This window comes from Cibotium barometz, chromosome 2 (genome assembly GCF_041138505.1).
Source record: "Cibotium barometz isolate CiBa-2024 chromosome 2, ASM4113850v1, whole genome shotgun sequence".
Lineage (NCBI taxonomy): Eukaryota > Viridiplantae > Streptophyta > Polypodiopsida > Cyatheales > Cibotiaceae > Cibotium > Cibotium barometz.
The window spans coordinates 27192763-27264851 of NC_141047.1; positions in this window are offsets into that span (position 1 = coordinate 27192763).

Sequence of the window (72089 nt, forward strand, 5' to 3'; positions counted from 1 at the left end):
GTGTGTAAGGGTACTCTAAGACTAATTGAAAGGTTATTCAATACATGACTTGGGTGAGAGCTAAGGCAAGGGTTGTATGCAAGGGTTATGTTTTAATATGTGTGAGGGTATAGATGGCAATGTAATGGTGCTTTGAGACCCTTACACTCCCTTTACAACCGTGGGATCCCTGGGAATTCACACTTGCTACGTTGAGTTTGCTCGTTGGTGCCTTGGAGTTGCCAAGATTGTTTGCGCAGATGCTGAAGCTTTAAGGTTGGATAAGCTTTGCTTGTTTAAAAGTTCCTAGTCCCTTTAACCTTCTAACTTGCTCTCACCGTGCAGCTTGATGAAATGAGCCTAAATGCTAAAATGTAGTTTGTGTTGTACAATGAAGACTCTTGCACCACCTAATGCTCTGCATTCCGAATAGTTGGCTGCTCCTCAGCCATTTTCTTGAAGCAGTCTTTAGTATGGCCCGGCTTTCTACAATAGGTAGACTTCATTGCCTTGCCTTTGAATTTGCTTTTTTGATTCGAGAAGAAGCCTTTCTCCATGTCGAGGACCACTGTATTTTCCTGTCCTCATCAAAAAGAACTACTACCATGCTATCATAAGTCATCTCTCTAGACACTCTAAGTGCATACAAGTGGCTGAAAAGAGACCTAGCAATAGGCAACCCACATTGGGAGTAGAGAAGGCTTTGGTGACCTGCAAAAGCAGAGGCGAGGAGGGCACAAGCTGTGCGGATGTGACATGCAGGGACTGATCGATGTTAAGCAACCTTGGATTAGTGCTACACTTTACTGAAGAGATGATTAACTGAGATGGACACAAGAGAGATGGGTGTCAATGCAATGCAATGCAGCTATATTAGATGATGAATGCGGTTACAATGAGATCCAAATGGATCTATGCTGTCCTAGATGATGTCCACCCCTAAAAGAGGGGGAAACATGATGAAGGATGATGAAGGATGGCTGTCTTGACTCCAATGCTGAGTTCCACCACTTGTATGCTAGTATCCCTCTATGTAGGAGTCGGGAAGACGGCTGAATATGCTGATTACTGATGTAGATGCTGAACTGCATACCCCAAGGCTTCTGGGAAGAGAAACGATGAAGAGCAATATGCTGACAATGGGCCTTAATGCTGGAATGATGAGGTGCCTGCTTATATAGGTAGGAATGCTGCTGGTCAGCCAGCATAACTACTGTCGGCCAGTTCAAATGTCCACGACTGCTGAATAAGCCTTTTCCTGCTAGTCGACTGCCCCATAAATGAGCCTAAAAATTGCATAAAATAAACTAGATGCTGTGGATGATGTGTACAGTACTGCAGGTGCCTTGCCAACCCCATACATTGATGTACAAGCTGAACTAAATGCTTTTAATGCCTGATAAATCATACATAAATATCCGATAAATATTTGATGATGATTCTGATGCTGGGAATGATGCCATGTCAGTGTACACCTGACGGGTGTGCACGTGACATTCCCCTCTGCTAAACTTGTTGCTAGGTGGTAGCCTGGCAAAACTTTTGACTCCCAGCTGACCTTCCTCCTTTGCGACTCCTGTCCCCTTTGACTTCTTCTACCGAGACTGATGTCAATGCTGGAGTGACATCCTTTTGAGCCAAAGACTACTGAACTGCGGGAACTTCATGGCACAATGCTGCTAAACCTTCAACCTGCAAATCTACCTGGAGTACCTGAGTCACCCTTGACTTGCCTGTGGAGTCCTTTCACACACCATCTCCGTCGTTCCTGAACCTCTGAACCTCCTGAGGCGAATGTTGGAGCAAACTTCCCTCTTTTTCTGTGGAAGAACTCCCTACTGCCAATTGAAGTCCAAAACTCCATTCACTCCTTTGATGATGGATGTCATTCTTCCCCAGAGAACTCATGGGTGAAACTTGTAAGCCTTGCAGGATGCATGATGCAAGGGATGACTGCTAGGATGACTAAAATACTGATGCAAGCCTATATGCTGTGCAAAATGCAGATGGATGGCTTACTGATGCATGCCTAAGGGAAGAACCCTAGGGATGGCTTCAGAATCTTGAGAACTGGATTTAGCTGTGCGGAAACATGAAACATGATGACTGAATGACTTTAGAGAATGAACATGCACTGATTCCTAAGGCTGCCTACCCTATGCTCTGATACCAATGTGACATTCAGGGACTGATCGATGTTAAGCAACCTTGGATTAGTGCTACACTTTACTTAAGAGATGATTAACTGAGATGGACACGAGAGATGAGTGTCAATGCAATGCAATGCAGCTATATTAGATGATGAATGCGGTTACAATGAGATCCAAATAGATCTATGCTGTCCTAGATGATGTCCACCCCTAAAAGAGGAGGAAACATGCTGAAGGATGATGAAGGATGGCTGTCCTGACTCCAATGATGAGTTCCACCACTTGTGTGCTAGTATCCCTCTATGTAGGAGTTGGGAAGATGGCTGAATATGCTGATTACTGATGTAGATGCTGAACTGCAGACCCCAAGGCTTCTGGGAAGAGAAACGATGAACAGCAATATGCTGAGAATGGGCCTTAATGCTGGAATGATGAGGCGCCTGCTTATATAGGTAGGAATGCTGCTGGTCGGCCAGCATAACTGCTATCGGCCAGTCCAAATGTCCATGACTACTGAATAAGCCTTTTCCTGCTGGTCGACTGCCCCATAAATGAGCCTAAAAATTGCATAAAATAAACTAGATGCTGTGGATGATGTGTACAGTGCTGCAGGTGCTTTGCCAACCCCATACATTGATGTACAAGCTGAACTAAATGCTTTTAATGCTTGATAAATCATACATAAATATCCGATAAATATTTGATGATGATTCTGATGCTGGGAATGATGCCATGTCAGTGTACACCTGACGGGTGTGCACGTGACATTCCCCTCTGCTAAACTTGTTGCTAGGTGGTAGCCTGGCAAAACTTTTGACTCCCAGCTGACCTTCCTCCTTTGCGACTCCTGTCCCCTTTGACTTCTTCTGCCGAGACTGATGTCAATGCTAGAGTGAGAACCTTTTGAGCCAAAGACTACTGAACTGCGGGAACTTCATGGCACAATGCTGCTAAACCTGCAACCTGCAAATCTTGTGAGATCCCTGTTCCCACCGCGCAACAGATTCGGGGTACTAGCAGTGGAAGTAGCACTTCTCGCGCGGGACAGGGGTCCCACACTCGGGGCCTCGCCCACGGATATCCGGACAAGAGACTAATCCGTCGGTTTTTCCAAAACCGAACCCGGAAAAACTTCCTTCACCCGGAAAGCACGGGCGATTCCACCAAGATTACTCTTTACTCTAACGTAGTCAAGACCATTACTGATCAAGTTGATCCACCGACTGCACCTATAAAGATACTCGGTCAGATCAAGGAAGAAACTTGCACTTGGATCATTGGGATCAACACTTTTTTCCCCATTAAGAGGCACAACCGTTGATTCCTATCCATAGAACAATTACTATCCGGGATTTACTTTATCTATCGTAAACAAAAATTGAGTCTCGATTTACGGATCCATCAGTCCAGCCTAACCCCATCCGATCCCATGGGTTAGCCAACCGCCCAACCACTGTAGTGATGGGATCCAATTTGGAATTTGGTTAGGTTTTGTCTCGGGTACCAAGGAAAAGAGTTCCAAGGCCCCCTAGCCGGAAGTTCATGCAAACATAAAACTAGCCACACCACTTACACACCCAATATGAAATTGCCTTTTTCTTAGCATCAGCTAACTTTAAAACAATCCTTTAATGAAACCATAGTACCACTGATCACAATGTTCCAAATTATCCAGTTGATTCTTAATTTCCCATCATTCCTTCATCAGAGTATCTATGGCATCATTGGCAACTAGAACGCTCACCTGAATAGTTCCTAGCCCATAATACTCGGTAATTATCCAGTTGATTCTTAATTTCCCATCATTCCTTCATCAGAGTATCTATGGCATCATTGGCAACTAGAACGCTCACCACCTGAATAGTTCCAAATTATCCAGTTGATTCTTAATTTCCCATCATTCCTTCATCAGAGTATCTATGGCATCATTGGCAACTAGAACGCTCACCACCTGAATAGTTCCTAGCCCATAATACTCGGTAATATAATCACTTATAAAAATCAAGATGGACTCTCGTTGAAGATCAGCAAGATCAACCAACAGATCCATAAAAAGAGTCATGGACTCATCCATTGAAGACCAGCAAGGTCAATCAACCAGATCCATGCCCGGTTTCAGAAAACAACTCTTACTCCTTATTCCAATATCTTCCTCGACGCACGCGTGGGTATCCTGGGCCGAGCACCGTATGGTCAGCACCCTCTAGGATCCTTCGCAGGTGACCTAGCGCTTCACTCATAGGCCGCTTCCTTGGTCCCTCATCCACCGTACCGGAAGCTCACCATTTTAATCGAACCGAGGCTGGTCAAGACCTCGGCCGACTTTGCTACGCAAGACGTCCTCCATTGACTCTCCGTCCTCAGCAGTTGCAACTTTATCAGTTAGGTCTCCACGACCTTAATCACAAGACGGTCAAAATGCTTCCCCAGCATTCTTGACATAAAACAGCCATTTACAAACAGCATTTATAAACAGTTTACAAATACAGTTTCTATATTAACTCTCATTTTTCCACATAATCCCTCCTTAATCCACATTACTTATTCCACATTCCATTTATATATGTACTCATCCAATCACATCATTTTCCATCTCTTCACTTCATATTCCTTCACATCACATATCATATATTCACATCCATATCCACATCCATACATCCACATCCACATCCACATTCACATCCATACATCCACATCTACATGCTTACCTCCATTTTCACATCCTCATTTATACATCCACATCCCATATCCACATTCATACATACACATCCATATCCACATCCATATATTCACATCCACATGCATACATCCACTATCACGTCCTCAATCATACATCCACATCCACATACATACATACATCCACATCCACATTCCCATTCACATCTATACATCCACATCTACATCCACATACATACATACATCCACATACATACATACATCCACATCCACATCCACATTCCACATTCCACATTCACATCTATACATCCACATCTACATCCACATTCACATACATCCACATCCACATTCCCATTCACATCTATACATCCACATCTACATCCACATACATACATACATCCACTTCCACATTCCACATTCACATCTATACATCTACATCCACATACATACATACATCCACATTCACATTCTATACATCCACATCTACATCCACATTCACATCTATGCATATACATCTTCATGCATACATCCATTTTCACATTCATACATCCACACTCCCATCTCCACATCCACACATCCACATACATACATCCATTTCCACATTCCCATTCATATAACCCTATATGCATTCACATCTAATCTTTTACATCACATCCATTCTCGCCCTATCACAATCCATATACATCTTATCCTATCACATACACTTCTTACCTCATCCCATACACATCTTATCACATCTTAATTCATCTTATCATCTCCTAACTTATTTCATAAGCATCTTATAACCTCTTATCACATCTTATACACCTCTTATCACATCCTATCACATGTCATATCTATTTATAGAATACAAGAGAATTCTTATATTTGATATAAGTACACTTTTAGAATAAAAGAATTTCTCTTATGCATCTAAGTTATGCATAAAATCCATTTGTGATGAAAATCACACTTTTAGTATAAAAAGAATATCTTTTATGCATACCTCTATGCATGAAATCCAATATGGTAAAAGTAACACTTTTATAATAAAATAATCAACTTTTTGGCATACTTCTTTGCATGAAATTCAATTGTGATAAACGTAATACTTTTATAATAAAATAATCATCTCTTATGCATACCTCTATGCATGAAATTCAATTATACTAAAAGTAACTCTTTTATAATAAAATATTCATCTCTTATGCATACCTCTATGCATGTAAGGTTCCCCCCCTTCCACAAATAGGGGAAACACTTAAGATAGTCTGCTAAGTCTTATCTTGGGAAAAATCTCCTACTCTTCGACACCTTGACCATGCAGAGATTCAAGGATACGATTCATAGGTTTGACCTAGCTCTATCCCGCAGGGGGAGCGTGATTTGCTAAACATCAAATCACCCTTAGGGCAATTGATCATAAATTGGGCAACTACTAGACTTGATTTCTAGAGACAACGCTTTTTTCCTCATCCATGCAAGGCACAGCCGTTGGCCTAGTCTTCTAGAATAGAATTGCTCGAGAACCTATTTATCTAACGTAGGGCTTTCACTTAATATGTTGGAAAGCTACCCGACTAATCGGGTCCACCCGTCCGTAGGATGGTGCCGTCGGGGCATTCCATCCTCCCACTTTCCACCCTACTCACGCATCAATTTGTTTTCTAATTAATCCTACCACACTGTTTGACATAAACAAACATGTTCCTTAATTAAGGCCCTTTCATAAGATTTATTAAAACAGCCTTTGTCTTTTTCCACAATACAATAATGCCAAAGATAAGATTTATAAAAACAAAGTTTAAACATGAATCAATTTCATACAAGCCAAACTGGCTCTCTTATTCTTTTCCTTTATACCGCCGATGATCTAGAATTCGGCCTTCCAGCCTCCACATGCTGGGCAAAACCCTACGGGACCATACACCTCATCGTCGGCCACTGGCGAGGACTCAAGCCGGCCTGTCGCCCTCTCAGGCTCCATCGCTCGATCCTCCCGCCCCTCAGAGGGATGTCTGCGCACTAGGGTGGGCTAATTCACCGCACTAGCCTGGGCCCTCAGAACTAGGCAGCATCACAATCACTCGCCTCAATCGGCGAACCTCATTCTCCCAATGGTATGAGGGATACCATGGGCCAACTCCAAGCCTTACTAACGTCTCCGCCGTCCGGCTACATAAGCACAAGAACGGGGCAGCGTCAAGGCAGGGAGAAGTGTACCTGTACCTTAATTTAACCAAGATAACAATCCATTTATTCACTAAACCATAAGACTAGAATCCATGTTACCTTCTTAAGAAAACAATCCTTTTCTCACACAGATTTTAGCATTTCAACTTGAGATTGCGATAAGACATATGCTGTTGTTTAAAAGAATACAAACTTTAAATAGTAAATCAATCAAAAAGATCACTATTAATAATTAATAGAGAAGCCGGGGCCATACCTCAGCCCCTAAGAATGATATATAATTGAAAAACAGAATGTGTATATACCTCATAGAAATTTGTCGTTGCCTTTGCTCGTTATTAACAAGAGCTTTAGAAAATAGAGTCTTCTAATACCTTCTCTTATGATTGAAATCATCCAATCATCTCCAAGCTTTATCTCCTCTTACTCATACTGTGACTCTCCTCTCTTTCTAAGATCTATGGCAAAATAGCCTTCTCTTACAGGGCTACGGCATACTATTCTTTCTCTAAAAGAAAAGCTATGGAGTTTTTGGTCTCTTCCTCCGAAAGACCATAGAAATCTAAGCTTATTTTCTGAGATATTAGATAAGAATGAAGGGATATATGCATCTCAAACTCTAGGATTACCTTGAGGCTACTTGCTGCCTTCTCACAGTTTTCTCTATGTAGAGACCCTGACAGAAACAGCAAACTGTTTCGACCATAACTCTCTGATAAAAACTCAGAATATGGTCATATAACCAGTCAAAAGAACGGGAAGACATCCGGTCTACAAGCCAATGCGGGCAGAATAGGCAAAAACGTCTGTATATAGCCGCAAACGCACCATCTTTAGAAACGCGTTGTTTTTCCACATTTTTAGTATGCATGGACTCTAAATGTGTAAAAGTACTCTAAATATGACCTCTTATCACCTAAAATCGAAATTCTATTTTTGGAGATACTTATCTCTTAATAGAACTATTCTTATGTTCTTATTTCTCTTAGGATTTTTGAAGCTAATATTTTTATTCTAACACTTTTCTAATGTTTCTAGCCTTATTGTCTCACTCTTTCTAATTACACTCTCTTTTCTTATTGAAATCTATATTAAAAGAGACACATACGTACATGGCTTGGGAGGGACGTTACAATCTCCCCCACTTAAAAGATTCGAGATGTCCTCATCTCGCGAGCTGGGGTAGTATCTAAGTAAATCCTCCTGTCTCTTTCAAATTGGTGTCCCCACACTAGGTAAAAATCCTCTTTTATCTAAACATTGTTCTTAAAGAGTCTTTTATTTCATGTGCTTGGCTCGTTTTGTTGTGCCTCCAAAAGGTCTTTATTATTCTAAAGTTAATTGGCCTTATTATCCTAATTTCATGCATCCATATACCTCTCATATGATATGGTACTTAACAAATTGTCACAGAAAAACATAAGGAAATCAATTCTTTACGCAATCTAACCTATGATAGCAATTTCATAACCTCTATTCATTATGCACATTACTTCACATGAATCTTGCACCAATCCTCTTCTATTTACTCATAGAAATACTTGTTGAATTCGGTTATCTTTAACCCTGCTATCCCTATTTCTTGACCTAATTTTTGCTCTAGCTCATGATTCCTTGTAGCCAGGGGTGGACTTGACATTCCTCTTGAATTAGGGGACCTCTTCTTGATTAACATGGAAGGACCCATGTCCTTCTCGACACTTTCTATACAAAAAAACTTTATCACAGTCTCTGGCTATACTTATGGCTTCTGAAATAGAGGATGGTTTCACATTCTTGATGAGGTTATTCAAAGGTAGATTAAGCTTCCAAATGAATCGATGGAGAAGAGTTACCTCATCCATCTCTAGAGCAAATCGGAGAAGTTTAACAAAAGTTTGGTGGTATTCTTTTAGGGTCTTCCCTTCTTGGGTTAGCTCCAAAAATTCATTCATTTTATCCTCTCGAAATCCTAGAAGACAAAACCTTTCACAAAGGTGTAATTTCATGGCGTCTAATTCTAGCTCCAGTGGTTAGATTGACAACAGTGCTTCCAACTAATTTGGCATTTCTTATGATTTTCAGACACGAGCAAGGGTGAGCTTGCTTCTTTCATTGTATCCATTAAAAGTTCAAGACTATCAAATACTTATCATAGCACCACATTTGAAGGCAGTCAGGATTAATACATCTGAGATCTTCATTTTCTTGAGAATTACACATCTGGTGCCTTGGGATTGACACATCCAAAGATTATCAGGATTGACATATCTGAGATGATTAGTTTTCTGAAAATTACACACCTAGTATCTAGGGATTAACACATCTAAGAGCATGATCCTCTGGGAATTACACATCCGAAGTTAGACCCATTGTCTTAGATGGATTCAAGATCTTGGAGTGTAAAGCATCCAATGGATGGCATTCACACGTCAACTATTCAAATCTTAATGGAGTTATAATCTTAATAATTTATAATATACAAATTAATGCGATATCCTAAAAATTTCTCTAAACAAGGTTTCGGTCTATCCTTCTAGTCATTCAGTCTCTCACTAGTTTCGGTCTATCCTTCTAGTCATTCAGTCTCTCACTAGTTTCTTTATTTGATCACCCTATGTTTTCCTCACAAAAGGTTTTCTCCCCAATCTTATTTCTCAAATTTATTGTACAAATATCTTGCGTGTGCACCCCCAAGATACGAGCACAATTTCATAGGATGATTGTCTCAACATGTGAGGATATTCAAATCACTTCTATGGCCAGTAGAGATGATTGATTCGTCCTCATATGATAAACAATCACTTGTTTTAATCCCTTGATAGTTAACCTTTGAAAAACAAATCCTAGGAACTAAGATCGGCTCTGATACCACTTGTAAGGTTCCCCCCCTTCCACAAATAGGGAAAACACTTAAGATAGTCTGCTAAGTCTTATCTTGGGAAAAATTTCCTACTCTTCGATACCTTGACCATGCAGAGATTCAAGGATACGATTCATAGGTTTGACCTAGCTCTATCCCGCAGGGGGAGCGTGATTTACTAAACATCAAATCACCCTTAGGGCAATTGATCATAAATTGGGCAACTACTAGACTTGATTTCTAGAGACAACGCTTTTTTCCTCATCCATGCAAGGCACAGCCGTTGGCCTAGTCTTCTAGAATAGAATTGCTCGAGAACCTATTTATCTAACGTAGGGCTTTCACTTAATATGTTGGAAAGCTACCCGACTAATCGGGTCCACCCGTCCGTAGGATGGTGCCGTCGGGGCATTCCATCCTCCCACTTTCCACCCTACTCACGCATCAATTTGTTTTCTAATTAATCCTACCACACTGTTTGACATAAACAAACATGTTCCTTAATTAAGGCCCTTTCACAAGATTTATTAAAACAGCCTTTGTCTTTTTCCACAATACAATAATGCCAAAGATAAGATTTATAAAAACAAAGTTTAAACATGAATCAATTTCATACAAGCCAAACTGGCTCTCTTATTCTTTTCCTTTATACCGCCGATGATCTAGAATTCGGCCTTCCAGCCTCCACATGCTGGGCAAAACCCTACGGGACCATACACCTCATCGTCGGCCGCTGGCGAGGACTCAAGCCGGCCTGTCGCCCTCTCAGGCTCTATCGCTCGATCCTCCCGCCCCTCAGAGGGATGTCTGCGCACTAGGGTGGGCTAATTCACCGCACTAGCCTGGGCCCTCAGAACTAGGCAGCATCACAATCACTCGCCTCAATCGGCGAACCTCATTCTCCCAATGGTATGAGGGATACCATGGGCCAACTCCAAGCCTTACTAACGTCTCCGCCGTCCGGCTACATAAGCACAAGAACGGGGCAGCGTCAAGGCAGGGAGAAGTGTACCTGTACCTTAATTTAACCAAGATAACAATCCATTTATTCACTAAACCATAAGACTAGAATCCATGTTACCTTCTTAAGAAAACAATCCTTTTCTCACACAGATTTTAGCATTTCAACTTGAGATTGCGATAAGACATATGCTGTTGTTTAAAAGAATACAAACTTTAAATAGCAAATCAATCAAAAAGATCACTATTAATAATTAATAGAGAAGCCGGGGCCATACCTCAGCCCCTAAGAATGATATATAATTGAAAAACAGAATGTGTATATACCTCATATAAATTTGTCGTTGCCTTTGCTCGTTATTAACAAGAGCTTTAGAAAATAGAGTCTTCTAATACCTTCTCTTATGATTGAAATCATCCAATCATCTCCAAGCTTTATCTCCTCTTACTCATACTGTGACTCTCCTCTCTTTCTAAGATCTATGGCAAAATAGCCTTCTCTTACAGGGCTACGGCATACTATTCTTTCTCTAAAAGAAAAGCTATGGAGTTTTTGGTCTCTTCCTCCGAAAGACCATAGAAATCTAAGCTTATTTTCTGAGATATTAGATAAGAATGAAGGGATATATGCATCTCAAACTCTAGGATTACCTTGAGGCTACTTGCTGCCTTCTCACAGTTTTCTCTATGTAGAGACCCTGACAGAAACAGCAAACTGTTTCGACCATAACTCTCTGATAAAAACTCAGAATATGGTCATATAACCAGTCAAAAGAACGGGAAGACATCCGGTCTACAAGCCAGTGCGGGCAGAATAGGCAAAAACGTCTGTATATAGCCGCAAACGCACCATCTTTAGAAACGCGTTGTTTTTCCACATTTTTAGTATGCATGGACTCTAAATGTGTAAAAGTACTCTAAATATGACCTCTTATCACCTAAAATAGAAATTCTATTTTTGGAGATACTTATCTCTTAATAGAACTATTCTTATGTTCTTATTTCTCTTAGGATTTTTGAAGCTAATATTTTTATTCTAACACTTTTCTAATGTTTCTAGCCTTATTGTCTCACTCTTTCTAATTACACTCTCTTTTCTTATTGAAATCTATATTAAAAGAGACACATACGTACATGGCTTGGGAGGGACGTTACAATCTCCCCCACTTAAAAGATTCGAGATGTCCTCATCTCGCGAGCTGGGGTAGTATCTAAGTAAATCCTCCTGTCTCTTTCAAATTGGTGTCCCCACACTAGGTAAAAATCCTCTTTTATCTAAACATTGTTCTTAAAGAGTCTTTTATTTCATGTGCTTGGCTCGTTTTGTTGTGCCTCCAAAAGGTCTTTATTATTCTAAAGTTAATTGGCCTTATTATCCTAATTTCATGCATCCATATACCTCTCATATGATATGGTACTTAACAAATTGTCACAGAAAAACATAAGGAAATCAATTCTTTACGCAATCTAACCTATGATAGCAATTTCATAACCTCTATTCATTATGCACATTACTTCACATGAATCTTGCACCAATCCTCTTCTATTTACTCATAGAAATACTTGTTGAATTCGGTTATCTTTAACCCTGCTATCCCTATTTCTTGACCTAATTTTTGCTCTAGCTCATGATTCCTTGTAGCCAGGGGTGGACTTGACATTCCTCTTGAATTAGGGGACCTCTTCTTGATTAACATGGAAGGACCCATGTCCTTCTCGACACTTTCTATACAAAAAAACTTTATCACAGTCTCTAGCTATACTTATGGCTTCTGAAATAGAGGATGGTTTCACATTCTTGATGAGGTTATTCAAAGGTAGATTAAGCTTCCAAATGAATCGATGGAGAAGAGTTACCTCATCCATCTCTAGAGCAAATCGGAGAAGTTTAACAAAAGTTTGGTGGTATTCTTTTAGGGTCTTCCCTTCTTGGGTTAGCTCCAAAAATTCATTCATTTTATCCTCTCGAAATCCTAGAAGACAAAACCTTTCACAAAGGTGTAATTTCATGGCGTCTAATTCTAGCTCCAGTGGTTAGATTGACAATAGTGCTTCCAACTAATTTGGCATTTCTTATGATTTTCAGACACGAGCAAGGGTGAGCTTGCTTCTTTCATTGTATCCATTAAAAGTTCAAGACTATCAAATACTTATCATAGCACCACATTTGAAGGCAGTCAGGATTAATACATCTGAGATCTTCATTTTCTTGAGAATTACACATCTGGTGCCTTGGGATTGACACATCCAAAGATTATCAGGATTGACATATCTGAGATGATTAGTTTTCTGAAAATTACACACCTAGTATCTAGGGATTAACACATCTAAGAGCATGATCCTCTGGGAATTACACATCCGAAGTTAGACCCATTGTCTTAGATGGATTCAAGATCTTGGAGTGTAAAGCATCCAATGGATGGCATTCACACGTCAACTATTCAAATCTTAATGGAGTTATAATCTTAATAATTTATAATATACAAATTAATGCGATATCCTAAAAATTTCTCTAAACAAGGTTTCGGTCTATCCTTCTAGTCATTCAGTCTCTCACTAGTTTCGGTCTATCCTTCTAGTCATTCAGTCTCTCACTAGTTTCTTTATTTGATCACCCTATGTTTTCCTCACAAAAGGTTTTCTCCCCAATCTTATTTCTCAAATTTATTGTACAAATATCTTGCGTGTGCACCCCCAAGATACGAGCACAATTTCATAGGATGATTGTCTCAACATGTGAGGATATTCAAATCACTTCTATGGCCAGTAGAGATGATTGATTCGTCCTCATATGATAAACAATCACTTGTTTTAATCCCTTGATAGTTAACCTTTGAAAAACAAATCCTAGGAACTAAGATCGGCTCTGATACCACTTGTAAGGTTCCCCCCCTTCCACAAATAGGGGAAACACTTAAGATAGTCTGCTAAGTCTTATCTTGGGAAAAATTTCCTACTCTTCGACACCTTGACCATGCAGAGATTCAAGGATACGATTCATAGGTTTGACCTAGCTCTATCCCGCAGGGGGAGCGTGATTTACTAAACATCAAATCACCCTTAGGGCAATTGATCATAAATTGGGCAACTACTAGACTTGATTTCTAGAGACAACGCTTTTTTCTGTTGGAATTAGGGTTGCAGGAATGCACACACAACTTCAAGAAGATGAGGAAGCTTGAGCACAACACAGTAGTGTATTATGAGTGCCAAAAATGAAAGATAACAAGCCCTAGAAGATAATGGGCGTATATACAATGCACGGGGGAAAAAAACCTCCTAGTGAGGGAAAAAGTGCCCCGGTGGTCCTAAGTGTGTTCACACACATCACTACTATAATATGGTAACAAATCCCCCCTGGAGTGATGCGGTGAACAAGAGCTAGCACTCATGTATAGGGAAGTGTCTAGCTATGTGGACGAATCCACAAAAGGGAGTAAGCCCAAAGCTTTGCGAAAAGCTTCGAACTTCTCACGAGGCAGAGCCTTTGTGAAAAGGTCTGCAAGGTTATCCTGTGTTGGCACATAAGCCAAACTGATCTCTCCTGCAGAGAGTCTCTCCCTGACATAATGGTAGTGCACCTCAATGTGCTTCGTACGAGCATGGAACACTGGGTTCCGCGCAACTGCCAATGCGCTCAAACTGTCAGTGAAGATGGTGGTGGCAGATGGCTGCCCAACACCCAAATCAGCCATAAGGCGTTTGAGCCACACACACTCAACCGTAGCTGTGAAAGCTGCCCTGTACTCAGCTTCACAACTAGAAGTGGCCACAGTAGGCTGCTTCTTGCTCAACCATGATATGCATGAGCTTCCAAGCATGAAGCAAAAACCACTCGTGGACACGCGTGTGTCATAACAACCAGCCCAGTCAAAATCTGAAAAAACATGTAAATCTGGCGGCAATGATCCCCCCTTGGGATAAAACAACCCAAGATGCCGAGTACCACTCAAATAGCGAAAGATACGCTTCACTGCCTGCCAATGCTTAATGCCTGGGCTATGCATAAATCTGCTCACCTGTGAGACTGCAAACTGAATGTCTGGCCTCGTAATGCATACATAAATGAGGCAACCAACAGCTGTCTGATAGAGTGTGACATCAAAGTGATCTCCAGCATCATGAAGACTCAACTTCAAACCTGTCTCCATTGGAGTAGCAATAGGCTTGCAGTCTTCAAGGCCAAATCTCCGCAACAATGTTTCAATATACTTTGTCTGACACAAAGCAATACCTCCATCACACTGCTTAAATTGTATCCCCAAATAATGATGCAAATGCCCCAAATCTGACATCTCAAAAGAGGCATTCAAATCAGCCTTAAAATCAGCAATATGACTCTCATTTGGTCCTGTGAGCAGCATGTCATCGACATAGAGAGCAATGATTAGATGTACACCATCCACACGTTTAACATACAAAGTGCTTTCTGTTGGACTATTCTGAAACCCATGTGCAGTCAAATATGCATGTATTTTTTCATACCAAGCTCGTGGAGCTTGCTTTAAACCATATAAAGCCTTTTTTAACCTGCACACTTTGTTTTCATGCCCTCTTTGAACAAAACCATGAGGCTGCGATACATACACCTCCTCATGCAAATCTCCATTTAAGAACGCAGTCTTTATGTCCAGCTGATGTACATTCCAACCATTATGAGCTGCTAATGCACAGATGCTACGAACAGTGGTCATACGACATGTGGGAGCAAAAGTCTCATCAAAATCAATGCCCTTCTCTTGAGCATAACCTTTTGCAACAAGCCTAGCCTTATGGCGATCCACTGTGCCATCAGGCTTACGCTTCAATTTGTATACCCACTTAGTGCCAATGGCCTTCTTGCCAGGGGGCAAGTCACATAAAGACCATGTACTATTCTTCATAATAGCATCGTATTCTGCTTGCATAGCAGCCATCCAATTTTCTGAACTTTGTGCCTCATCAAATGAAACAGGCTCACTTTCATCGCACATACTAGAAACAGCCAATGCATAACAATCTGACGCATAAGAGGCACCATGAGAGCCAGAACGAGTGCGACTAGACAAAGGGGCATCCAACTTGCTGTCACGCAAAGTCTGCACCAGCCATCTAGGCATGTTCCTAGAGCCCTCAATCTCTTGTCTCTCATCCTCAAGTGCATCATGCACATCTGCATCAGATATAGGCTGATCTGTGCCATCATTTAAAACCTGCATAGGCTGAAAAACTGCCTCATGAGGTATTGCACTTGACTGTGCACCACTGAAAAGAGGCAACAATGTATCATAGACATCACGTGAGCTGATATCTGTCTCCTTAGTACATGAAACCAAGGGCTGAACTGCATCTTCCACAAATACAACATCACGGCTAACCAAAATGCGCTTTGTCTGTGGATGATACAAATGATAGCCTTTGCTCTCAGCACTATATCCAACAAAAATACATTTGACAGCTTTGTCATCCAATTTTCTGCGATGTTGCACAGGCACTAATGCATATGCCAGGCAACCAAAAACACGTAAATGGCCAACAGATGGCTTGCGGCTATGCCAAGCCTCATATGGAGTGACAACCTGTAATGCTTTGGTGGGACACCTGTTTAGTACATAAGTGGCACACATGACAGCCTCAAGCCAAAAACCATGTGGTAGACTTTGACTCTTAACCATACATCTTGCCATTTCCATGAGAGAACTGTTTTTTCTCTCAGCCACACCATTTTGCTGTGGTGTATACGGCACTGTACATTGGTGTTTTATCCCACGCTCAACCAGAAATGCATTAAATTCTGAAGACATATACTCCCCCCCTCGATCTGAACGGAGGGTGCCCATCTTACTTTCTGACACATTTTCAGCCATAACCAAAAACTGTTTGAAGCACAAAAACACTTCGGACTTTGCCTTCAAAGGATATACCCATGCATGCCTGGTAAAATCATCAATGAAAGTCACGAAGTAAAGGTAGTTTCCAAATGATGGAGTTTGCATGGGACCACAAACATCACTGTGAACAAGCTGCAATCTGCGTTCAGCTCTCACTGATCCATCTTTGGGAAAGGAAGCACGCTGCATTTTACCCAATATGCAGCCCTCACAAACATGCTTGACAGGTGCCTCAAGCTTAGGCAAAGAAGACACCATTTCAGATTTCTGCAGGCGCAGCAAACTTGCAAAATTCAGATGACCAAAACGTGCATGCCACAGTTTTGCATTTGAAATAGCCTGCGTATCCATAATAGCACATGCTGAATCCTCTACACATTTGCCATCCATATTGAGCTTATACAGCCCTCGACATAGTGAACCAGATGCTACAATGATGTCACCACAAGAGAGATCATGAACAGTACATCTGTCATCCACAAATTTTACAACCAAACCTGTTTTGGCAAATGCGGAGACTGACAGCAGATTCTTTTTGATCCCTGGCACATACAATGCATCAAAAAGTGTAAAGGTGTTGCAATTTGCAACATTCAGCACAATCTGTCCAACTCCTTTAACGGGATAAGAGGAGTTATTGGCACAAGTGACAGTATTCCCTGTGGGAGCAGACTCAAGGAAAGTGAATAAACTGCGCTGCGAGGTGATATGCTTAGTGGCACCACTGTCAAAGTACCATACATCTGAATCTACTGCAGACATACATGTGTCATGCAAAGATGGGTCATAACTGCACTGCGCATTGAATGCCCATTCTGTATCTTGAACAACATTAGCAGATTCATTGTTAGAAGAAGAGGCATCTACAACAGCCATACCAGCCTCTTTCTTCTTAGCCTCTTTCGCAGCCAGCTTAGGACACGCTTTGATGACATGATCATTTCCCTTACAGTACTTGCAAAATGTCTTCTGTTTGTCACCCTTCTTCTCATCTTTGTCTTCCTTCTTTGGTTGCGCAGCATTTGCAGATTTTTGCTTACTAGAAGAAAAGCCAGCTTTACCTTTCCCGCTTCTCTGACTAGCAACGAAAGCTTGATCTGCGACACGCATAATATTCCTGTTTTGCCTTGACTGGTCTTCTTGCAGCAAAACAGAAACTAACTCCTCAAATGATAAGGCATTGGGATTGCCTTTCATCATCAAGCGAAGAGTGGAAGCAAAACCCTGATAAGAATCTGGTAGACCATTCAAAACAGTCTGCACAAGTGAACTGTCTGACAGGATTTCATCTGCAGAAATGAGCTGCTCTTTGAAATCCTTGATCTTTGTCAAAAAGCTATCCATAGAATCACCTTCGTTCATATGCTCACTCTCCAACTGTTTTCGGAGGTAAGCAACACGAGCCTCATTTCTTGCCTGATACAATGTGGCAAGTACATCCCAAGCATCCTTAGAAGTCCTGCAGGAGCGAATATGTGGGATAATGGTACGTTTGACAGACAACGCAATCAAGGCATGAGCCTGCGCATCTCTACCATCCCAACGAATCTGCTCTGCTGAAAGTGGTGGTTCTCGAACAGCTGCTACAGCACTTGTGCCTGCACCATCATCAACAGTACCTGTTTCTGATGTGTTTGCAGCATTCCCAGCCACAATAGGACGTGCATCAATACCCTGCACAATGTTCCATAACCCCTTTGCTACCAATACATGTCGCATCATATATGCCCACAATGGATAGTTGGTGCCATCCAACTTATCCTCAGCAGCCAACATGCGGAATACATCATTGTTGTCAGCCATGGCCAATGACTGTACTACTAGATGTAAATGCTGTCTGTAAGAGGTAAACCTGTATAAAATCGACCTGTGCTATGTAGCACAGCCCAAAACAGACGAATGGGCACCTGTCCTGCAGATTTTAATCTTGACAGAAAATCTGCACAGTAGGACGATTTTGCCTGCGCAGTACTTGGAATGCAAAAACGGAGGGCGAAATGACTTCAGATCAAAATTCTGAAACGAACGAGCCCTACGGGCGTTCCCACGGCATATACTAACCTGCAGACGCTCGTGAAACCTCGTCGCAATCGGAGGAGATGAAGCGGCAGGTGCCGGTGATGCTGCCCGGGAGGAGGAAGCCTGCTCTGATACCAATTGTTGGAATTAGGGTTGCAGGAATGCACACACAACTTCAAGAAGATGAGGAAGCTTGAGCACAACACAGTAGTGTATTATGAGTGCCAAAAATGAAAGATAACAAGCCCTAGAAGATAATGGGCGTATATACAATGCACGGGGGAAAAAAACCTCCTAGTGAGGGAAAAAGTACCCCGGCGGTCCTAAGTGTGTTCACACACATCACTACTATAATATGGTAACATTTTCCTCATCCATGCAAGGCACAGCTGTTGGCCTAGTCTTCTAGAATAGAATTGCTCGAGAACCTATTTATCTAACGTAGGGCTTTCACTTAATATGTTGGAAAGCTACCCGACTAATCGGGTCCACCCGTCCGTAGGATGGTGCCGTCGGGGCATTCCATCCTCCCACTTTCCACCCTACTCACGCATCAATTTGTTTTCTAATTAATCCTACCACACTGTTTGACATAAACAAACATGTTCCTTAATTAAGGCCCTTTCACAAGATTTATTAAAACAGCCTTTGTCTTTTTCCACAATACAATAATGCCAAAGATAAGATTTATAAAAACAAAGTTTAAACATGAATCAATTTCATACAAGCCAAACTGGCTCTCTTATTCTTTTCCTTTATACCGTCGATGATCTAGAATTCGGCCTTCCAGCCTCCACATGCTGGGCAAAACCCTACGGGACCATACACCTCATCGTCGGCCGCTGGCGAGGACTCAAGCCGGCCTGTCGCCCTCTCAGGCTCCATCGCTCGATCCTCCCGCCCCTCAGAGGGATGTCTGCGCACTAGGGTGGGCTAATTCACCGCACTAGCCTGGGCCCTCAGAACTAGGCAGCATCACAATCACTCGCCTCAATCGGCGAACCTCATTCTCCCAATGGTATGAGGGATACCATGGGCCAACTCCAAGCCTTACTAACGTCTCCGCCGTCCGGCTACATAAGCACAAGAACGGGGCAGCGTCAAGGCAGGGAGAAGTGTACCTGTACCTTAATTTAACCAAGATAACAATCCATTTATTCACTAAACCATAAGACTAGAATCCATGTTACCTTCTTAAAGAATACAAACTTTAAATAGCAAATAAATCAAAAAGATCACTATTAATAATTAATAGAGAAGCCGGGGCCATACCTCAGCCCCTAAGAATGATATATAATTGAAAAACAGAATGTGTATATACCTCATAGAAATTTGTCGTTGCCTTTGCTCGTTATTAACAAGAGCTTTAGAAAATAGAGTCTTCTAATACCTTCTCTTATGATTGAAATCATCCAATCATCTCCAAGCTTTATCTCCTCTTACTCATACTGTGACTCTCCTCTCTTTCTAAGATCTATGGCAAAATAGCCTTCTCTTACAGGGCTACGGCATACTATTCTTTCTCTAAAAGAAAAGCTATGGAGTTTTTGGTCTCTTCCTCCGAAAGACCATAGAAATCTAAGCTTATTTTCTGAGATATTAGATAAGAATGAAGGGATATATGCATCTCAAACTCTAGGATTACCTTGAGGCTACTTGCTGCCTTCTCACAGTTTTCTCTATGTAGAGACCCTGACAGAAACAGCAAACTGTTTCGACCATAACTCTCTGATAAAAACTCAGAATATGGTCATATAACCAGTCAAAAGAACGGGAAGGCATCCGGTCTACAAGCTAACGCGGGCAGAATAGGCAAAAACGTCTGTATATAGCCGCAAACGCACCATCTTTAGAAACGCGTTGTTTTTCCACATTTTTAGTATGCATGGACTCTAAATGTGTAAAAGTACTCTAAATATGACCTCTTATCACCTAAAATCGAAATTCTATTTTTGGGGATACTTATCTCTTAATAGAACTATTCTTATGTTCTTATTTCTCTTAGGATTTTTGAAGCTAATATTTTTATTCTAACACTTTTCTAATGTTTCTAGCCTTATTGTCTCACTCTTTCTAATTACACTCTCTTTTCTTATTGAAATCTATATTAAAAGAGACACATACGTACATGGCTTGGGAGGGACGTTACAATGCATGAAATTCAATTATGCTAAAAGTAACTCTTTTATAATAAAATATTCATCTCTTATGCATACCTCTATGCATGAAATTCAATTATGATAAAAGTCACACTTTTATAATAAAATAATCATCTTTTATGCATACCTCTATGCATGAAATTCAAATATGATAAAAGTAACACTTTTATATTAAATTAATAATCTTTTATGCATACCTCTATGCATGAATTCTAATTATGATAAAAGTAACACTTTTATGTTAAAATAATAATCTTTTATGCATACCTCTATGCATGAAATCTAATTATGATAAAAGTAACACTTTTATGTTAAAATAATAATCTTTTATGCATACCTCTATGCATGAAAATCAATTATGCATAATATAAAAATCAATTTCTCTAGGCTTACAATGAATATCTTTTAATTAATCTAGGATGATAATTCTTAGAAAATGGTAGGAAGTCCTCTTTTCATGCTTTGAATGAAATTATTTTATGTGTAATTTTTATAAAAATTTTGCCATAGCTCTGCTGTCTGCTATGAACTGATAAATCTCAATTTTTCTAAGGGATAAAGCTTATCATTAAGGAAATAATTAGAATGATCCCTAATTGGATCAATAATCCATAATGGATTGAATCATCAATATACATAAACTAAAAGCATAGAAAAAAGCCATTAATTTAGTCTCAAGCATAGATTAATCTTGGATTAAGGAAAAGCTTTATGAAAAGCTTCATTTGGATTGAGTATGGGTCATGAGTATGACCATTTCTTGAGTGAGAGAGAGAATTTACATAAAAACCATTTGAATTAAGCATAAATGAAAATTTATGTAATTTTTAACTATCATTAATCAATTTACTTCAATAGCATTATGTAACTCTTCACTACCATTCATCAATTAACTTCAATAGCATTCAAAAACCATTCCAATTAAGCTTCTCAAGCTTGAGAGGGGTTGAGAAGAGAGAAGCATTGAGAAATTATAGAAAAGATCAAAATTCACCATTTACCTTACAATTTGCTTGATTCTTTGTTCACGGTAGAGGCCCCCAACCAATCAATTGGTTAAGTATGTTGATGGAGCCACCAATGGGGATTGAAGAAAGAGGGAAGCTCCAATTTTTTCAATTTGGAGAGAATTTTAGAGAATAGTAGAAATTAGCATTATTTCAACATAGTAAAATTCTTCCTTTTTTTTCAAAGGACTCATGTTCTATTTATAGGAGAGGGAAGCTCTAACCAAAGCTAACCGAATTCTAGAATTTTCCAGATTTAGTTTGGTTGAATTTGGACTAGATTTGGATCTAGTTTGGTAACTTTTTGATTCGGTTTGGTTCCATTTTGATTTGGTTTGGTTCAAGAGAGAGGAGAGATAAAAATATCACATTATTTTTGAGTTTAAAACTCATTCAAGCATGTGAAATATGCATATCTTTTAAAGAACTCCCCTTCCTTACATATGTGTCAAAATGAAATCATTATACCCAAAATATCTCATATTTTTAATATTGCTCATAGTTTTTTACTAATAAACCTTGTACATTTTCAACTTTTCATCTTGTGTGAGCATTTACTTATTTTTGGATACCTAAAATATCTCATATTTTTAATATTTCTCATAGTTTTTTACTAATAAACCTTGTACATTTTCAACTCTTCATCTTATGTGAGCATTTCCTCATTTTTAGATACCCAAAATATCTCATATTTTTGATATTACTCATAGTTTCTTACTAATAAACCTTGTACATAGTCAACTCTTCATCTTATGTGAGCATTTACTCATTTTTGGGTATCTTCTTTTACAAAATTGGATTTATCTCCTCCCTACACATGGATTGATGCTATTGGCCCAAAGGAACCTTAATTGGACCATAATCTAAAATTTCTGAAAATCTAGAACCTTAGGCTAAGGTCCTTTATACCCATTTCCAATTAATTCCAATTGCACATTGAAAAATTCTTTCTGAATTTCTGTTTCAGGGGAATTCATTTTAATAAGATGAGATATTTTTCTATCCAAAAATATTCAAAATCTGAATATTCCCTCTCTAGAATATTTTCTCTCTCTATGCCAAAACAGGCAGAGACAAGATCTCTTATATTTCTGAAGAGGGGATTGATTACAGGGGAAGATGCTGGACATTTTGAGAGGCTGGGGAGGAATCTTACATTCTCTCTCCCACTTGAAAAACGCGAGATGTCCTCATCTCGCAAACTTGGGATAATTTCGCAAGATGCACGAACATGAGACTTAGAGAAAAATTTAATTAAGATTAACCACCAAATAAAAAAGTCTCAAGAGAGCAAGACTCAAGACAAGAACAAAGATTTCAACTTTATTCATTCTTGGAACATAAACAGTAAAGATAGAAGAACTCTTTATACTTCCATAAGCCCGTCCATCATATGGTCACAAAAGCAGCACTCACAAGCTGCGCACGTATAAGGTAACTCATCTATGAGAATAATTTGGCTGGTTATTGCCGCATCTATCTCACTGGCATGAGGTGACCTATTAAAAGGACCTCTGAGAGGCAAGCCAAAAACGGGATAAAGGCATATCTTCTGATGAGGAAGAAAACATGCCAGTAAGAAGACCCACTCAGAAAACCCAACATGCCTTGATCTCATCACGCAGTAGTATCGGGGACCCAAACCCAAAGCTTCAATAACCATGGCCAAGCGGACATTGTTGTGTGAGAGAAAATTAGGGTTTGGTCATGTGGGAGACATACACAGAGAAAACAACAAGGGAGAGAGAGAGAGAGAGAGTTGTGGGGATAAGTCAACTCATGAGGCATGAGTGTGTGACTCCCCTATCACACATGTATATTGCACTAGTACACATAGTGCACTTAGTACATTAAAAGTACTAAGTGTACTATGTACTATAACTTATGGGCTTGTACACACTATAAGGGTGGGCATAGTGCACTTAGTACATTAAAAGTACTAAGTGTACTAGTACACATAGTGCGCTTAGTACATTAAAAGTACTAAGTGTACTATGTACTATAACTTATGGGCTTGTACACACTATAAGGGTGGGCATAGTGCCTTTACCCCAACAACCTCCCACTTAAAGGCAAAGTGCCCTTAAGTAAAGGAAAAGAAAAATCAGCATGTACATGATAATATACAAGGCCATATCAAGGCTGAAACTGGCCTCATCCAATGCCCATCAAGTGTCTGCAAATGAGCAAACCGCTCCGGAGGCAAACTCTTTGTCAACAGATCAGCCGGGTTGTCTTCCGTGTGAATCTTAACAAGCTGAATTTGCTTGTTCTCTATCACCTCTCTGATGAAGTGATACTTCACATCCACATGCTTCGTCTTTGCATGAAAGACAGGGTTCTTTGCCAACTGGATGGCACTCTGACTATCACAATGCAACAATGGAATATCCCCTGTATAACCCAAATCAACCACTAACCGAGATAGCCATAATGCCTCCTTGCAAGCCTCTGTGGCTGCAATATACTCGGCCTCTGTAGTAGACAAGGCAGTGCACTTCTGCATCCTGGATATCCATGACACAGCACCTCCTGTGAATGTAAATACATAACCGGTAGTAGACTTCCGGTTATCTGGATGACCAGCATAATCCGAATCCGTGTAACCATGCACTAATGCATCCTGTTTGCCAAAGCAAATGCACATATCCTATGTGCCCTCCAGGTATCTCATGACACCTTTCACTGCTTCCCAATGCTTCTTGCGAGGGTTGGCCATGTATCTAGAAACCACTCCCACTGCAAATGCAATGTCCGACCTAGTAGCAACCATGGCATACATGAGACTGCCACAAGCTGAAGCATACGGAATCTTGGCCATATCAGCCCTGTCTCTATCTGACTGTGGGCTATCCGTAGCACTGAGTCTCACATATGGAGGCAAAGGAGTACTAGCCTTCTTCCCCCCGTCCATATTGAACCTCTGCAAAACTTTGCCAATATATTCCTTCTGAGACAAATACAACACATGCTGATTTCTGTCCCGAAGTATCCGCATACCCAAGATGTGATTTGCATCACCCAAATCCTTCATATCAAAGGTTTGATGCAGCCTCTGCTTCAAGGCATCCATCTCTTTACGAGATTTCCCGGCAATCAACATATCATCAACATACAAGATGAGGATCAATAAGACTGCCATCCAAAGCTTTCTTGGTGTACAAGCAGTGATCTATGTCACTTCTCCTGAATTTCTGTGATTTCATGAATGTATCAAATTTATGATACCATTCTCTTGGTGCCTGTTTGAGCCCATAAAGACTCTTTTTCAGCTTGCATACAAGCTTCTCCTTTCCACTTACTGCATAACCCTCTGGCTGCTGCATATATATTTCCTCATGGAGATCACCGTGAAGAAAAGCAGTCTTCACATCCATCTGAATCAAGTCTAGATCATCATGTGCAACCAAAGCTAACACAGCTCTAAGTGTGGTCATTTTGACCACTGGAGAGAAGATCTCCTCAAAGTTCGGTATCTCCTCCAACTGTGGTATATCCATAGGGATATCTTCTGCCATCTCTGGCTGTCCATTTGGACCATTTTCAGCACCATTTAAGGGCTGGTTTTCCTGCTGTAATGGCTGATTTACAGCCCTTTGTTGTTGTCCATGATGTCCATCATCATCAAAGATGACTCTGCCAGGCTCCTGTTGCCTTGCAGGCTCCTTATACATGCATGTTTCATCAAAAATGACATCATTGTTGTGTATGATCTTTCTATTCATGGGATCCCAAAGTCTATACCCCATTTCACCTCTGTCACCATATCCTAGGAATATGCATTTGTGAGACTTAGGATCAAGTTTGGTGCGCATTTCCCTGCGTATGTGCACGTACGCAACGCAACCAAACACTCTCAAGTGCTTGTATGACGGAGGCTTCCCTGTCCATACTTCTTCTGGCACTTTCCCACCAAGCCTCGTGTTAGGTGACATGTTTATAAGGTGAACGGCTGTCATAACAGCTTCAGCCCAAAAATCATGAGGTAATGCAGCATGTGACAACATAGAACGGACCTTCTCCTGAATGGTCCTGTTCATCCTCTCTGCTGTCCCATTTTGTGGAGGATCATAAGGAGTAGAGAGCTCCCTCTTGATGCCTTTAGCATCACAAAAGTCTGAAACTATTTGGACATGTACTCTCCACCATTGTCGGAACGCAAAGCCTTCAGTGTTTTGCCAGTTTGATTCTCAACAAGAGCAACAAACTTCTGAAACACTGAGAATGTATCACTCTTCAAACGAAGAGGATAAATCCACACCTTGCGTGTGGCATCATCTATAAAAGACACAAAGTATTTTGCCCCTCCCAAAGAAAGCTGAGGCATCTCACATACATCTGTATGCACAAGCTCTAACTGAGCATCTTTCTGTCCAAGAGCTTTCTTGTGGGGGCACTGTAGTTGCCTACCATATATACAATGCTCACAAAATTGAAAACTTGAAAACTTTAGAGAAGGCAAGTAACCCAAACGAGACAATTGCTCCATTCCTTTGACACTCATGTGTCCCAACCGGCTATGCCACATAGAGATTTCTGACAGCTCGGTTGCATTTACATTAGCATGGTGACAAACACCTGCATGCATAAAGTAAAGAGTGTCCACCTTAGAGCCTCTGGCAACAACCAGTGAGCCCTTACTAATTTTCCACTTTCCACGACCAAATGTGGTAACATAATCAGCATCATCAAGCTGTCCAGTAGAAAGCAGATTCTTCTTGATCTCAGGCACATGCCTGACATCATGGAGCATAAGCTGTGAGCCATCTGAAAACACAAGCCTCACATCACCTCTGCCAAGAATCTTGCATGCATGGTTATCACCCAAATAAACCACTCCTTCATTGCCAGCAGTATACCTGACAAACAAGTCTCTACAACCTGTGACATGAAAGGAGGCACCTGAATCAATGATCCATGAGTGCATACCATGACCACCTGTAAGAAGTGAATGGGCATCAAGTGAAGAAGTAAATAGGACCTCATCCTCACTGCCACCTGCATGTGACACATTGATTTCTTCAATCTTGACTCCACTTTTGCCCTTTGGCTTTACATCTTTGGCTTCATCTTTCGCTTTGTCTTTGCCTTTTCCCTTTTCCTTTTGATCATTTTTCCATTTGTAGCATTGCTTTTTAATGTGTCCCTTCTTGCCACAATAATGGCATTCCAAATCCTTTTTGGAGCGAGACTTGCTCCTTCCCCTTTCTTGGCTTTTCCCCCTTTTTGCTGGGATCTCCCACGTGCATTCATTGCATTGGACTTTCCAACAGAGTTGTTTTTCCTGTTCATCTCTTCTTGAAGAAGAGCACCCTCAACATCTGCATATGACAGCATAGCATGCGAATTGCTAGTGGCTGTCCTGAATGTGTCCCAACTCTCTGGCAAAGTGCATAACAGAAAAGTGGCTTTGAACTCATCGTCCATTGCCAATTTTTGATTAATGACCTGGCTGACAATACCATTAAACTCATTTAGATGGGCTGTCATAGACGCCCCTTCCTTCATCTGAAGACCTATGAGTTTCTTCAACCAATACACTTTGCTTGAGGCACTTTGTTGGGCATACAAGTCCTGCAATCTCTGCCACATTCCCCAAGCTGTCTTCTCTTCACGAATGCTGAAAAGTAATGAGTCTGACACAGACAACATAATAGTAGATCTTGCCAGCTCATCCATATCTTCCCACTCTTCAGCAGTAAGAGAAGCGGGCATCACACCCCTTTCTTTGATAGGCTTGTGCTGCTTTTTCTGGAGCAACACATTGTAGCACTGGGTTTGCCAAATATCATAATTATGCGAGCCTTCAAGCTTCTTGATGTGAAGCAATGAAGAGCTCTCACCTGTGGTTGCCATAGCAAAATGCAACTTGTCAATGCCTAACTCCCTGCAAAATGTGCAAACACTGCACCAAAAGCACACAAAGTGCTCACAGTTTTTCTCCCAAGCTTTATCTCCCACTGCGGAAGCAAGAATGCAACTTTTCTCCCACTTTATGTGATGAAAACACCAAAATCTGGTTGCTGCAGATTTTGGACAGCACCTTAAATGTGCTCTGTTGCCCTTCCAAAGTACTGTACAACAGTACCAATTGCTCACAAATGATGTACCAACAAACCTGTACCGACAAGTACAGCAGCTGAAATTGAACCTTTTGGTCACTCAAAACAGTGTACAGCCATGCCAAAACATGCACAAAGCTGTGCCAAATCTGTACCAGCAGGTACAATAGCAATAAATGCTCTCCTGGCTGTCCAAATGAGTGAAAATCAGACTTTTACAGTCCTGTACACTGCATACAACAGTCCCGAACAGAAATTGGGCAAAAGCCCCTTGACTGCAAGCTGATTTTTGAGAATTCAAGGCATAAATGTCTTGCCTGCTGCTTTGCCAAGCTCAACAAGCATACGAACTTGAAAAGCCCCTTGATTTAAGATCAATTTCTGATCACACACGGTACATTGACGCACATGAAGGCATCCAGTTCACGATGCTTCCCCCTGGCCACATATACATCAAATACATGAAAGCCCCTTGATTTACAGGCACATTGAGTGCTTGTAAGACATCAGCACATTATCCACAGCATCAAATGCGATCGCTTGCATGCAAATCAACCCAATCGGCACAAAAGCCCCTTGATTTGCACTGCAATTTGCTGCAATTTTGCCCAAATGTGCGATTTTTCACATCATACAGCATGTATGAGTGCTTAATTGCATAATTACATCAAAAGCCCCAAATTTCGACATCCAATTTCTTGCAAATTGATCCTGATTGTGACCAATTTCACCCAATTTTGCCAATTTTGCTCAAAAATTGAGCAATTGGGCACCTGTACCTGCTCAATTGATTACTGTACTTGCTCAATTGCAAATCCCCAAAAAAAATTGAGGCAAATACCTTGTAATTTCTGATTTTTCTTCAATTTGCAGGCTGTTGCAGGAAAAGAGGGGTTGATGATTGCTGCTTCTGTTCTGTGCAGGTGAGGGGGAACTTCTAATGCTGGTGATTACTCGCGGCGGTTGATGAGAAAGGAAAATACACCAACCATCAGTCCATTCTGCACCTTGGATACCGCAAATCAGAACTCACTTGTGCTAACTGGTGGTCTCCCCGCCATGCTTTTGAATAGAGCTTGTGCTTGCCATCGTGAATAGGAAGTGCTATTTGCTCTCTTGAAAGGACTGGCAGGCTGGTCGATTGAAGACAGGCGTGGATTTCTCTGGCTCCCACTCTCTCTCTGTCTTGGCGGTGAGAGACGACTGCAGAAGAGGAAACGCACATCACTATCTCTCCTGGCTGTGTTTCGGCTCGCTGCTCACGCTCAACGCATGAAAGCCTTCGTCGGCTGCGAATGATTCAACGCTCACTTCGCCGTCTCCGCTTATTGCTGGCGCCTTCGCTCGCCTCCTCGCTAGCGCACGTGATGATGTCACAGCCTCTGATCGGTAGCCAACTGACCCTGCAGCCGTCGTCACCTTCACGCACTCACAGCCACGTGTCAGCGTTGCTTTCCTTATGGCTTCGCCGTGTTGGTTCGCTACGAGCTCGCCTTCGCATGTGTGCTGTGCGCTTCGCTCACCTTGCTGCCTTCGTTCACGCCCAGCACTCAGCTTACACAGGCTTTCTTTGCTCGATCAAACAGAGAGGACGGGCCTGCTCCAACTTCAGCTTCAGCTACGCGTTTCTGAAGAAACTCAGCGTCAACCCCTAGTCGACCTGCAGGCTCTGATACCAGTTGTGTGAGAGAAAATTAGGGTTTGGTCATGTGGGAGACATACACAGAGAAAACAACAAGGGAGAGAGAGAGAGAGAGAGAGTTGTGGGGATAAGTGAACTCATGAGGCATGAGTGTGTGACTCCCCTATCACACATGTATATTGCACTAGTACACATAGTGCACTTAGTACATTAGAAGTACTAAGTGTACTATGTACTATAACTTATGGGCTTGTACACACTATAAGGGTGGGCATAGTACCTTTACCCCAACAATTGTTACGAAAGTGCTGCTGACCCCAGGGTGTTACCCTAGTTATGTCTTGATAGGTCCGCCATTTGGTCTGAGCTACAGAAGTTTCTAGGTGAGGAAAAAGTGAGCGCTCATACAGTTCTAAAAAATCCTTCTTCACAGACTCGCTTGCGTCTTGAAGGTGAGAAATCATCATGGATAAAACTAATTCCTGTTGCCAAGCCATGAAGGAGATTAAGAAGAAGGGAGATCGATGGAAGTAAGATTACTGTGAGCGACAGGTAAAAGTTACGACTTATATAAAGGAAGGAGCTAACGTAACTTAGAAGCCAACGGTATCTTGTCACTGAAGTTTTACCGTCTTTCCATGATTTGGGTTTGGCACATATTTTTATGAAATACATTAAGAACTTTGAGATGAGGAGGTAAAAGAAGTTTGTAGGCTAAGTCACCTACTTTCATTGAATTCAGATATAAGGCTCACAATATCTGGGGGATAACTTCTTATACTCCCCAAGAGATAAAGAACTTCTTTTGGGCCGTACTCGAATGAAAACCAAAACCTCAGTATCCAAAACACCGATTTTCACTTCTGAACTCATTGTTCTGAATCCTTAAAACATGCGTGACTCCTTAGAAGTATTCTAGGGAAAGGGTCTTCCTTTTTTAAACAGAATCTTTCTTTTATTTTAGAGAGGGAATAATTATAAGATCAGAAAGGGAGATTCTTACTCCTGCATACCTTGAAGGTTGGGGGAAGGAATCTTACATTCTACCCCACTTAAAAAGTGCGAGATGTCCTCATCTCGCAAGTAGAGGACAACTCATTTTCTTAAGATCCAATTTATTCTGGGGTTCCTTATATTCAGGTCAACCCAACAGAATACGAGGATCCCTTATATAGAACTCATCATTAAATAACAATTCATTCAGATCATATCATTCATATCTTTAACATGATAATGGTCCATTAGACCGAAAAATTTCATTCTGAACATTCCTCCACGAAAATTTCAGTCAAGCAAGTTCTCAATTTGTCATCCCTTAACTTGATCTACCAGTCAAGTATTAACAGTAGCAATTTTACAGCACAATCCACTAATCTCATAGTGATTTGCTGAAATCATTATCATCATTTATCATCACAGGGACTCATCCATTTCATCCTCATTGTGGTTTTGCTCAAGTTATTATATTTCAACTAAATTTCAGAAATCATCATTTTTCAATCAGAATCCAAATCAATTCATCAGTTCTCAAACAAAATTAAAATCATATCAACCACATTCGAAATCATCATCTGGATAACATTAACGCTTATAATTTCAAGTCTTAGATTTACTCGTATATACTGTCGGTAAAGAGCTGCAGTTATACCCTCAGTATATACGGGTCGTCATAATACTTGGAACTATAAGGTAAATACCATCATGTCTAGGCCTCAAGCAAGTCAGGGATTCTATATAATTGCGGTACTTCCATCTGAAGACCCAATTACCAAATTACGAATTTCAGTTTGAATATCAAATTGTATGAATTATATCACACAATTACAATCTTTTTGTGATTTTAGATAAATTTTTGATATATTTGGCTTCTCGGTTGATCCTCATTAACCAAAGGCTCTGATACCAACTGTGAGATCCCTGTTCCCACCACGCAACCATTCGAGGTACTAGCAGCGGAAGTAGCACTTCTCGCGCGGGACAGGGGTCCCACACTCGGGGCCTCTAAACGGATATCCGGACAAGAGACTAATCCGTCGGTTTTTCCAAACCGAACTCGAAAAAACTTCCTTCACCCGGAAAGCACGGGCGATTCCACCAGGATTACTCTACTGATCAAGCTGATCCGCCGACTGCACCTATAAAGATACTCGGTCAGATCAAGGAAGAAACTTGCACTTGGATCATTGGAATCAATGCTTTTTTCCCCATTAAGAGGCACAGCCGTTGATTCCTATCCATAGAACAATTACTATCCGGGATTTACTTTATCTATCGTAAACAGAAATTGAGTCTCGATTTACGGATCCATCAGTCCAGCCTAACCCCATCCGATCCCATGGGTTAGCCAACCGCCCAACCACTGTAGTGATGGGATCCAATTTGGAATTTGGTTAGGTTTTGTCTCGGGTACCAAGGAAAAGAGTTCCAAAGCCCCCTAGTCGGAAGTTCATGCAAACATAAAACTAGCCACACCAGTTACACACCCAATATGAAATTGCCTTTTTCTTAGCATCAGCTAACTTTAAAACAATCCTTTAATGAAACCATAGTACCACTGATCACAATGTTCCAAATTATCCAGTTGATTCTTAATTTCCCATCATTCCTTCATCAGAGTATCTATGGCATCATTGGCAACTAGAACGCTCACCACCTGTCCACTCAGGGGCCTTTTCAATAGTTCCTAGCCCATAATACTCGGCAATATAATCACTTATAAAAATCAAGATGGACTCTCGTTGAAGATCAGCAAGATCAACCAACAGATCCATAAAAAGAGTCATGGACTCATCCACCATTGAAGACCAGCAAGGTCAATCAACCAGATCCATGCCCGGTTTCAGAAAACAACTCTTACTCTTTATTCCAATATCTTCCTCAACGCACGCGTGGGTATCCTGGGCGACCCAGAGCCCGAGCACCGTATGGTCAGCACCCTCTAGGATCCTTCGCAGGTGACCTAGCTCTTCACTCATAGGCCGCTTCCTTGGTCCCTCATCCACCGTACCGGAAGCTCACCATTTTAATCGAACCGAGGCTGGTCAAGACCTCGGCTGACTTTGCTACACGAGACGTCCTCCATTGACTCTCCGTCAACAGTTGCAACTTTATCAGTTAGGTCTCCACGACCTTAATCACAAGACGGTCAAAATGCTTCCCCAGCATTCTTGACATAAAACAGTCATTTACAAACATCATATACAAACAGTTTACAAATACAGTTTCTATATTAACTCTCATTTTTCCACATAATCTCTCATTAATCCACATTATTTATTCCACATTTCATTTATATGTGTACTCATCCAATCACATCATTTTTCATCTCTTCACTTCAGATTCCTTCACATCACATATCATATATTCACATCCATATCCACATCTATACATCCACATCCACATCCACATTCACATCCATACATCCACATCTACATGCTTACCTCCATTTTCACATCCTCATTTATACATCCACATCCCATATCCACATTCATACATACACATCCATATCCACATCCATACATCCACATCCACATGCATACATCCACTATCACGTCCTCAATCATACATCCACATCCACATACATACATACATCCACATCCACATTCCCATTCACATCTATACATCCACATCTACATCCACATACATACATACATCCACATCCACATCCACATTCCACATTCCCCATTCACATCTATACATCCACATCTACATCCACATTCACATACATCCACATCCACATTCCCATTCACATCTATATATCCACATCTATATCCACATACATACATACATCCACATCCACATTCCACATTCACATCTATACATCCACATCTACATCCACATTCACATCTATACATATACATCTTCATGCATACATCCATTTTCACATTCATACATCCACACTCCTATCTCCACATCCACACATCCACATACATACATCCATTTCCACATTCCCATTCATATAACCCCATATGTCTTCACATCTAATCTTTTACATCACATCCGTTCTCGCCCTATCACAATCCATATACATCTTATCCTATCACATACACTTCTTACCTCATCCCATACACATCTTAATTCATCTTATCATCTCCTAACTTATTTCATAAGCATCTTATCACCTCTTATCACATCTTATACACCTCTTATCACATCCTATCACATCTCATATCTATTTATAGAATACAAGAGAATTCTTATATTTGATATAAGATTTCTTTACACATTTATTTATGCATAAATTCTATTTAAGGAGATTAATACTTTCAAAGTAAAAATCAATCTTTTATGCATCTTCCTATGCATAAATTCATTTTAAATGAAAATGACACTTTTGAATTAAATTTCAATCTTTTATGCATTTTCCTATGCATAAATTCAATTTAGATGAGAATGGCACTTTTGAATTAAAAATCAATCTTTATGCATCTTCTTATGCATAAATTCAATTTGGTAGGAATTACACTTTTAGAATAAAAGAATTTCTCTTATGCATCTAAGTTATGCATAAAATCCATTTGTGATGAAAATCACACTTTTAGTATAAAAAGAATATCTTTTATGCATACCTCTATGCATGAAATCCAATATGGTAAAAGTAACACTTTTATAATAAAATAATCAACTTTTTTGCATACTTCTTTGCATGAAATTCAATTGTGATAAACGTAACACTTTTATAATAAAATAATCATCTCTTATGCATACCTCTATGCATGAAATTCAATTATGCTAAAAGTAACTCTTTTATAATAAAATATTCATCTCTTATGCATACCTCTATGCATGAAATTCAATTGTGCTAAAAGTAACTCTTTTATAATAAAATATTCATCTCTTATGCATACCTCTATGCATGAAATTCAATTATGATAAAAGTCACACTTTTATAATAAAATAATCATCTTTTATGCATACCTCTATGCATGAAATTCAAATATGATAAAAGTAACACTTTTATATTAAATTAATAATCTTTTATGCATACCTCTATGCATGAATTCTAATTATGATAAAAGTAACACTTTTATGTTAAAATAATAATCTTTTATGCATACCTCTATGCATGAAATCTAATTATGATAAAAGTAACACTTTTATGTTAAAATAATAATCTTTTATGCATACCTCTATGCATGAAATCTAATTATGATAAAAGTAACACTTTTATGTTAAAATAATAATCTTTTATGCATACCTCTATGCATGAAAATCAATTATGCATAATATAAAAATCAATTTCTCTAGGCTTACAATGAATATCTTTTAATTAATCTAGGATGATAATTCCTAGAAAATGGTAGGAAGTCCTCTTTTCATGCTTTGAATGAAATTATTTTATGCGTAATTTTTATAAAAATTTTGCCATAGCTCCACTGCTATGACTGATAAATCTCAATTTTTCTAAGAGATAAAGTTTATCATTAAGGAAATAATTAGAATGATCCCTAATTGGATCATTAATCCATAATGGATTGAATCATCAATATACATAAACTAAAAGCATAGAAAAAAGTCATTAATTTGGCCTCAAGCATAGATTAATCTTGGATTAAGAAAAAGCTTTATAAAAAGCTTCATTTGGATTGAGAATGGGTCATGAGTATGACCATTTCTTGAGTGAGAGAGAGAATTTACATAGAAACCATTTGAATTAAGCATAAATAGAAATTTATATAATTCTTAACTATCATTAATCAATTTACTTCAATAGCATTCATCAAATTATGTAACTCTTCACTACCATTCATCAATTAACTTCAATAGCATTCAAAAACCATTCCAATTAAGCTTCTCAAGCTTGAGAGGGGTTGAGAAGAGAGAAGCATTGAAAAATTATAGAAAAGATCAAAATTCACCATTTACCTTACAATTTGCTTGATTCTTTGTTCACGGTAGAGGCCCCCAACCAATCAATTGGTTAAGTATGTTGATGGAGCCACCAATGGGGATTGAAGAAAGAGAGAAGCTCCAATTTCTTCAATTTGGAGAGAATTTTAGAGAATAGTAGAAATTAGCATTATTTTAAGGCAATTGCCCTTAATTGCAGGTTTGCTGGGTTTGAAAAGAACGAAGGATCTCAGGATAAGCTTGGAAAAATTTCTCGGACATCCATTTTGCATCTTCTTGAGGATGGTTTTTGAATGTGAAAAGATATTTGATTAATATGGATCATAACAGTCCCCCCTGTTGAGAATCAATTGTCCTCAGTTGCGCAATCAATGAGTGGATGGCTTCATGGCACAAGTGGAGGACAAGATCATCACATCAAACAATTTCTGAAAATAAAACCAAACAAGTGAACGCATGTGAAATGTATCTAAGTGTCCCATTCCACAGAGGTACTTTCCACATACAAACACTCGGGGTCGCTGGTGAAAGATAGAAGACATAGATATGTCTGGTGTAGCCATGTAAAACCAATCTAATGTCCCATACCATAGATTAATTCCACACGACACTACCTTAAGAACAGAAGTTTGAGACAGAGTAGCTAATTCTCTCTGAAACTTTCATTCTGACATAACTTTTCTCTATTCTTAAAATTAGACTACAAGTCTTATTCCAAAAAATGAATTAGGTCAAAATGGAAATTCTTATCAACTTAAGATTGAAAAATAATCACTTACATTACTGTCAATAACTTGATGAATTATGGGGATTTGTTCTTGATCTTATTCTTATAATTGTCTAACTAAATTCTCGGGATTTGTTTTTGATCTTAATCTTGATGAATTCTTGAGATTTGTTTTTGATCTTAATCTTAATCTTATAATTGTCTAACTAAATTCTCGGGATTTGTTTTTGATCTTAATCTTGATAAATTCTCGAGATTTATTTTTGATCTTAATCTTAATCTTGTACTTGGATAGATCTTAAACTAGAACACTTGAAAATTTAGACAAAACTTTACTTGAATTGGTATAAACTTCGTAATTGTGATTGGTATACAACTTAAGCTTGGTTTCTAGTGACTTGAGAGCTATTTCTTTACTTTTCTCATCATCACTAAATTCGTTGGTGAAGCAATTGATAACTTGAATCAAAGACTAGAGAAACTTGCTTGGTTCTTGAATGTTCAAATTGGTCTTAATCTTCTATGAAATGTCTAGCAATCATTTTTACTTGAATTTGGGCCACTAGATCTTGAAGATAACTTTTACTAATCTTGTCTCGATCTTTCTAGTTAGGTCACGGTATCTAAAATTCTTTTTAGGAGCTAAAGTTTTCTAACTAGGTCTAGAAGGAAATAATATTGAGAAAACAGATACAAAAGCAAACAAGAAATTGTATACAATAAATAATTTTTTTACACATACCTCCACCTTTGGTTAATGTGTCAAGTGCGTTAACCTCTTCGGTGTCAAGCATGTCCTTTGGTGCAATTTGGTTCTTCTTTCTAGTTGGGAAAGATTTAGCATAATGTCCCAACATCTTACACCTGAAACACTTGACAATAGACAACTTGGATACGATGTCATTGGTCGGGCTATGCATGTCAGATGCTTCCACAGTTTTAACTTTCTTCTTAATATATTTGTTTATTCTAGACAGATGTTGTTCAATCTTTCTTTGAAATTTATCCCGATGCTCTCGTTCTTGATTTAAAAGAATATGGAGAGAATCAAGTTGTTCCTGAATAGTACGATGGTGCTGCGGATATTCACCAATTTTCTGACAATTAAAAGGAATAAGAAAAATTTAAAACAAGAGAAAAGATAGGGTTTCTTATCTCATATGGAACGTCGAGCTAGATGTGAGTCCTGCCAAGTTAGCTCAATACACAAATGCATAATTTTTCAAGAAATAATCCATGTACTCTTTAAAATTAGAAAACTAGCCGTAGGTTAAAGCAACATTTTAATGATATCTTCTATTCGTACTTCATGAGAATTTAGAAAACAACATTATTCACAAGAATTTGATTAAAGTCTCAAAATTTCTCTTGAGGTAAATTCTAAAAATCTGTAGAAGAAATTCAAACTAACTATATGTACATGAGATTCTTTTCCATAAAATATGATGGGAATAGTTAAAAAATATTTTCTTTGTAAAACATTTTATTGATCTCATTTGTAAAGCTTTAAACTTATTGGAAAGCTTATTTGAAAGCTTTTAAAGCTTAGTCAAAAGCCTAAAAATATATATATATATATTTTAAAAAAATCTATGAAGCTTTTATTCTAATTAATAAGCTTAATAAAGCTTTTTAAGTCAATCCAAGCTTTTATTACTAAAAGCTTGTAATGCCTTTATCTGAGCGCAGCGCGCAGCTCCCAACAACGGATAAAAGTAATTTTCACCAGCTGAGAAGAAGTCACCCACCACCGCATCTAATATAAAGATAAAAATAAACTAATATAAAAATAAAAATAAACAGTTTAAGCTTATAAAGCTTTTAGCTAATATAAGCTTTGTATAATAATCAAAGCTTTTAAGCTCAATAAGCAAATCAGGGTCTAAAAGAAAAATTCCTCCCCCCCTGAATTCGCAACTCTCACCGCAGGCAACAGGATGGAGAGAAGAGAAAAAACTCAACGCCTCTTGGGTTTTTTGCGCAGCCAGCCAAGATTTGAGGAGGAGGAGAAAAATTATATATATATATTTTCTACTTTAAGCTTGTGCCCAACGCATCAACTGAGGAGGAAAAATAAACAAAAACCAAAGTAATTTTTGAAGAACTCTTGAACAATTCTCATCCCTCTATTATAGAAACTAAGCAAAGGAAAGGTTTAGCAATTCTGATTATGGTTCTCCATGCTCCTCTCCTTGCTCTTTCAATCCGTACGGACAGATTAAGAAGAGGATTAGTGAAGAGGAAGGTGGTTTTATGGTTTTGGGAAACCCAGGGCTATGTTATGGCATTTGTATATGGATAATCCGGCATCTCCCGTGGGGAGAGTAAGGCCCTCAAAGCTTGTACATGATATTATTCTCCTTGGGTAATAAAATACTCCAAGGGGGGGGGGTCGGCCCATTCCGGCCTCTATGCGGTGTCACGTGTGCAAGCTCCATTTTCAGCATTTGTGGATGTTTTGTCCAGCTTTTATGTTTTATGCAAAGTGATGATGGATATGTGTTAAGGTTGTGGCCATGTTTAAGTGTTTTAATATGCATTGATGGTATCAACAAGTGTGTCAAAGGTCCTAGTCCCCTGGGCACCCGCCGCGAGTTTCATTGGTATTAGAGCATAGGCTTTCTTGGAAGCGAAGGCTTCCTTCTATCAATAAGGAAGAGAAAAGATCTCAAGTGGGGACCACACTCACCATCATTGCTGTTAAGCATGGCCAGCCGCTTCATAGCTTATGAAGCAAGAGCATGAGCAGTAGACAACATGTTGATCTAAGGATTTATGAATTCACAGAATTTTATCGTGGAAGTGTGAAGTTGGCTTTATGTGCACACGTTTAGCACTCTTTCCATATGGATATTGTGGATTATATTATCAAGCTTATAGGCAAGCTATATGGAGATATATCTGGGGATATCTTAAGGATATGGTGAGGAGATATTTATTTTGGCTTCATGACCAACCTAGCAAAGAACAACTAAGTATACTTTGAGTTTGCAAAGTTGGTGCTTTTGCTATTTACTATGACGTGTTTTTGATGTTCACTAACCCTTGTATAGCTATGCAAGGAGAAAGGTGTTGTTGTTTGCCTTGAGATGGCTTCAGGGAAACATTGTTTATGGCTCCCTTTAATGGGATGATTTCTTTTCATGGCTTCCTTTATTGGGATGGATTATATCTATGGAGATTTCTTTCTTGGACAAGATTATGGACGAATATGTCCTAGTTTATAGAGAAGAAATCTTTGGATATCTCATGGATATGATGCTTTTATGGATGAAGTCCACCTCCACTCCAAGGTGTGTGGATAGCACGGAGTATGTGGTAAGAGTTATGGTATACAAAGATTATGGTATACAGGTCTATGGATTCCTGGACTTCTTTTCTAGGGATTTGGATCCATCCTCACGTTTATGGATTATGTTTATGGCTCCCTTTTACTAGGATGGATTATTCTTTTTGGCTCCCTTTATTTGGGATGCATTGGACTTATGAAACTCATGATTCACATACCCTGTATAGTGTTCTCTTGTCCTACGTGCTCTCCTTGAAGATTGGCACTTCAAAAGGTAGTGACAAGCACAACATACCCTGTGTAGTGTTCCCTTGTCCTACGTGCTCTCTTGAAGATTGTTTCTACCATGTGTGGGTGGAACAATAGAGAGCAGATGGAAGGGAACATGGGCACTTGAGAGAGTAGTGTGAGTTGGTGGCCGAAATGCCTATAAACTGTGTAGCAGAAATGCTTATGGAACACCAGGTTATCTATGCCTGCGAGTGATTGTTTTATCTTGTTACTTGAGCCCACCTCTCATCCAAGGTGTGTGGTCAAAGTACCAACACGGAGTGCAAGTGGTAAAGTGGACATGACAGGACTTATGTCTATGCCAAGGGTCATGTGGACCGATGTCTTGTTGGCAGAAGACTTATTTTGTCTCGCCCATTTACTTGGGACATGGATTATGATATCTGGACTTATGGGACTGTTTTGTCTCGCCCATTTACTTGGGACATGGATTATGATATCTGGACTTATGGGACTGTTTTGTCTCGCCCATTTACTTGGGACATGGATTATGATATGTGGACTTATGGGACTGATTTGTCTCGCCCATTTATCTTGGGACATGATTATGATATCTGGACTTATGGGACTGTTTTTGTCTCACCCATTTATCTTGGGACATGATTTTGATATTGGTATTATGGAGACTTATTTAGTCTCGCCCATTTCTTTGGGACATGGATTCTTCAATTATATTGGATTTTTGAGACTGTCTCGTCTCGCCCAATCGATGGGACATGATTATATCTTGAATATATGGCTTGAAGCTTAAAGTTGCGGATAACTTTTAAGAAGTTGGGGAGGATGTCACCAGCCTGGACATTTCCCAGGGGTCTGGTGGACTCTAGGATGTTTAAATATTTGGAAAATACAAGCTTTGGGAATGGGGGATTATCCTTAGTAGAATACAAAGGACCACACTCCTAAAATTTAAGAGAGTTGCTATTTTTGGTCCGACTCCGATGGAAATTCTGTTCGCGTCATTACATCTGGAATTGAGGAGATACCAAGAGTTGGCAGAGTGCCTATGACAGAATGTCTACCAGTTGGGATATTTTTAGAGATAAAGTTTATGGAAGGACCCATCTCTTAGAATGTGGCAAGAAAGTGGACCAAAGTGAGACAAGTGGCCTCACACTTGTCACTTCAGCTATTGTGTGGCTCTCCACTTGTCATTGTAGCCTTCTCTTGCCATTTTAGCTCATGGGAGGCCCAAATCTATAAATTGGAGCCCTCTCTCTTCATTAATAGAGGCTCTCTTGCTACACACTAGCCTCTACCACCGTTACAGGCTGCCCTAATGATGGCTACTCTCTTTCTCCCTCTCTTGAAGGCTGCCCATGAAGAATACCGGCTGTTGGGGACTGTTTTGGAGGCTTCCATCGCAAAGAAATACTGAAGACAAGGGTATTTAATCGTTTATTATGATTTTTAGCCATTGTACTTGTTGTACCAGCATTTGTACTTGTTGTACCAACCCTTGTATTGGCTGTACCAGCTTCTGTACTTATTGTACCACCCATTGTACTGGTTGTACCAGCTTCTGTACTTGTTGCACCTGTTGTACCAACCATCGTATCGGCTGTACCAGCCACTGTACTTGCTATACCAGCCCTTGTACTGGTTGTACCAGCTTATGTACTTGTTATACCACCCATTGTATCGACTGTACCAACTCTTGTACTTGTTGTACCTGTTGTACCTACCATCGTACTAGATGTACCAGCCACTATACCTGCTGTACCAACCACTATACCGGTTGTACCAGCCATTGTGCTGCATCGGCTGAATGGAGAGTAGTACTTGCTGTACCCTTTCTATTGCATGAAGACCCATGGTTTTTAGGGAAGAATCAGCACCCACACGGAGGTATATGGATTATATTGTTGGCTCGGCATTTTTATAGCCTATGTTTCGGCTTGGTTGCCTCGTGTTGGGCTGTGTTATGGCATTTGTATATGGATAATCCGGCATCTCCCATGGGGAGAGTAAGGCCCTCAAAGCTCGTACATGATATTATTCTCCTTGGGTAATAAAATACTCCAAGGGGGGGGGTCGGCCCATTCCGGCCTCTATGCGGTGTCACATGTGCAAGCTCCATTTTCAGCATTTGTGGATGTTTTGTCCAGCTTTTATGTTTTATGCAAAGTGATGATGGATATGTGTTAAGGCTGTGGCCATGTTTAAGTGTTTTAATATGCATTGATGGTATCAACAAGTGTGTCAAAGGTCCTAGTCCCCTGGGCACCCGCCGCGAGTTTCATTGGTACTGCCCCATAAATGAGCCTAAAAATTGCATAAAATAAACTAGATGCTGTGGATGATGTGTACACTGCTGCAGGTGCCTTGCCAGCCCCATACATTGATGTACAAGCTGAACTAAATGCTTTTAATGCCTAGAAAATGCCTGATAAATCATACATGAATATCCGATAAATATTTGATGATGATTCTGATGCTGGGAATGATGCCATGTCAGTGTACACCTGACGGGGGTGCACGTGACATTCCCCTCTGCTAAACTTGTTGCTAGGTGGTAGCCTGGCAAACCTTTTGACTCCCTGTTGACCTTCCTCCTCTGCGACTCCTGCTCCCCTTGACTTCTTCTGTCGGGACTGATTTCAATGCTGGAGTGAGATCCTTTTGAGCCAAAGACTATTGAACTGCGGGAACTTCATGGCGCACAATGCTGCTAAACCTACAACCTGCAAATCTACCTGGAATACCTGAGTCACCCTTGACTTGCCTGTGGAGTCCTTTCACACACCATCTCCGTCGTTCCTGAACCTCTGAACCTCCTGAGGCAAATGTTGGAGCAAACTTCCCTCTTCTTGAACTGTGGAAGAACTCCCTACTGCCAATTGAAGTCCAAAACTCCATTCACTCCTTTGATGATGGATGTCATTCTTCCCCAGAGAACTCATGGGTGAAACTTGTAAGCCTTGCAGGATGCATGATGCAAGGGATGACTGCTAGGATGACTAAAATACTGATGCAAGCCTATATGCTATGCAAAATGCAGATGGCTTACTTACTGATGCATACCTAAGGGAAGAACCCTAGGGATGGCTTCAGAATCTTGAGAACTAGATTTAGCTGTGCGAAAATGTGAAACATGATGACTGAATGACTTTAGAGAATGAACATGCACTGACTGCTAAGGCTGCCTACCCTATGCTCTGATACCAATGTGACATGCAGGGACTGATCGATGTTAAGCAACCTTGGATTAGTGCTACACTTTACTTAAGAGATGATTAACTGAGATGGACACAAGAGAGATGAGTGTCAATGCAGTGCAATGCAGCTATATTAGATGATGACTGCGGTTACAATGAGATCCAAATGGATCTATGCTATCCTAGATAATGTCTACCCCTGCAAGAGAGGGAAACATGCTGAAGGATGATGAAGGATGGCTGTCCTGACTCCAATGCTGAGTTCCACCACTTGTGTGCTAGTATCCCTCTATGTAGGAGTTGGGAAGATGGCTGAATATGCTGATTACTGATGTAGATGCTGAACTGTAGACCCCAAGGCTTCTGGGAAGAGAAACGATGAACAGCAATATGCTGAGAATGGGCCTTAATGTTGGAATGATGAGGCGCCTGCTTATATAGGTAGGAATGCTGCTGGTCGGCCAGCATAACTGCTGTCGGCCAGTCCAAATGTCCACGACTGCTGAATAAGCCTTTTCCTGCTGGTCGGCTGCCCCATAAATGAGCCTAAAAAATGCATAAAATAAACTAGATGCTGTGGATGATGTGTACACTGTTGCAGGTGCCTTGCCAGCCCCATACATTGATGTACAAGCTGAACTAAATGCTTTTAATGCCTGATAAATCATGCACATAAATATCCGATAAATATTTGATGATGATTCTCATGCTGGGAATGATGCCATGTCAGTGTACACCTGACAGATGTGCACGTGACAACGGATGAGCAGGTAGCAACGACTACTACAGTTCACGCCGAGAAGCAAGGGAAAGCAGTGGACGAGCAGGCAGCGAAAGGAGTTGATGAGTAGGCGGTGAAAGGCGCCGAGGAGCAGGCGATGGAGGCACAGGTAAAAATCATCAAGGGGGCGAGAAAAAAAAAAAGAAAACATGCTGTTGGGGGCAAAAATGGATCTTGGCAAGGTAGGATGCGCTGAGGCCAATGCCGCTTGGGAGGCAGGCGGCTCAACCAAGGTCCTTGCCCCCCGGGTCCACCCAACCGGCTCAACCAAGGTCCTTGCTCAACCAAGGTCCTTGCCCCGGGTCCACCCAGCCGACTAAGGTGATGGCACTCAGCTCAACCTAGCGGGCACCCTATCATGGGCTCCACCAGCATGGGTGGCAGATACTATGGTGCGAGGCAGCCATCGGCGGAAATGGTGGCACGAATAGGCACAGCAGCACCAGCTGAAGATCAATATCTCCGCACACTACCATGTGTTCCTTAGACCAAGAAGGTATGCACTACTGACCCCGAACACTAAAGAAGGTTTTGTTGCGTGTTACGACAGTCAACCTATTGCATGTTACACCACCCAACCATAGGTTCGATACCTCGAACCACCGCCGAGCCAAAGGTAAGATTGCCGAGAGCCTGCCAATTACCAATGACCCCAACCAGGTGTCCCATACCACCAAGCCGTTGCCACCCGCTGCCGCTGACAGCTCCATGGCCATGATATCTAGCATGCTTCCTTAGGAGCCCCAAGCTACCGCATGACTCCTTGATCTCTCGTGTCTAGTAAGTGACCCTAGGTCCCTTATATAGTATTAACCCCTCTATACGTGGCATGCTTTTATTTTTAAAACTTTATTTATAAGTGTTTAACCATAAATAGCTTCTAGTTATTATTATTAGCATGTGGCTATTATTTACAAGCCCACAACCACTCAAGACCTCTTCTTGCTAGCGCCCTTAGCCCATGTGTTAACCTTCCAAGTCCCCATGCCCTTGGCTAAGCCTTAACCCTAATCGTGGGTTAGCACACGCATCCCTATCCCTGACTCTAGACCAATCGGAACGCAACAAGGTGAGAAGCAAGAAGGGCAAGATAAGTCCTCCGGTGGTTTGGAGTGACAAGTTGGCTCAGTGTTTTAGAGGCTAGAGCACTGAAGGAGCTAGTCACCTCAGTATCTATGTTGCAGATCATGGATCCTAGTAAACCTTTTGTGGTCAAAATGGATGCCAGTGATTATGCATTAGGTGTTGCCTTGTTCCATGATGGGAGACCCGTAGCCTTTGAGAGCAAGAAGCTTACAGATGCACAAATTAGGTATCCTACCAGCTTTTGGCTGCTATCCATGCAATGAAAATCTGGAGACACTATTTGTATGGGTCTCAATTTGTTGTTTGGATGGATCAGCACTCGTTGAAGTATATTTGTGATCAACCCAACCTGAGGGTTGGAAAGCCAGATGGGTCGACCTCATGCAGGAGTTCGACTTTGAGATCCATTACCATAAGGGAGCAACTAATCGGGTTGCTGATGCCCTTAGTAGGATCCCTAAGGTCAATGCTCTCTCTTTTACTGAGATAATGACAACCTTCTATCTATCTCTCAACGAGCATTGCCAACATGATTCCCATTTTGGTTGAATCTAGAAATCGGTCCAGGTCGGTTGTAGCCCACGAGCTCCGAGTGTTCCAGACACTCCAAAAAGTGCTGCTGAGAGATAGATACTAGAAAAGTATTCCATTAGAGGTGGATTATTATTCAAGGATGGCAAGGTTGTTCACGGTAGAGGCCCCCGACCAATCAATTGGTTAAGTATGTTGATGGAGCCACTAATGGGGATTGAAGAAAGAGGCAAGCTCCAAAAACTAGTGAATTATTAATGAATTCACAGTTCTTGGCTTAGGTGAAGTAGAGTAACGATGCATAAACACTATATATTTTTCAACAAGGGGGAGGCTTCTATTTATAGGAAAAATTGAGCTCCTAACCAAACAAACTGATTCTAGAATTTTCTAAATCAGTTTGGTCAATATTTGACCATTTTTAGGTCAGTTAAGCTAACTTTTTGGAACTAGACTTGAATTAGGAGAGAGGAGAGATAAAATATCTCAATTTTTATGAGTTTAAAACTCATTCAAGCATGTGAAATATGCACCTCCTTTAAAGAACTCCCCTTTCTTACATATGTGTCAAAATGGAATCATTATACCCAAAATATCTCATATTTTTAATATTGCTCATAGTTTTTTACTAATAAACCTTGTACATTTTCAACTCTTCATCTTATGTGAGCATTTACTCATTTTTTGGTATCTTCTTTTACAAAATTGGATTTATCTCCTCTTGTTAACCTATGTGACGGACATTGAGACGTATTAAGTTTTACGTCATTAATTTAAATATTCTGAGTCATGGGCCGGGCTTGTCGGCACCATATGTTAAGGATAAAGGGATTGGGTGATCGCCGATGAGAGGCGCACCTTGAATATCAGTAGGATAAGGGTTAGGATCGACCGACCATGTATGGGCACCCAAGTGTGAACAGCCAAGTCACCTATAAGAGTCAAATGTAACCCTAGAATCCTCATTCTCATGTGTTGTGAATACAAGAGTGCTCTTGCCTTATCTCCTTGGTTTCCTTCTCCTGCGTGTGTGAGAGATAGAGAGAGTGAGTGAGAGAGCGATCGAGCACTGTGTAGCGACACGGCGGCGGAGAGACGGTAGAGCGGCGACGGCGGCTCCTTCTTCATTGCTGCGACGCGGGAATCCTTCAAGGCGGCAGTTGAGCGGTGAGTGACACGCCCTTTGCATTCTGTTTGAGCTTCCTTCCCTGGTTGTATGCTTGCAGCCATTCGTGGCTCGCATACGATGTCCGAAGTCCCCAGCTACGACCTGTGCGGCAAAAGCGCACATTTTTGGCACCGCTGTCGGGGAGTTGCCTTGCACCAAGCTCCAGTTTGCAGCTCGGGCTGCTGCGTGAAGTTTAATTTACACTGTAGGAAAGGCGTCTGTGTTGCTGTTGAGGTGTTTCTGTGGTTTTCAATCTCTGTTTCTGCAATTTGTCTTCTGCATTTCTGTTTCTTTTGTTATTTTCCCGCTCCGCATGTGGGCGTGCATTCTGTTATCTGGTTTTCTGCGTGTGAGGGGGATTTTTGAATCCCTAGACCTGCGCTGTGTGCGAACTGCACCGCGGCCAAGGCTGAACCCTAGATAGAAACCCTAGAAAAATTTTCCCAAACAAAAAAAAAAAGAAAAAAGGAAAAATTAATTTTGAAAAAAAAATATAAAAATAAAAATAAAAAATTAACTTTTTTTAAAAGAAAAAAACCAAACGTGTGGAGAGGAAAGATTTTTCATTTGGAGAAAAATTTTTTGAAAAGAAAGAATCCCAATCGACCCACGGCCCCGGCCTCGGTGTCTCGGTCTCGGTCTCGGTCTTTTGATATATATATATAGGAGAGTGAGCCTCCATAGCTTTCTTTCAAGTGAGAGCTTATGGGAAGTTGTGCCCTATATGTAGCCCACTCCCCAAGGAGTAAAGTGAGCATGTGGGATAAAGCCCTCACCCTTTCCTCCACAAGCAAATAGGCTTTCGCTCCTTTCCCCCCCAAAGGAAACGGATTGTTTTGAGGACTACAGGAGCTCTAGATAGGCGAACATGGTGCTGTAAAGCACACTAGGACCCTTTAAACGATACGCTCGTTTTGAGCTATCACACGCCCTAGTCCAGGTTCGACCATAAGTAAGGGGGTCAAAAACAGGTTAAGAACAATCTAAAAACAAGTAAAAACGGGGTGCGAAACACCTAAGAAACCACTTGTGTGAGTTTCAAGGGTAGTTACCAAGGGTACCCACGTCACATGCATCTATGTTCTGGTCGGGTGCTAGAGCCTAAACCACTAGAAAGTGTTTCAGTTTACGCAGGCTCACACCATCCCTCCACGTTAGCATCTTGGCCTTCGGCTGGAACCCAAGGGAGTGCAACCCAAGATCCACGAATAGTGGATAGTGACTCGTCCTCTGACTCAGAAGCCATGGAAGGGCACCCTACCAAGAACCCTAAGGAGACAAGCCAAAACATGCCAGGTTGGGCCCCACAACCCGGATCTAGCATGTTTAGTCGTCTAATAGAGACCTTTAGTAGAGCTAAACGCTCTGAACATGCGACAAGCGAAGTAAATGAAGAAGGTGGGGTAGTGGATTCGCCATTCACATCTCATGTAGACCCTACCCTCCCAAAGACTGTCCATGTGGATATTCTACCCACTTCGTTTAATGAGGGCCCTACTGAGCTACCACATTCCGATGCTTTTCCTAAAGTAGAGGTCCCTAGAAGCCAATCCATAAGAAGTGACATTGCGTCCACTTCAAGAGAACCGTTTGGCACACCAAGTCTAGATGGGATATTTCTCAATGAAAATTGGGAATATGATCTACACACAGAGACTCTAACGGACCTATACACGGGTTACACATACCATGTGGGTTGGTTAAAAGTCCTACGATCTACATCTAGTGCCACTAATCTAGAAGAGCAACAACAAATGATATGTGAGGTCATTCATAGAATTATCCAATTTGAGAGGCAAAATACGGGAGTGAACCTAGTTTCCACTGGCCCTATGAGATTTTTGGATACGGGCAAGACCAAACAACCAACCCTATCACGATGAGTCCCATAGACCCTTCGTATGTTGTTTCACCTGGAGTCTCAATGCAGGTTGAGCCCACGAGTAGTAACTTTAGCTTTCCAACCTTGGCTCAACTTTCCATTCAGGAATCCACAATGCCTACCCCAATGATGAGCATAGCAGAAAATGCACCTGTTACTGCTGTAGTTAGTACGACACCGCTACCTAGTGGAACAGTACCTACAACAGTGCATGCCAGTGCCTATCTGTAAGGTTCCCCCCTTCCACAAATAGGGGAAACGCTTAAGATAGTCCACCAAGTCTTAACTTGGAGAAAATTTCCTACTCATCGACACCTTGACCATACAGAGATTCAAGGATACGATTCATAGGTAAGACCTAGTTCTATCCCGCAGGGGGAGCGTGGTCTTGTAAACATCAAATCACCCATAGGGTAATCGATCATAAATTGGGCAACTACTAGTCTTGATTCCTAGAGACAACGCTTTTTTCCTCATCCATGCAAGGCACAGCCGTTGGCCTAGTCTTCTAGAATAGAATTGCTCGAGAACCTATTTATCTAACGTAGGGCTTTCACTTAATATGTTGGAAAGCTACCCGACTAATCGGGTCCACCCGTCCGTAGGATGGTGCCGTCGGGGCATTCCATCCTCCCACTTTCCACCCTACTCACGCGTCAATTTGTTTTCTAATTAATCCTACCACACTGTTTGACATAAACAAACATGTTCCTTAATTAAGGCCCTTTCACAAGGTTTATTAAAACAGCCTTTGCCTTTTTCCACAATACAATAATGCCAAAGACAAGATTTATAAAAACATAGTTAAACATGAATCAATTTCATACAAGCCAAAGTGGCTCTCTTATTCTTTTCCTTTATACCGCCGATGATCTAGAATTCGGCCTTCCAGCCTCCACATGCTGGGCAAAACCCTACGGGACCATACACCTCATCGTCGGCCGCTGGCGAGGACTCAAGCCGGCCTGTCGCCCTCTCAGGCTCCATCGCTCGATCCTCCCGCCCCTCAGAGGGATGTCTGCGCACTAGGGTGGGCTAATTCACCGCACTAGCCTGGGCCCTCAGAACTAGGCAGCATCATCACAATCACTTGCCTCAATCGGCAAACCTCATTCTCCCAATGGTATGAGGGATACCATGGGCTAACTCCGGGCCTTACTAACGTCTCCGCCGTCCGGCTATACAAGCACAAGAACGGGGCAGCGTCAAGGCAGGGAGAAGTTGTACCTGTACCTTAATTTAACCAAGATAACAATCCATTTACTCACTAAATCATAGGACTAGAATCCATGTTACCTTCTTAAGAAAACAATTCTTTTCTCACACAGATTTTAGCATTTCAACTTGAGATTACGATAAGACATTCTTTATTAAGACATATGCTGTTGTTTAAAAGAATACAAACTTTAAATGGTAAATCAATCAAATAGATCACTGTAACAATCAATAGAGAAGCCGGGGCCATACCTCAACCCCTAAGAATGGTATATAATTGAAAAACAAAATATGTATATACCTTATAGAAATTTGTCGTTTATCGTTGCCTTTGCTCGTTATTAACAAGAGCTTTAGAATATAGAGTCTTCTAATACCTTCTCTTATGATTGAAATCATCCAATCATCTCCAAGCTTTATCTCCTCTTACTCATACTGTGACTCTTCTCTCTTTCTAAGATCTATGGCAAAATAACCTTCTCTTACAGGGCTACGGCATACTATTCTTTCTCTAAAAGAAAAGCTATGGAGTTTTGGTCTCTTCCTCCGAAAGACTATAGCAATCTAAGCTTCTTTTCTGAGATATTAGATAAGAATGAAGGGATAAATGCATCTCAAACTCTAGGATTACCTTGAGGCTACTTGCTGTCTTCTCACAGTTTTCTCTATGTAAAGACCCTGACAGAAACAGCAAACTGTTTCGGCCATAACTCTCTGATAAAAACTCAGAATATGGTCATATAACCAGTCAAAAGAACGGGAAGGCATCTGGTCTACAAGCCAGCGCGGGCAGAATAGGCAAAAACGTCTGTATATAGCCGCAAACGCACTATCTTTAGAAACGCGTTGTTTTTTCACATTTTTAGTATGCATGGACTCTAAATGTGTAAAAGTACTCTAAATATGACCTCTCATCACCTAAAATCGAAATTCTATTTTTGGGGATACTTATCTCTTTCTTATGTTCTTATTTCTTTTGAATTTTTGGAGCTAATATTTTTATTCTAACACTTTTCTAATGTTTCTAGCCTTATTGTCTCACTCTTTCTAATTACACTCTCTTTTCTTATTGAAATCTATATTAAAAGAGACACATACATACATGGCTTGGGAGGGACATTACAATCTCCCCCACTTAAAAGATTCGAGATGTCCTCATCTCGCAAGCTAGGGTAGTATCTAAGTAAATCCTCCTGTCTCTTTCAAAGTGGTGTCCCCACTAGGTAGAAATCTTCTTTTATCTAAATATTGTTCTTAAAGAGTCTTTTATTTCATGTGCTTGGCTCGTTTTGTTGTGCCTCCAAAAGGTCTTTATTATTCTAAAGTTAATTGGCCTTATTATCCTAATTTCATGCATCCATATACCTTTCATATGATATGAACCTTCGAATTCCTTATTCTATACCCCCATGTAGTATGGTACTTAACAAATTATCATGGAAAAACGTAAGGGAATCAATCCTTTACGCAATCTAACCTATGATAGCAATTTCATAATTTAAGTATCGTCTTGTAGAATACCTCTATTCATCATGCACATTACTTCACATAAATCTTGCATCAATCCTCTTCTATTTACTTATAGAAATACTTGTTGAATTTTATTATCTTTAACCCTGCTATCTCTATTTCTTGACCTACTTTTTGCTCTAGCTCATGATTCCTTGTAGCCAAGGGTGGGCTTGACGTTTCTCTTGAATTAGGAGACCTCTTCTTGATTAACATGAAAGGACTCGTGTCCTTCTTCTTGACACTTTCTATAAAAAAAAAAAACTTTATCACAGTCTCTGGCTATAATTATGGCTTCTGAAATAGAGGATGGTTTCACATTCTTGATAAGGTTATTCAAAGGTAGATTAAGCTTCCAAATGAATCGATGGAGAAGAGTTACCTCATCCATCTCTGGAGCAAATCGGAGAAGTTTAACAAAAGTTTGGTGGTATTCTTTTAGGGTCTTCCTTTCTTGGGTTAGCTCTCTAAAAATTCATTCATTTTATCCTCTCAAAATTCTAGAGGACAAAACCTTTCACGAAGGTGTACTTTCATGGCATCTCATAACTGATTCTAGCTCCAGTGGTTAGATTGACAACAATGCTTTTGACTTTCTAGCTCCAATGGTTAGATTGACAACAATGCTTCCAACTAATTTGGCATTTCTTACGATTTTTAGACGCAAGTAAAGGTGAGCTTGCTTCTTTCATTATATCCATTAAAAGTTCAAAACTATCAAATACTTATCATAGCACCACATTTGAAGGCAATCAGGATTAATACATCTGAGATCTTCGTTTTCTTGAGAATTACACATCTGGTACCTTGGGATTGACACATCTAAGAGCATGATCCTTTAGGAATTACACATCCGAGACCCATGTTTGTCTGAGATGGATTAAAGATCTTGAATGATCGTCCTAGTGTAAAGTATCCAATGGATGGCATTCACACGTCAACTATTCAAACCTTAATGGAGTTATAATCTTAATAATTTATAATACACAAATTAATGAGATATCTTGAAAATTTCTCTAAACAAAGTTTTGGTCTATCCTTCTAGTCATTTAGTCTCTCACTAGTTTCTTAATTTGATCACCCTATGTTTTTCTCACAAAAGGTTTTCTCCCCAATCTAATTTCTCAAATTTATTGTACAAATATCTTGCGTGTGCACCCCCAAGATACAAGCACAATTTCATAAGATGATTGTCTCAACATGTGAGGATATTCAAATCACTTCTATGGCCAGTAGAGATGATTGATTCGTCCTCATAAGATAAACAATCACTTATTTTAATCCCTTGATAGTTAACCTTTGAAAAACAAATCCTAGGAACTAAGATCGGCTCTGATACCACTTGTAAGGTTCCCCCCTTCCACAAATAGGGGAAACGCTTAAGATAGTCCACCAAGTCTTAACTTGGAGAAAATTTCCTACTCATCGACACCTTGACCATACAGAGATTCAAGGATACGATTCATAGGTAAGACCTAGTTCTATCCCGCAGGGGGAGCGTGGTCTTGTAAACATCAAATCACCCATAGGGTAATCGATCATAAATTGGGCAACTACTAGTCTTGATTCCTAGAGACAACGCTTTTTTCCTCATCCATGCAAGGCACAGCCGTTGGCCTAGTCTTCTAGAATAGAATTGCTCGAGAACCTATTTATCTAACGTAGGGCTTTCACTTAATATGTTGGAAAGCTACCCGACTAATCGGGTCCACCCGTCCGTAGGATGGTGCCGTCGGGGCATTCCATCCTCCCACTTTCCACCCTACTCACGCGTCAATTTGTTTTCTAATTAATCCTACCACACTGTTTGACATAAACAAACATGTTCCTTAATTAAGGCCCTTTCACAAGGTTTATTAAAACAGCCTTTGCCTTTTTCCACAATACAATAATGCCAAAGACAAGATTTATAAAAACATAGTTAAACATGAATCAATTTCATACAAGCCAAAGTGGCTCTCTTATTCTTTTCCTTTATACCGCCGATGATCTAGAATTCGGCCTTCCAGCCTCCACATGCTGGGCAAAACCCTACGGGACCATACACCTCATCGTCGGCCGCTGGCGAGGACTCAAGCCGGCCTGTCGCCCTCTCAGGCTCCATCGCTCGATCCTCCCGCCCCTCAGAGGGATGTCTGCGCACTAGGGTGGGCTAATTCACCGCACTAGCCTGGGCCCTCAGAACTAGGCAGCATCATCACAATCACTTGCCTCAATCGGCAAACCTCATTCTCCCAATGGTATGAGGGATACCATGGGCTAACTCCGGGCCTTACTAACGTCTCCGCCGTCCGGCTATACAAGCACAAGAACGGGGCAGCGTCAAGGCAGGGAGAAGTTGTACCTGTACCTTAATTTAACCAAGATAACAATCCATTTACTCACTAAATCATAGGACTAGAATCCATGTTACCTTCTTAAGAAAACAATTCTTTTCTCACACAGATTTTAGCATTTCAACTTGAGATTACGATAAGACATTCTTTATTAAGACATATGCTGTTGTTTAAAAGAATACAAACTTTAAATGGTAAATCAATCAAATAGATCACTGTAACAATCAATAGAGAAGCCGGGGCCATACCTCAACCCCTAAGAATGGTATATAATTGAAAAACAAAATATGTATATACCTTATAGAAATTTGTCGTTTATCGTTGCCTTTGCTCGTTATTAACAAGAGCTTTAGAATATAGAGTCTTCTAATACCTTCTCTTATGATTGAAATCATCCAATCATCTCCAAGCTTTATCTCCTCTTACTCATACTGTGACTCTTCTCTCTTTCTAAGATCTATGGCAAAATAACCTTCTCTTACAGGGCTACGGCATACTATTCTTTCTCTAAAAGAAAAGCTATGGAGTTTTGGTCTCTTCCTCCGAAAGACTATAGCAATCTAAGCTTCTTTTCTGAGATATTAGATAAGAATGAAGGGATAAATGCATCTCAAACTCTAGGATTACCTTGAGGCTACTTGCTGTCTTCTCACAGTTTTCTCTATGTAAAGACCCTGACAGAAACAGCAAACTGTTTCGGCCATAACTCTCTGATAAAAACTCAGAATATGGTCATATAACCAGTCAAAAGAACGGGAAGGCATCTGGTCTACAAGCCAGCGCGGGCAGAATAGGCAAAAACGTCTGTATATAGCCGCAAACGCACTATCTTTAGAAACGCGTTGTTTTTCCACATTTTTAGTATGCATGGACTCTAAATGTGTAAAAGTACTCTAAATATGACCTCTCATCACCTAAAATCGAAATTCTATTTTTGGGGATACTTATCTCTTTCTTATGTTCTTATTTCTTTTGAATTTTTGGAGCTAATATTTTTATTCTAACACTTTTCTAATGTTTCTATCCTTATTGTCTCACTCTTTCTAATTACACTCTCTTTTCTTATTGAAATCTATATTAAAAGAGACACATACATACATGGCTTGGGAGGGACATTACACTATCAACCATATGTACCTATCGCTACTCATGCTCATGTAGCTTCTACGCCTCTTAGTATGCCAATGGCGTATGCTCCACGACCACCTTATCATAACCATTATCCAAGGGGAGCTAGGCCTAGTCACATATCATATCCTACGTCGTCTGCCAACATACTCAGACCAACGCCAACTCCTATCAGCTAGGCTATCCCAGAAGTGCCTCCACCAGCTATGCCTGCTCACCTAGGTGATCTCGCAGCGTTTGCTCAGATGATCGGACGATCTATTGCGGAAAACATGCGGGGTATGCCTGAGAGAGAACCTAGAAGCAAGGCAGTACAAGTGGCTAAGCTCACTCAAAACTTCAGTGGTAACGAGGATGTTAGGAAGCACATTGAAGTCTTTGAACACGTGTGTGATTCTTTGGAAGAGCACAATGAGCTGCATAAGTGTAAAGCCTTAGGCTTAACCTTGAGTGGGAAGGCCGGAGATTGGTATCGAACCTTAAGGGTTGAAGAGTGCACTCACTACCCCACTCTCAAGAGATTGTTCTTGAAAGAATACATACGCGAGGGTGTGCTTTGGGGGGTAGCATCTCAACTCCAAAAAGCTGAACGCGAGGAAGGGGAGTCAGTGAGAGACTTTATAAGTCGATTGAAGCATCTAAATTCTTGCTGCACTCCCCATGAACGCTTCAATAACAACCAACTCCTCGATAGATTCATCCAAGGATTGCGCCACGAGGACATTTACAATGGCCTAGTCATTACATGTCTTACAACGTGGGAAGCAGTCACTGCCAATGCAATCCAGTTAGAAGACAACTTGATGATTGTAGGTAAAAAGGTGTCTTCGGAGACAAAATCCGTTAGTTCGCAAGTATCTGGGCACGAGCCAATGACGGTAAAACCTATTGCCAAGGAGTCCAAGATATCTGAAATGTCTGTGATGACCGACCTTACTAAGGCTCTCCAAGAATACTTTAGGGGTAATCGAGCTCCTCAGAATAGCCATATGTATCCAAGAAGAGAGCAACAATGGTGTTCGGTGTGCTTAGGACCACATAGCACGAGTGAATGTCCCACATTCAGAGTCAAATTCAATGGGAATTGCAATGCATGTGGTGAGTATGGCCATCAATCTAAAGATTGCCTGGTACTTAAGCGAATGTTGGCAAACGAGGCACCACTAGCTTGGTCAAATACACCTCAAGTACCCGCGCTAATGCCTGCACAACCTGTCGAGCAACCGTCACAGCACATAGTTCCACCAAGGAACCCGAATGTAGTCCAGTCTGTGCCGTTACCACCGCCAGTGCTAGGACCACAACCTCCACATCCAAGGATTACCCCTATAAACCAGATGGGTTGTGAGTCACATAGTGCGTGTGGGGATTATGAAGAGGAGATAGACCCCACTGCTCCATACGGGATTGATACATTTGAAATGATTCCCCAGTACTACATGGAGGATCATCTTGGGCAAGTCAAGCCTGTATATCAAGCGGCTGCTCTCGCCACAAGAGGGCAAAACCTTAATACCATGGCAAGGAGACCACCTCTTCAATGCTACGAGTGTGGTGGACCGCATCGTGTAGCGGAGTGCCCTAATAGGCTACAGAAGATCACTACTCAGATGCAACCAAATCAAGGGAGCACATCGGGAATGCCGGTACTTACATGTAATCGTTGTGGCATAGACCATTTGATTGCTCAATGTCCACATAATCCTAATGCACCCAAGATTACGCCATTGAATTTGGTTGAGGTCACCAACCAAGCACGAGGAACCACACCCGTTGTACCCGCGAATGTAGTTACACGGTCAATGCTTCAAAATCAAAACTACATTCTTGAAGAGAGGGACACTGCATCAATCGCTCAGGCAAAGAAAAAGAAAACACGACGAAAGAGATCGCTTAATGCCACGAGCTCCAAGCCCAGTTCAAAGACCAACATAGGGACAGGAGACGACCCCGTGTATATGAATGATCCTGAAGATGATTCTGATTCAATAAAAACCATGGGGACCAAAGCCACTACCTTAAGGGAGGAACCCACTCGGGAGCTCAATGAAGGAGAATCAAGCGAGTACATAAATAAGGGGAAACAGAAGGAAACTTCCTCGGCCCCACAACCAAGTCAGTTAATGCCCTCTTAACCACCCAAACTAACTGAGACTCCCCAAGACAAGCCACGTGGGCCAAAAACCCTCAAGAAAAAGATTGGAACTTACCCAAACCCAGTTAAGGAGATTGAACAAGTGCAACACTTAAGGGGTTTGGTGGAAGAAACACAAAGAGAACTGGAGCCAAGCCCGAGAAAAATCAAAATTCCAGACACAGTGTTTCCTACGCAAGTTGAGCCTCACAGGAACCCTAAACCATTAGCTATACCTAGCATCATTTAGGAAGAGAGTGAGGATAGGACATCAGGAAGTGGGCAAACACCCTTTTTGCTTGAAATAATGTTCAGTGAGGGAATGCCTGACCCCATCGAAGAGGAAGTGATTCCATCTTCACCAGTCCCTAGTCAAGGGGCGATGTCTCGAAAAGTACCATTGAATGTGTCCAAGCTAATGGATTTCATGTCCTCTGAGATCAGAACCACGATCATATCCAAATTATACGGGGATCCTGAGCTATTCTTAGCTCTTCGGGCATTTCTCAATGGAGAACTAAAGGCGGGGCTACCACAATTTGCAAATATGGATAGACCCGATACGCTTCAAGATGAAGGGGAACATTGGGATCTACAACCCAACCTAGATGAAGATTCAGTCGTTGAAATACCTGTGAACAAGTTGGGTCAGTACTTTGAAGGGGACAAATCTAATGCCACCCTCCCCATTACTACCAAGGGATTAACTCTAAAGGGAATCCTTGATGGTGGTGCTGGAGTGAGCATTGTGACTAAAAACTATTGGGAATCTATAGGGAGACCTCACCTCGAAGTCACAAACATAGTGGTTAAGATGGCAAACGGAACTATTGCTAAACCTATTGGAATGTTAAGATCAAGGTCCTGGGATACAAGGTAAAACATACCTTCATTGTAATGGATTTCTCCAAGCATCCTATGTCATATCAAATGATCTTAGGACGTCCTTTCATGAGGGAAGCACAAATGGTGCATGACTGGTCGAAAAACCATGTCTATCTACAATTCCAGGACTCTATCATTCGAGTTGATCTTGAGAATGGTCGTGCGCATCCTTTAGGAAGCAAGGTTATCATCGATAATCGATCGGATACCACTATTCACTCCGCCCCATTAAGGTATTGCTATACATGCAAAAAAGAGACTGATGATGGGAAAGATTCTCCTTATATGGATGTCCTACCGGGTATGACTGAGTCGGATAACGTGGATTGGGTACACCTAGCGGCAACCATAGACACATGGGGGAATAGAGGCACAAGCTGGGTAACACCTGATGAGGGGCAAGATATGCCACCGTTAGTGCCAATAAACATGATAGGTGTTATGCACTTCTGATGGCGAGAAAGTGGCAAACTCCACCGACACTGAAAGTAGCGAAGACTCTGACCAATGCAACTCTGAGTATGAATCTCAAGAAGAAACTGACCCTGAGCCTGATGGGGAAAATGAATCAAATATTCACCCAAATGTGGAAGCAAGGTGCTCAAGGCCTAGGATAGTGACCTCCTGCAATTCATCCGAAAGTGAGGGGGACACAAGTGAAGATCGACCAAGTGAGTCCGAATCTGATAGAAACAAAAATCAAAAACTTGGTAAGAAGAAAACGAGACATAAGCGCTAACGCTATCGAGCTAATGTATGCACTGCAATAAACAAGGAAAGATCCACTACAGAATGGCTTAGTTATGTAGGAGCCATTGATGCTCATCGGAAGATAGCGGATACTTGGGGACAATACCTCCAAAGTGTCATGTGGTGTATTCCGTAACCTCATGACGTCGCCCAATTAGAAATCGAAGAGAAGCCGAAACTAAGTCGTACTGCAAGAAGGCGGCAAAACCAAGAGTTGGCTCAACAACAAAAGGAAGCGGAATTGAAAGAAAAAAGCCTGGCACAACAAGAACCAGTAGACTTACACCCCGCACCCGAGCATTTCAAATCATTCAGCACAGGGGAACGTAAAGTAGTCTACACAAAAGCCCAACGAACGCCTACCAATGGGAGTAGCGGTGTCTACGATGGCCCTGCGGTAGTTAAGGAGATAGACTTAGCAGATCCGGGTGAGGAGTCTAAACCAGTTTTTATTGCTCAAGACCTCACCAAGGCGGAAGAAGCTGCACTTACAAAGCTTCTTAAGGAATTCAAGGACATATTTGCCTGGACATATCATGATATGAAGGGTGTTCCACCCTCGGTGGTGCAACACGCGATTCCAATGATTAGCACTGCTAAACCAGTCCAGCAACGTCCCTACCCAATGAATCCTAAGTATGCAAAGATTGTACAAGAGGAAATTGAAAAGCTTGTAAAATGTGGATTCATATACCCTATTGAGCACTCAGAATGGGTTTCTCCGATAGTCATCGTACCAAAGAAGAATGGGAAACTCAGAGTGTGCGTTGATCTCAAAAAGGTTAATGCAGCCACCAGAAGGGATCATTACCCCCTGCCATATTCTGAACATATGCTTGAAAGAGTGGCAGGCAAGGATGCATATAGCTTTTTAGATGGGTACTCGGGTTACAATCACAATTGCAATCGAGGACCAAGCTAAAACAGCATTTATCACGGAGTTTGGAGTGTTTGCCTTTCGCGTCATGGCCTTTGGCTTGACCAATGCACCTGCAACATTCCAACGATTGATAAACACGGACTTTAAGGAATATCTAAGGGACTTCTGTGAAGCTTTCTTAGATGATCTTTGTGTTCATTCCAGCACTTGATGTGTTTACGAAAAATATTTGAAAGGTGTAGATTATATCGCATCTCCTTGAATCCTTTCAAATGCCAATTCTGGGTTAAATACGGAGTTATCTTAGGACATATAGTGCCCAAAAATGGGATTTCCACGGACGAGAGTAAAATCAAGGTCATTCTGGAATTGCCACCACCCACCAACTACAAGGGAGTCCAACGCTTTATGGGCCACGTTGGTTATTATCAAAGGTTTATTCTCTTCTTCGCCGAGATAGCTCGACCATTGTATAAGCTTCTCATCGAGTTTATTTGGACCGAAGAATGTGACCGTGCCTATGAGCTATTAAAGAAGGCCTTGGCGAGTGCTCTAATCTTGAGAATGCCTAACTGGGATTTACTCTTCCATGTGCATATTGATGCATCAAACTTTGCTATTGGGTGTGTGTTAACTCAACCTAGAGAACACAAGCTAGACTACCCCATTAGCTTTGCCAGTCGCCAGCAGACAATTGAACGATGCTGAGATGAACTACACCACTACGGAGCGAGAAGGGTTAGCAATGATATATGCAGTAAGGAAATTTTGTTATTACCTCCTTGCCACCAAGTTTGTTTTCTATGCGGATCATCAAGCATTGTTGTATCTGGTAAACAAACCATGCTCCACAGGAAGAATCACACGATGGCTATTGATTCTTCTTGAGTTTGATTTCACTGTTGTTGTGAGACCTGGCAAAAAACATGTTATGGCTGATCATTTGTCTTGCATACCTAATGGTGAGGCTCCTACGGGGGTTGATGATGACTTACCGGACACTTCCCTGTTCATGGTGGAGACAATGCCTGAATGGAGTGAGAAGATTGTTAACTTTTTGGTTAATGGCTTTCCACCCAAGGAGCTTCGTAAAGATCTAGCTCGAAAGCTAATCAAAGAATGCGAACCCTATTGCTTGATAGGCGGGACTCTTTATAAAAGAGGAAAGGATGACGTTCTTAGGCGTTGTGCCCGAGAGGATGAGTATCTATACATTTTGCAAGAGGCACATATGGGCGTAGCGGTGGTCACTTCTCAGGAGACTTAACTGCGCAAAAGATCTTACAATCAGGGTATTGGTGGCCCACTATGTTCCAAGACGCATCACTCTTTGTGAAGGGTTGCGATGAATGCCAACGATATAAGAAACCCCAGAGGAAAGATCAGATGCCCCTACATCCGATCAAAGTAAACCAACCATTTGAAAAGTGGGGTTTAGACTTTGTAGGTCCAATTAGTCCAGCAGCCCGAAACACACAATCTCGCTATATTATTGTGGCCACTGACTATATGACCAAATGGGCTGAAGCGAAAGCGACACGTAAGGCAGATGCAAGGACAACAGCCAAGTTCCTCTTTGAAAATATAATCACACGATTCGGTTGTCCTTTTGAACTTGTGAGCGACAATGGTACGCATTTTATAAATGACGTGATTAAGGAGCTCACAACAAATTTCATGATATCCCATCATAAATCTACTCCTTATTATCGGCAAGCGAATGGCCAAGCCGAGAGTACAAACAAGACATTAATCTCTGTTTTGACAAAGACAGTTGAAGCTCATCGCACGGACTGGGATCTAAAGCTTACGACAGCTTTATGGGCCTATCGTACTGCGTACAAAGTGGCTATTAATTGCACAACATTCAAAATGGAATATGGCCAAGAAGTAGTCATGCCGTGGGAATTTGTCATTCCTAGTCTTCGTGTTGCTACTCAAGAGGGTTGGGATGGTAATCCCTTAGTAGAGTGTCTATATATCCTTGAGCGGCTAAACAAAGAAAGACAATTGGCTGTATACAATGCCCTTGTGGAGAAGGATAGAAGGAAAAAATGGTTTGATCGCCATCTAAAGGACAAGGACATCAAGGTTGGGAATAAAGTCCTAATGTATGGAGTGCGTAACGAAAAGAAGAAGCTCAAATATGCTGGTAAGGGACCGTATAGAGTATGTGAAATTACCCCACAAGGTACCATCAGAGTGGAGACTCTCGACGGAGTTGAAACCATTGGATTCCTTAATGGGAGCAAATTCAAAAGGTACTATGACCCCCTGAGCCAAGAGGAGTTACATGCAATCCATCAAAAGAAGGCAGCCAAAGAACAAGCTGAGCTTAAAAAGATACAAGCGAGAGTCGAAGCAAAAGAACGTCAACAACGTGCTAGGCGACAACGAGAAGCCAACTTGGGAACTACGCAAGTATTTTTCGAGGAAGCAGAGGAGGATGCACTGGAATCTGACCCGCCTCTAAGATACCCAATTGAGTTACAGAGTCCTTACGGGGAGGTGCTGTATAATGCATTATTGGATACAGGAGCTCAACACAATTTGCTATCATATGGCGTGTGGTGTCAACTGGGAAAACCACCTTTATCCAAGAGTTCTATCCAAGTTCAAGGAATCAACAAGAAGAAAACCCCTGTCTCAGGAATTCTGCACACTCCGGTTGCTTATGACAAGCGAACCATAATTCAAAGCTTTTTGGTTATGCCTGCTGGTACAATGAAAGGGACTGTAAACTTAGGGCACAAATGGATGATGGCCACCAAATGCAATATCGATTGGGCAACCAGACGAGTCTCGACGCAAGAACCAACACTAGGTCTGACTGCTCAAAATCCCGCTCCTAAGCCATCGACTCTAGACAAAATGCTGGATAACAAAAAATCACAAAGTCCAGTGGCAAAACCATCTTTGATTGTTTGCCACCCCTCTAACGCTTCAATGCCAAGAGTGGAAACAGGCAAGGTGGTATCTAAGGTTCCGCTTACTATGCCAAAGAGTATATACAAATGGATCCCAAAAGCTTCGTTAACAGCTACTCCCCCTGCTCAATCTTGTTCAGCCACCAAGAAGCCTCGTAAAAGGAAAGCAGCTACCTACCCGAGAAAGGGCAATGTAACATCGCGATGGATCCCTAAAAAATTATTAGTAGCCCAAGGGTACTACGAGGGAAATGACCAGATTTGGGTCCCTAAACATAAGCTGAATCCCTCTACATCACCTATAAAACCTTGCAAACCAATTGTTGCCACCCCAATGACAATTCAAGACCGTGGTAAGGGAAAGGTAACAGAGTGCTCCGCACCACTTCTTCTAGAGTTAGTTTGGATCCCCAAACGATATCGATCATTACCACCTAGCTCAGGAAGGGGGGAGCCACATGAAGCTTCTAGCTCCTCATGCTAGGCACACACTCATATAGAAATTTCTACATGCTCTACACCTACTCTTGTCAACACCCAACAAAAAACCGATGAGTCTACGTCTCCCCTTGTAATAGTATCGTCGAAAACCATTTCCTCCATTCGTCAATGGGAGCGTACACTACCATCTCTACAATTGGATGTGGCCACAAGGGTCATAAAAAGCTATCTACCCACATCACAACCTATGACCCGCTGGACAAATTGGTTCCAAGAGGCTACAACATCATTGCAAATAATATGATCTACCCACCAAGGAAAGGGGGAGCGTGTACTCACGCTCGACATTCTAATGCTTCCTCCTTAACCTTCTCCCCTGACCATGTAATTGCCAAATTCAAGGGGATGTATATATATAGCTTCATACATTTTTTAAAAAAAAACAAAGAAAAGGAAAACAAAAAATAGTACAAAGAGCAAGAGCAAAAAAACTAGAGAAATATCCGTATACAGTCAAGAACTAGATTGACCTGTCATAAACCTGCTGATGCTATATCTGTGTTTGCAGATATGGCAGATGCCCGATCATCATACACTTCATCCACTCCTACCTTTGGTGAGAGGTATCATCTGTACCTTTCTCAGATATTCCACATGTGCTATCCTGTAATTGAAACTGAATGGGATCATATAGATGTACTAGCTAGAGAGGAAAATGTTGAGGAATTAGAATGGCTAATTCGCCTATTGACCATGACTGACCCCTACTCCGTAGAGGACATATCCCCAATAGCCCAATGTTTTCCTTTTCCACAAGATGACTATCCTCGCATGGTTACATTTTTTATGAGTTTATGTGGATGGGAAAATGAAAAGGAAATATCTGACAATGATGAATGGACGGATGAAACTCATGGCACTACTGAGGTTGACTTTATTTATTTGGATGATGCGGATAGAGGCTTAGCCTTAGGGCTAGAGCCAGGACTCTACAACATCCTCTTACCGTATCCTCAGTAGTAGTGTGGTGACTGGTAGGTAGGTTAGTGTTTTCAAGTTTTTTCTAGTTTGGATTCCTTAAACGAGTCTTTAATTATTCACACTAATGTGCCTCTCGAGGTATAGTGCTTGTTAGTTGATTGTACAGGTTAAAAAGTTTGAGGTGGGTTCGTTTTCAAGTCCTGAGACTGCCACAACGTTCATCAAAATATATCTACATCAAATTGCAAGCTGTCTCGTCAAATTGGCAAGGAGATCTCCAATTACAGGTGTAATTCTTCCATACCCACTCTCTTTCGTTTTTACTGTTCAATTAATTGCATAAACTATAATGCATGACCACATGGAAATCGTCAATGTACTACTTAGTTTTTGAAGTTGCTTGCGTGCTAGTGTAAATCATTAATGAGCTTAACCTTATTGGATATATTCCTGAGAATGTATGACGTCTTTAGTTAACCTTGGAATACGATTGTCTTAGGTCTAGGGTCAAACCATCTTAATGTTTGACACCTGGCCATGTGTGTGTTGACCTCTAGGACATAGCTTTTACCCCTTTGTCGAAAGGATGCAAGACAAATTATAGTTCAGAAGCGAAGATCAAAAGAAATAGATTTAAAAAAAAAAGCCTACAATAAATGGCAATACAAGTCTATGATGTGCTTTAATGTTGGCCTATCGCCTTATTGATACTTGGTAGGCGAGGAGTATTCTACTCCAGACCGATGCCTTGGTTGGTAGGGGGTAGCCTTGCCTAAAGTGAGCTAATAGATTCCTGGATAATGCCTTGTGTTAAACATGGTACCAGGATCGATGTTAGTTTTGCCTTAGGAAGGTCGCCATTGTGTGTAAAAATTATCACGTGCAAAAATAAATAAATACAGGCAAAAGGCTCCTGTAACTTTGATGTTTCTTATGTCCCTAGGCTTGTGGTATTAACTTGTTCTTAGAGTAGACACAGTGTGGTCATCTGTTTATTTATTAAGCTTGGTTATTTTCCTTGACTTAGGCCAGTTATAAACCTTGATTAACCTTTGACACCTTGCTAACTCTTGAATTACTTTCAATAATTTTAAACTCCTCTTAATTTGCTACACTAGCTCATTCATGTGACCCTTAAACTAAGTTCTCATAGCAACATCCATTGTGGTCTAACATGCTTGAATTTATACACTTTATATCTTTTGAATTCCAGCATACTTTCACTCTACTTTCCTGTTTTGCAGATGGTCTACCACAACAACCCTCTCGAGCTTACCATACCATAGCTTCCGAGGACGGAATCTACATCAGGAAGGGGGGCATGTTAACCTATGACGGACATTGAGACGTATTATGTTTTACGTCATTAATTTAAATATTCTAAGTCATGGGCCGGGCTTGTCGGCACCATATGTTAAGGATAAAGGGATTGGGTGATCGCCGATGAGAGGCGCACCTTGAATATCAGTAGGATAAGGGTTAGGATCGGCCGGCCATGTATGGGCACCCAAGTGTGAACGGCCAAGTCACCTATAAGAGTCAAATGTAACCCTAAAATCCTTATTCTCATGTGTTGTGAATACAAGAGTGCTCTTGCCTTATCTCCTTGGTTTCCTTCTCTTGCGTGTGTGAGAGAGAGAGAGAGTGAGTGAGAGTGTAGCGGCACGGCGGCGGAGAGGCGGTAGAGTGGCGACGGCGGCTCCTTCTTCACTGCTGCGACGCGGGAATCCTTCAAGGCGACAGTTGAGCGGTGAGTGACACACCCTTTGCATTCTGTTTGAGCTTCCTTCCCTGGTTGTATGCTTGCAGCCATTCGTGGCTCGCATACGGTGTCCCAGCTACGACCTGTGCGGCGAAAGCGCACACCTCTCTACACATGGATTGATGCTATTGGCCCATAGGAACCTTAATTGGACCATAATCCAAAAATTTCTGAAAATCTAGACCCTTAGACTAAGGTCCTTCATACTCATTTCCAATTAATTTCAATTGTACATTGGAAAGTTCTTTTTGAATTTCTGTTTCAGGGGAACTTATTTTAATAAGATGAGAAATTTTTCTATCTACAAATATTCAAAATCTGAATATTCTCTCTCTAGAATATTCTCTCTCTCTAAGTCAAAACAGTTAGAAACAAGGTCTTTTATATTTCTGAAGAGGGGATTGATTACAGGGAAAGATGCTGGACATTTTGAGAGGCTGGGGAGGAATCTTACATTCTCTCCCACTTGAAAAACGCGAGATGTCCTCATCTCGCAAACTTGGGATAATTTCGCAAGACGCACGAACATGAGACTTAGAGAAAAATTTAATTAAGATTAACTACCAAATAAAAAAGTCTCAAGGAGAGTAAGGGTCAAGACAAGAACAAGATTTAAACTTTATTCATTCTTGGAACATATACAATAAAGATAGAAGAACTCTTTACACTTCCATAAGTCCGTCCATCATATGATCACAAAAGCAACACTCACAAGCTGCGCACGTATAAGGTAACTCATCTATAGGAATAATTCTGTTGGTTATTGCCGCACCTATCTCAGTGGTATGAGGTGATCTAACAAAAGGACCTCTGAGAGGCAAGCCAAAAATGGGGTAAAGGCATATCTTCTGATGAGGAAGAAAACACGCCAGTAAGAAGACCCGCTCAGAAAACCCAAGATGTCTTGATCTCATGGCGCAGTAGTATCGGGGACCCAAACCCAAAGCTTCAATAACCATGGCCAAGCTGACATTGTTACGAAAGTGCTGCTGACCCTAGGGTATTACCCTAGTTATGTCTTGATAGGTCCGCCATTTGGTCTGAGCTACAGACGTTCCCAAGTGAGGAAAAAGTGAGCGCTCATACTGTTCTATAAAATCTTTCTTCACTCACAGACTCACTTGCGTCTTAAAGGTGAGAAATCATCATGGATAAAACTAATTCCTGTTGCCAAGCCATGAAGGAGATTAAGAAGAAGGGAGATCGATGGAAGTAAGATTACTGTGAGCGACAGGTAAAAGTTACGACTTATATAAAGGAAGGAACTAGCGTAACTTAGAAGCCAACGGTATCTTGCCACTGAAGTTTTATCGTCTTTCCATGATTTGGGTTTGGCACATATTTCTATGAAATACATTAAGAACTTTGAGATGAGGAGGTAAAAGAAGCTTGTAGGCGGTAAATGGTGAATTTTGATCTTTTCTATAATTTCTCAATGCTTCTCTCTTCTCAACCCCTCTCAAGCTTCAGAAGCTTAATTGGAATGGTTTTTGAATGCTATTGAGGTTAATTGATTAATGATAGTTAGAAATTACATAAAATTGACGAATGCTATTGAAGTTAATTGATTAATGATAGTTAAGAATTATATAAATTTCTATTTATGCTTAATTCAAATGGTTTTTATGTAAATGCTCTCTCTCACTCAAGAAATGGTCATACTCATGACCCATTCTCAATCCAAATGAAGCTTTTCATAAAGCTTTTCCTTAATCCAAGATTTTTCTATGCTTGAGGTCAAATTAATGGCTTTTTTCTATGCTTTTGGTTTATGTATATTGATGATTCAATCTATTATGGATTAATGATCCAATTAGAGTTCATTCTAATTATTTCATTAATGATAAGCTTTATCCCTTAGAAAAATTGAGATTTATCAATCATAGCAGCGGAGCTATGGCAAATTTTTTTATAAATATTACGCATAAAATAATTTCATTCAAAGCATAAAAAGAGGACTTCCTACCATATTCTAGGAATTATCATCCTAGATTAATTGAAAGATATTCATTGTAATCATAGAGAAATTGATTATTAGATTAATGTAAAAGTGTTACTTTTAGCTTATTTGAATTTCATGCATAGAGGTATGCATAAAAGTTGATTATTTTATTATAAAAGTGTTACTTTTATCATATTTGGATTTCATGCATAGAGGTATGCATAAAAGTTGATTATTTTATTATAAAAGTGTTACTTTTATCACAATTGAATTTCATGCATAGAAGTATGCATAAGAGTTGATTATTTTATAATAAAAGTGTTACTTTTATCATATTTGGATTTCATGCATAGAGGTATGCATAAAAGTTGATTATTTTATTATAAAAGTGTTACTTTTATCACAATTGAATTTCATGCATAGGAGTATGCATAAGAGTTGATTATTTTATTATAAAAGTGTTACTTTTATCATATTTGGATTTCATGCATAGAAGTATGCATAAAAGATATTCTTTTTATACTAAAAGTGTGATTTTCATCATAAATGGATTTTATGCATAACTTAGATGCATAAGAGAAATTCTTTTATTCTAAAAGTGTAATTCCTACCAAATTGAATTTATGCATAGGAAGATGCATAAAAGATTGATTCAAAAGTGTCATTCTCATCTAAATTGAATTTATGCATAGGAAGATGCATAAAAGATTGAATTTTAATTCAAAAGTGTTATTTTCATTTAAAATGAATTTATGCATATAGGAAGATGCATAAAAGATTGATTTTTACTTCGAAAGTATTAATCTCCTTAAATGGAATTTATGCATAAATAAATGTGTAAAGAAATCTTATATCAAATATAAGAGTTCTCTTGTATTCTATAAATAGATATGAGATGTGATAGGATGTGATAAGAGGTGTATAAGATGTGATAAGAGGTGATAAGATGAATTAAAATGTGATAAGATGTGTATGAGATGAGGTAAGAAGTGTATGGGTGATTGGATAAGATGTATATGGGTTGTGATGATAGGGCAAGAATGGATGTGATGTAAAAGATTAGATGTGAAGGCATATGGGGTTATATGAATGGGAATGTGAAAATGGATGTATGTATGTGGATGTGTGAATGTGGAGATGGGAGTGTGGATGTATGAATGTGAAAATGGATGTATGCATGAAGATGTATATGCGTAGATGTGAATGTGGATGTAGATGTGCATGTATGTATGTGTGTGGATGTATAGATGTGAATGTATGTATGTATGTGGATGTAGATATGAATGTATAGATGTGAATGGGAATGTGGATGTGGATGTATGTATGTATGTGGATGTATAGATGTGAATGAAAATGTGGATGTGAATGTATGTATGTATGTGGATGTAGATATGAATGTATAGATGTGAATGGGAATGTGGATGTGGATGTATGTATATATGTGGATGTGGATATATGAATGAGGACGTGATAATGGATGTATGCATGAAGATGTATATGCGTAGATATGAATGTGGATGTAGATGTGCATGTATGTATGTGTGTGGATGTATAGATGTGAATGGGAATGTGGATGTGAATGTGTGTATGTATGTGGATGTAGATGTGAATGGGAATATGGATGTGGATGTATGTATGTATGTGGATGTGGATATATGAATGAGGACGTGATAATGGATGTATACATGTAGATGTGGATATATGGATGTGGATGTGAATGTGGATGTGGATGTGGATGTGGATGTATGGATGTAGATACGGATGTGGATGTATGTATGTATGTGGATGTGGATATATGAATGAGGATGTGATAATGGATGTATGCATGTAGATGTGGATATATGGATGTGAATGTGGATGTGAATGTGGATGTGGATGTGGATGTATGGATGTAGATACGGATGTGGATGTATGTATGTATGTGGATATAGATGTGGATGTATAGATGTGAATGAGAATGTGGATGTGGATGTATGAATGTGAATGTGGATGTGGATGTGGACGTATGGATGTGGATATGGATGTGTATGTATGAATTTGGATATGGGATGTGGAGGTATAAATGAGGATGTGAAAATGGATGTATGCATGTAGATGTGGATGTATAGATGTGAATGTGAATGTGTATGTGAATTAATGTGTCGTCGATATGAGGAGATGGATGAGAATGAGTACACATTGAATGGAATGTGGAATAAGTAATGTGGACTAAGGAGGGATAATGTGGAAAGACGAGAGTTCGATTTAGAAACTGTATTTTGTGACTGTTTGTAAATGACTGTTTTATGTCAAGAATGCTGGGGAAGCATTTTGACCGTCTTGTGGATTAAGGTCATGAAGACCTAATTGTTAAAGTTGCAACTGCTGACGGAGAGTCAACGGAGGACGTCTCGCGTAGCAAGGTCGACCGAGGTCTTGACCAGCCTCGGTTCGATTTAAATGGTGAGCTTCCGGTACGGTGGATGAGGGACCAAGGAAGCGGCCTATGAGTGAAGCGCTAGGGTGCTTGGGCTCTGGGTCACCAAAGATACCCACACGTGCGTCGTGGAAGATATTGGAACAAGGAATAAGAGTTGTTTTCTGAAACCGGGCATGGATCTGGTTGATTGACCTTGCTGGTCCTCAACGGATGAGTCCATGGCTCTTTTATATAGATCTGTGGGTTGATCTTGCTGATCTTCCACGGAGATTCCATTCTGTTATATGAATATATTGCCGGTTACTATGAGCTAGGAACTATGGAAAAGGCCCCTGAGTGAATAGGTGGTGAGCGTTCTGGTTGCCAATGATGCCATAAGTATACCGATGAATGAATGACTGAAAATAAGGATTCAACCAGAGACTATGAGGATTGTCATCAGTGACATAATGGTTTCATTAAAAGATTGTTTTAAAGTTAGCTGATGCTAAGAAAAAGGCAATTTCATTAAAAGATTGTTTTTCTTAGCTGATGCTAAGAAAAAGGCAATTTCATATTGGGTGTGTAAGTGGTGTGACTAGTTTTATGTTTGCATGAACTTCCGGCTAGGGGGCCTTGGAACTCTTTTCCTTGGTACCTGGGACAAAACCTAACCAAATTCTTAATTGGGTCCCATCACTACAGTGGTTGGGCGGTTGGCTAACCCATGGGACTGGATGGGGCTAGGCTGGACTGATGGATCCGTAAATCGAGACTCAAATTCTGTTATTACGATAGATGAAGTAAGTCCCGTATAGTAATTGTTCTATGGATAGGAATCAACGGCTGTGCCTCTTGATGGGGAAAAAAGCGTTGAACCCAATGATCCAAGTGCAAGTTTCTTCCCTGATCTGACCGAGTATCTTTATAGGTGCAATCGGATCAGTTTGATCACTAATGGTCTTGACTACGTTAGAGTAAAAAGTTATTCTGGAGGAATCGCCCGTGCTTTCCGGATAAGAGAAGTTTTTTCGGGTTCGGTTTTGGAAAAACCGACAGTTTAGTCTTTTGTCCGGATATCCGTGGACGAGGCCCCGAGTGTGGGACCCTGCCTCGCGCTAGTACCCCGAATCCGTTGCGCGGTGGGAACAGGGATCTCACAAGAGCCACGCGAGGCACTTGATGGGCCCCTCAAAATTAGGCACTTCCAAAGGATTGCCTTGGCTGTCCATTGTGTTAAGTGTGCTAGAAGCGGGGTGTCCAATACACAGGTTTGTTTCCCCACTAAGAAGAGGGAAATAACCGTGCTCTGATACCAATGAAACCAATCCCGTCAAGTGGGAATAAACTCCGTTGGACACGCACACGCGTAATAGCACAACTTAAATATCACAATTTGAATGGACAACTTAATAACAACTGAAAACTGAAATGAAATGAAATGTTGATCAATGGACACCAGCACTGGGGCCATCATATGGATTTCACTACGATGAAAGATCTTTATGCTACAGTTGAGGATTTCAAAGATACTTGGAACAGATTGTAGAATGGAGACTTGGTGACCTCTTATGTCATCAAGGAAGGGTTTCTTATGATGCAAACCTGGTTGTGTGTGACTAAAGAATTGAGGCCAAAAATAATGGAGGAATGTCATGCTCCACCTTATATGGGACATAGAGGTATCTTGACAACAACTTAGGCTTTGGAGAATTATTTTTATTGGCCTAGCATGAGAAAGGACATTGAGCAATATGATCGAGAATGTCTGGTTTGTCATAAGGTCAAGTTTGATAGACAAAAACCCGCAAGATTATTGCAACCTTTTCCAATTTCCAATATTCCATGGAAGAGTATTGTTATGGGTTTTATCTTTGCATTGCCGAAGTCGGGATTTGGGAATGATGAAATATGGACTATTATTGATAGATTTAGTAAGCAAGCCCACTTTATTCGAGTAAAGAAGACTATCCGCATAGAGTATATGGCAAGATTGTTTATTCAGCAAATTTTCAAGTACCATGGACTACCTAAATCCATTGTAGGGGATAGAGATCCTTGAACTACTAGTTTTTTTTGGAGAGCTCTTCTCAACAATATGGGGACACAGTTGAATTTCTCTTCGGCTTATCATCCTCAAACAGATGGACAAAGTGAGATTGCAAACCTCACTATTCTAGATAGATGGACAAAGTGAGATTGCAAACCTCACTATTCTAGATACGCTAAAGTGTTATACTCTTGACGCGGAGGATCAATGGGAGAAGTATTTGCCTTTGGTTGAGTTTGCTTACAACAACACTGTCCATTCCCAATAGGAGAAGTATTTGCCTTTTGTTGAGTTTGCTTACAACAACACCGTCCATTCCTCGATAGGCAAAGCTCCCTTTCAGATTATCTATGGCAAACCATTGTTGTTGCCCGTTCTAAGGACCACGGAAGAGATCTTTCATGTGGACGAGTTTGTTTGAGATTTGGATATAGCTTTTCCATAGGTTCG